The sequence below is a fragment of the Dipteris shenzhenensis genome, chromosome 8 (genome assembly GCF_047967505.1).
Source record: "Dipteris shenzhenensis isolate YYH24624 ecotype China chromosome 8, Dip_SZ_1.0, whole genome shotgun sequence".
Lineage (NCBI taxonomy): Eukaryota > Viridiplantae > Streptophyta > Polypodiopsida > Gleicheniales > Dipteridaceae > Dipteris > Dipteris shenzhenensis.
Window position 1 is genome coordinate 42,206,471 of NC_141603.1, and position 60,948 is coordinate 42,267,418.

Consider the following 60,948-nt stretch of genomic DNA (forward strand, 5'->3'; position numbering starts at 1 on the left):
TAAATGCACGACAAGATCTCTTGGACTTCTTAAGCAACCTATGTTCTTGAAGCACTCGGTATGGCCGATTTGATGCAGTTGCTGAAAGAACAATAAGGTCCTCCCAAAGAGATTATAAAGAAACAATCTGTGACCGCTTGAATTTCTTCCTTCATTGTAATTATGTTGAGGATACGGACGTGGATTCTGTGGAAGATTGGGTTGTTGACAAGATAAGAGATACTAATGATGAGATCTTCTAGTGTGATCCCGACCTGTGTGGCCTATAATAGTCATTAATCTTATTTTGTCTTCTCTGCAACAAGTCTGGTAGGGCTGAGCAGATCATATTAGAATTGCTAATACAATTTATTTTTTAGTAGCAAATTCTCATGTAATGTGGCTCTTATGACTTTATAATGTTATAAAATTTGACCCTATAGTATGATTTGAGTTATCTTATTGTTTTGAGTCGAATTCTCTATGATAAATGTCCCTTACATATCCATGAGAGAATTCCCCTTATGTATTCACATATTTAATAAAATTAACCAAAATGACATTGTGAGAGAAGGAAAACAAGTCACACATTTAATATGTATCCATGATGAATGCCCATTATGTATTCACATTTAATACAATCAACCAAAATACCATTTTGAACAACAAAATCACAAATACAAAGTTTTGCGACTTAGCCCTTTTACATGCATAACTTGCCAATAAAGTTTTTCTACTTCAAAAAATAACTCATGTACATGCTAAACCCCATCATAAAGCTTCACAATGAAGTGGATTTTGATGCTTCCTGTGGACTCCGTTGTGATGCTTTGGAAGTAGACTCTATCTCTCAAGGCTTTGATGCTTTAGGCATATATGAACTCTTCCTTCATGCATAGATTTTTTCTACTTCCAAGTGTGGACTCCATTGTGATGGTTTAGGCGTAGTATCTAGTGGAGGTTGTGATTCCCCAGGCATAGACTCCTCAGGAGGGTCTGATGCTCATGGCATAGAATGAGTCTCTACTTCCACTCATGGACTTTGCTGGGATGCTTTGGGCGTACAGACAATATGGTATGATTCTTTGGCCATAGATTGAGTCTCTACTTTTGTGAGTGGACTCCCTTCTGATGCTTTGGGTTTATACTCCTCGGGGGTATGTTGAATCTCAACTTTTGCAGCGGCTGCAGTCGATTGTGATGCTTCGGGAGTAGACTCCTTCAAAGGATGTGATGGATTGGGAGTATATTGAGTCTCTACTTCCTTGAGAGTCTTTGATGCAGACTTGGGTGTCTCCTCGGTGTCTCAATTAATTTTAATTAGAGATTGAGCAATTAGACATTGAGGATTGTGATCCCTTCACATCAAATATTTCATCGAGGAGCAACTTGTAGTTGTAGCACTCTCCACCCATAGCTATATGGATCATTTTTCTCTACAAACTCACATCGTTGTAAGTCCATTGCTTCTTGCAAGTCATCATCATAGTTTGTGACAGATGCGGCAATTTTACGAGCAAAAACCTATGAGCAGGTTTATCCGAGCATGTTTTTCAAGAGATTTAAAAAAATGTATTTCTTTAGGAAACATGGTTTTTACACTTATTTTTTCACTAGAACTAGATCCCTTTATCATAAAAATATACAGACTAGTCACTCATTCATTTTTACACAACATAATTTTCTTATTTAGAGACATCCCTTTGTACCCGTGTTATTACCTTAAAAAAGTGTTGATTCCTTTAAGAAACATCCCTCATAATCACTCTCAATGTAATAATACTATGCATATATAATTACTTATTAACACATTTATATCATATGGCAATATCTTTTTAGTGTTTTTATAGCATAAATAACAAGATATTTATGGACATGTTTCTAAAGAAGTTTAAATTACTATAAATAAGTACTAACTTGGGCTTATATATCACTCTCATAAAATATATGTAATATTTAATACTATATATGCAAGATTTTCCTAAATATAACTTTATACATGTGCTCAAAGGGGGTGTTCCGATCAATTTGAGTGGTTTAATGGCTATATTTGGACATTGGATATGAAAGTTATGTCACTTTTAAAAGTGTTGTCCAAGGTAGTTTCGCCAGCGAAACTACCTTGGGAGACCTGCTTCAAAGGGGTTTCGCTGGCGAAACTACTTGGATGGCTTGCTTCAATGAGTTTTCTTTAAAGAAACCCTTTCATGAAGATAGGTTGAGAGAGGGTTTTCAATGTCACCCTCTATTAAGTAAAAGTTGTAAGAAGGATCATAAGGGAATTTTCATAGAGAAGTCTACTCTACATGTGGGTTTCTTCAAAAGCCATCCCATTATGCTCTGACCATTCCTAAAGATTCACCTAAATATTTTTGTATAAAATAGGCATTGCTATAATACTTTGCATATTTCTAAGTGAAACTATGTTTTCTTCTGATCAATTTTTGCCATATTTATGCATAGTTGGAAGCTTTTTTTTTCCTTCGCTCGGACGCTCGGAAGATTTTGCTCAGAAAATGCTCATCCCCATTTGTGACTTGTTCAATTGCACTTATTAACCTTGATGTGGACCTATACATCATAACATACAAGGGAATGAATAAGTGCATCACAAAAGATACATACCATGAAAGTTACAATGCATTAAGAGTAAGTGTACCACGAAAGTTATATACTTACGCTAACACATTGCCATGATATCTTGGCATTAAATTGGAAAAATAGCATTTATTAGCTTGTAGGTCCAAAGCTACCAAACTCCAATGTTTCTGCATGATCAATTAAGAATCTGTATTATTTGACTCCATCTTACATCTCGCAAAAGTAAATATGAGGTTGCCGTGTCACTTACATCTCATTATATGGAAAAACGATAACTCGTACATTGTCCATATTGAGAGTTTGCAGCTAGGTGCAGAGATCTTCTAGTGACTTTTTAGTATTGTTGAGCCATGTAGAAAGAAGAGAACTACAATATATACACCAAGATATCATTATATTGCATCAAAAAATAAACAAACATTAGCTCATTAGATTTTAATCAATATATAAATACTAAGCCAAGATAAAGAAAATAACCAAACATTCTTCCGGACTCAATCAAATATTTTGTTTGATGCTTAAAAATGCATATTGTAGCCATACAAAAATTGAAGGGAAGAACCTTTGACATTTGCTCTACAGTGAGCCTTCTTGAGTCCCTTGCTTGTATAGCAAGTTCATTACAGGCATATGCATAATGCTAATCATCAATCGGCTCAAATTTACAATGAAGCAAGAAATTTCTCTTTGTCTTTGAAAAATTTCTCAGAATTTGCCTCTTCACCCTATTCATGCGGAATTTGTCAAAGGCTTTGTGTGAAGAATTTGCTGAGAGTCTCCTCAAAATGGATAGGTCCTTCAAACGTAACTCCATTGTCACGGCTACCTATATTTGGACAGAACATGATTGGATGTAAGACCACATTAGAGACCATGGGTTTCTTGCCATCCACCAAAGCCTTGAATATTTGCATCGCATAAGATATATAAAGATTCCTATTATTGGTAAAAATAGATGTTGACTCCACATCTCGAGCATTCACAACATAGAGCTTTTGTCCCCATATATATCCGACATCATTTACTGTGATCGTCTCATTGAGACGCAGATTGAGATTCTTTATTGACATGAGCTCATCTTGATCTTCCTCAACCTCTTGATCTGGCTCTTCTTCCTCTATATTTTCTTTGTCCTCCTCTTTCTCTTATACGTGAAGTTTCTGAGTGGAGGAATGTTGCCTTTTTTTCAAAGTAGCCTTTGGAATTGTGTCCTCTTTATCTTTTACCTGTACTTTCTGAACAGAGGAATGTTGTCTTTTTGTGAAAGTAGCCTTTGGAACTGTGGCCCTTGCAATAATCTTTTCTATTTCACGTTCTCTTTGCGTCTTTCTTTTCCTTTGATAGGTTGCACCAAAGTGGGCTTGACTCGTCCTTCCTCTTCCTCTATCTTTTGTATTTCTTTAGGCTGCAATGGTTGTGTAACTTCTTCATTTTTCAGTTGGAATGTAGCATCTGCTTCTTCTTCTATCTCAAAGAGTTTGCATGCAGACCCTTGATGTGGGGCTCCTTGTCTAGGCTACTTCTGAGCCAAACTAGGAGCTCTCTCATCCTACTTGTCTCCTCTTTGTTTTTGAACCAAACTAGCATCCACCCGATCCTACTTGTGCCCTCCCTGCACTTGACTGAATTCATGGTCTATCTTGAGTGATGATGTCTTAAAGTACTCAACCATAATCTTTTGACACAACCTACTTGCCTCTGCATTCGGAAATGTACTCCATTCATCCATGAGAGCCTATAATGGAGTTTGTAATTCTGTAAAACTTGATGGTGGAGGAGGTGGCATTACGAACCTGTTTAGACCTCTTGATAAGATAAAATGATAACCCCCAATACTAGGTTGTGAACACTTCACAAAAATATCCAAGTATGGGCTGTTTGGTTCCATAGTAATTCCCACAACCATGCTAGAAGTTATATCTTTCTTAGAGAAGCTTGCATGCATTCCATGGCTCCTCATTTTGCTCCATATCTTTTCTCGACATCATCAGATGTAGCTTTGTTTTTCTTTGAATGAGAAACCAAACTTTTCTTCCCATGTGCATGTGAGTCTACTTCCCTTCAAAGTTACCAGGCGCATACTTTTTTCCATTGAAATGTAAGGTGGTGCTATAGACAAAAGCTCTAATCTCTTGAGAGTGCTCCATAATAGTAGAAAACCCTACATGAATAATTCCCAAGACTTTAGAAACAATTCTTCAATAAAATAGCCAATAAGGCATTAAAGTACAAACTAAACGAAAATATATTTTTCCCATCATATTGTAATGTGCCCAAGATGCATTTTGCCCATCATATAGTAATGTTTCCAAGCTGAAAGACAAAGCATTTTGCCCATAATACTGTAATGTTCCCAAGCTGAAAGACAATGCATTTTACCGATCATATTGTAATGTGCCCAAGCTGCAATGTGTCCACTGATACAATTAAGTGTGTGTCCATTTAACAAAATCTTTGAATGGATGATCAAAAATAGCCCCAAAGGCTTTACAAGGCTCAATATATGTACATAAATTAAAAAATTATATATATATATATATATATATAATGTTTGATTCTTTTCACATATAATTCAAGTATATTTAATTTAGCAAAATATTTTAAACTAAATTAAATATACTTTAAAAATACAATTAATGTAAAATGAATTAAAGATTAAAGCTTAAATAAAAATTACAAACTCATGAAATAGAGAGTATGTAAACACATAAATTATAAACTAAGGTAAAATAAATAAAAATAAAATGACAAAATGATAGACATAAAAAAATCCTTCATTTTTTCCTCTTATATATATATATATATATATATATACACACACGCACACACACACATATATATTCATATATATATATATATATATATATATATATATATATATATAGAAAAACATTTTAAACTCAATTAAATATACATTTAATGTACAATGAATGAAAAATATAAATACATTATCTAAGATAAACTTAAATTTAAAAATACAAAAAAAATTATATATTAAATTCATTAATTTTGATTTAAATAAAAAATGATATACAAAATAATGAAATTAAAATTATGAAATGGTAGATCTGCCTCTTCACTTTACGCTAGATTAACTAATTTACTACTAATAACTAGATAATTATTTCATTTACTAACCCCTCCCCTATAACCCTCCCTTTATTATTTAACTAATTAATTTATCAATCCCCTTCCCTTAACTAATTAATTCACTAACCCCCCTTCCCTATAAGCCCTCCCCTTAACTAACCCCATTCCTTATAGCCCCCTTCCCCTTAACTAACCCTTTACTTATAATCCCCTACCCCTCCCTTATGACCCCCTTATTCCCTAGCGGCCTAACCCCCTTCCCCTTAACTAACGCTTTACTTACAATCCCCTACCCCTCCCTTATAACCCCCTTATTCCCTAGTGGCCTAACCCCCTTACCCTTAACTAACCCTTTACTTCTAATCCCCTACCCCTCCCTTATAACCCCCTCCCCCTTATTCCCTGGTGGCCGTAGCCACCAAGGAATAAGGGGGAGGGGTAATAAGGGAGGGGTAGTGACCCCTCCCATCCCATCGCCTCTCTTCCGATGCCCATTCCCTCTCCTTTTTTTTGTCATCCCATCCCTTCTCTTTCATCGCAATGCATTGTTGCGACGAAGATACGGAAGGAGCGACGGAAGTTTGGAGAGAGATTAAGGGGTGGGAATTCAAGGGTGGGAAGAAGACGGAAGTTTGGAGAGATTAAGGGGTGGGAAGAAAGGGATTAAGGCGGCGCTGGTGGAGATTAAGGGGTGCGAAGAAAGGGGAGGAGAGAGTAAAATCTCTACCTATTAGGATCATCAGTGTCGACGATCGATGAATTAGGGGAGGAGGAGATTCGGAAAAAAAGAGCTGAGGAAAGTGAGAATAGAAATGAGGATATTCAAATTTCGAGAGAGTTTAGGAGAAAATTTGCCCTAGATATTCAAATTTGAAAATAAACTAAAGTGCACGAGGATAAACTACAAATAAACGAGCCGACATTCTTCTAACAAAAAAGCTTGACATTCTCCTAAACATTCTTTCATCCTTTCCTCACCGAAAATGCATGACATTCTCTCGCACGACATTCTCTTTCTCAAGATCCCTTACCGACAATAGTATAGGAGTAAGAGATCTTTCTGATGCTTTTTCTCTATTGTATTTTTTAAGAGTACGACACTTTTAATTGGCTCCTCCCAATTTCTTCTCACTCCCTTCTCTGCTACTTCTACTTGATTTTCCATCCCAATTTCTTCCAACCTCTTTCTCTCCCCTCCATCCTGCTCTAGAATGTCCGTTAATCAAAATTTCCATCGACGTTAATGTCCATCACTCACCACAACATCAATTTCTCGTAGTCCCCACTACTGCATCGATTTATATTCAAAATTTTTATCGTTTCCCATTGCCAACCTGTCATCGCCATTGCCGTCATCATCGTCATCGTCATCGTCATCGCCACAGCCCATCATCACCAAAAATTCCACCATCTCTCCACATCGCCAACGCCCGCTTGCTCACTGGCGCAATCACCACCCACCTGCTGTTATGGATAAATTTGTCTAAGGAAAAAGGCATAAATATGTGTGTGTGTTTGTATGTGTGGCAATAGTATAATAAAATATGGTGTGCATAGGGCCCAGGGTTGAGGTGGCAGGGCATGACCATGTGCTACCCTTCCACGTAAGAGGACCCATAAGGTGTGATGTACATAATCCATGGTAGTAATATTATAAAATGTAAGGTGGCATGGTTCCTCCATGTGCCACCCCTCCAGCTAGGTGGTCCCATGCTTGCATTTAGTGAGATATGGCCTAAAGTCCATGAGAGAAGTAATATAAAATAGGTGGAGATGGATATTATATTGGATTATTCCCTCCATGTAGGATAGGCCCATGTGGGGGGGGTATAGATAGTCCAAGGATGCAAGTTAAATAATGGGGGAAATAGGATACGGTGGCAAGATTCCTTGTGCCAACCCTCCACTTGTCCTCCTAGAGGTTTGAATGTATTATAAAATTGAAAAGAGACCAAGGGAGTATCATAGACTTGAGATATGGGGCTTGATTTATGTGGAAAAATGAGGCAAAGGGTTGTCACACACAATTGAGAGTGCGTAACTGCCTAGCCCACATGGGAGACTTTTCCACACGCAGCATGCATGTGGGAGGATGCATTTATTGAAAGAGACCCCCTCTCTTGGCTATAAAAGGAGGGGGCTATTCCTTGATGGGACATGCTCATTCTTGTAAAGTCACCTAGCTAGTACTTTGATTTCCCCCTTCCCTTCCTTTCAAATAAAGCATGGCCCTCTTCCCTTGATGTCTCCATCTTTACATTCCTCCTCCCATCATGTACATACTTCTCTTTCCCCTCTCCCTTTCCCCTTGTGCCATAGTCTCCCTCTTCATTCCCTCCCCTTCTAATCCCTTTTCCCCACCCATGGTAATGTTTCACCCTCACGTTCTCCTTTCCTCTATGGCCCTTGAGCGTCGCCATGCTTAGTGTCTAGCCTCTTATCCTGATTTCTTTTCTAGGTAACAGAACTGGTGTGGCTGTTGGGATCGAAATCTCCACAGCTAGTGGCATAAAATTCGTTTCTCCCATTACTAGGTGTGATTTTGTGACACCTTCCATTTGCAGTTCTCAACTTCCGCACCTCCAATCTGCTTCTGGTCGTAGTTTTTGTGCATCTTCGCATCCCTGCTTCTGTGCCTCTAGTCTGCAATTCCGACGCATCTTCTGTTTGTCGAATCTTTTGGTCGTACCGGTCGCATCTGCAAAACTATAACATCTACGCTTCCTCTGGGGTCCTATGCGCGCATCCACACATCTCTTTGTCGTGACTGGCGTATTCGCGCATGTGTCGCACATCTTCTGGCCACAGACAGATCGCGTCTTCTGGTCGCGATAGATTTTTTGAGCTTCTGCAAAACTGTAACAGATCCTCACATCATGCCCCTCTCCTCTACCTCTATCTTCCTCTTCTTCTCCTTCTCTTCTCCTCTCCTCTCCTTTTATTAAGGAGTAGGAATTGAACCCAAGACCTCCCCATTCACAAAAGAAAGACTTATCAATGGGCTAGCAAATAGGAAGTGATGAAAATGTAATGATTTTGCTTATATATTGAAATCTCGGGAACTGTAACTCTCTAACCATGGAGAGTTTCCTCTTGTTGTAAAAAGCAAAAGTATTTCATTTCATGTGCTCTATTCACATCTCCTACTAAATTGCCGATTCGAAACTTTTTCAAGTTCACTCCTTGGATGCACGCCACATGAGGAGGGTGGATATTTATGTCACTTCTCGACAAGTTCAAGGATTTGGTGCTTGGTCCTCCACTCATTACGGCTATCAATTGGTGAGATCTCTTTCTTAATCTTCATGTCGACACCTTCAACAGCTGATTGTCCAGTGCATTGTTCAAGGAGACGATGGGTGGAATGATACACTGTGGTTGATTCAAGGTGAAGAACTGGTGATATACTAGGAGGACTTTGATTTCACTTCTACTCATTGTGCGGTGATCGAGCTACTTGTTGCATCGGAGGTAATTAAAAGGGTGACATTCTTCGAAGGGTGGGATGTTCCCCAAGCTTGGGGGGAGATTTGGCGCATCTGCTTATTAATTCCAGTGGATAAGCTCATCTTGAATGATTTCTTCTCGATCTCGCTACAAAGGTTTCTAGGGCTTGGCTATGGTTGGTAATGTTTCGACCAAGGAATCCCTTTGTACCTAATCAACCCTTTGTGACTTATTTTGAGCTTCAAGTTGTAATTCTTTTTGGTCTAAAGATAAACTATCAACAAAGGATTGCAAGTTTATTTGGTGCTGAACGTCTTGCTCAAGTGTTGAATTCTCCCCACCCTCTCCTTCTACCTATCTTGGATTACCGAGAAACTTGGGATGTTCGGATTTTGGTCTTGGTGTGATGACATCTTGGCTACTTCAATTTGACGGAGCATACAAACCTTTGACCAAGGCTACTGGTGTGGGTGTGAAGCTCACTTCACCGGGGGGTGAGGTGTATTGTTATAGCAAGTCTACACCTGCGAGTACTTGCAACCAAGTTGAGTACTCGACACTCATTTTTGGGCTACAAAAGGCACAAGAGCATCACATCAAGCAACTTGAGGTGCAGGGAGATTCTCAACTCGTGTGTGAACAAGTTAGTGGAAGGTGGAAGGTGCGGAGTGAAGGCTTGGTTCCACAACATCAACAAGCATTGGAACTGTGCCAACAATTTGAAGAGTTAAAAATTCAACATATCCCTTGAGCTCAAAATATAGTTGCTGATTTCTTGGCACGTGAAGCTTGTACTTCAATTACGCATGATGCGAGTGGAAGCACCACCCCAACAAAGCCACAAGCCACGAAGGAGGGTGATCATTTGTAAGGAATGCAAAGGTTGTGGTCATCATGAAACTAAGTGTTGGGCATATTTGATACGAGTTTACCGACTTTGGAAGATCATCAGAAAGGTCCTCAAGGACATTGCTCTAAAGAAGGATGCCAGACCGCACACCCCCTGAAGAAATAGCATGGCGATTACAAGAACTGAAAGAAGTTGAAGGTGATGTGCAAGCTCTCCAACTATTGACATTTGTCATGGCATTCTTGTTTGCCTTGATGAACAACCTCCTGCAGCGCCGTGTCTCTAACCCTCACTTGTAAAGATGGATGCGATATCATGAGGGTTGGTCCTTTTAAGATTGTCTATGAGCTATTCTATTTTGAAGATTCTACCGGTGTAGTATTTCACAATACACCAATCACACCCTACCCTGCCTATGTGTGCTTTGTGGATGTATCTTCACCTGATTTTCAGTTCAAGCTCCCTCTTTCCATTGTTTGCCCATAGATAAGCCTCATTTTGTCTCTCTCTTTTCCATTTTCCAAGCATGGCTGACATTCCCGTGTTCTGTGGATGGGTTGAAGAAAATCCAAATGAGTATCTTGTGGCCTTCAAGCGCCGTTGTGTTTCTCTCAACTTTCTTATTAAAGATAGATGGCTTTTGGTTCTTCCCACATTTCTAGAGGGTTTGGCTCAAGTATGGTATGAGAAGCAAGCCGACGACGTTCGCCAAAGCTGGCCAAGGTTAACAACAGCGATGATTGATTATTTCGATAAAGAAGAGGAGCCGAAGAATGTGTACCCGTAGGTGGCAAACTTGAAGAAGTCAGAAGGTGAGATAGCGCATCGATATGTGGATCGAGCGGCCGTGCTACTGGACCGTTTAATTGCCATGCAAGAGGACAATGCTGGATTTCAAGCTGGAATGACTCAGCATGTGCTGGGCTACCTTGTAGCAGGAGCAAGTGACGAATTCCGTCTCAAGCTCAAATGGGAGAATCCAAAAACGATGTTGCTAGCACATGAGATTGCTCAAAAGTTTGATAAAGTTCAGTCTGACCCCACTTCAAAGAAGACGATTGTCCCTCCGCAACCCCCTCAATTCTTGCAACAACAACCTGGGGGGTCTAACTCAGGAGCATACCCCCACCCCTCATCAAGGATGTATCCATCGCCTCCACCTCAAATGTATGGTCCTCCCTTAGATGCTTACCCTCAACAAGGAGTATATCCTCAACCTCCGCCTGGAAGATTTCCCTAGCCTCGCCCATGAGCCCCCGTCCTTCCTACTCCCCTGGCCCCTCCTACTAAAGAGCCCGGAGTCAATGACCAAGCCAAGGCCCTGAATGATCTTCGGCTTGAGATGGTGGGCATCAAAAATCAATCCAATCACCCTCCAAGAGAATGTGCCAATGTTGTGTGCTACGAGTGCCACCAAAAGGGTCATTATCGGACGGAATGTCCCAATATTCCAAGGGTGAATCTTCTAAGTGAATGCACTGAGGATTCTGACGTAGAGATCCTTGACCTCGAGAAAAGAAGTCATACCACCTTGGACCCCTCTCCAAACCGTGGACCGTCGGGCTGCCCCAGGAAGAAGGTGTCCTTCTCAGAGCCCTCAGATACTGAGATGGCAAACCCACCAACAGAGAAGACTAAAAGATCTCACAGGAGTAAGTGGTTGCCCTCGGATTTTCCCTTCGGCTTGGGGCAAGAGGATTATTCAGTCATTCAGGACCTTGCTCATCGGTCTTTGAGCATCACGCTCCCTCAACTAATAGCATTAAGCCCTAAGGTGAGACATGAGCTGCAGCAAGGACTCTCAACAAGGAGAAGCAAGAAAAAGGTAAAGGTACGAGAGGTCTCTTCTATCTCTGAAGAAATTGATCGGCACCCACATATAGTAGATGTCATCATAGATAATTGCCGTGTCAAAAGTGTGTGTGTTGATGGGGGAGCTGCATGTAATATCATGGTGCCCCGAATTATGAAGAAATTGAATTTGAAATGCACAAGGCATTCCTCCACTCAAATCAAGGTAGCAGATGGTCGATGACTCACCACCCTGGGAGTCATTGAGGATTTGCCCATCACTGTCAATGGGTTGACCACCACCGTTAATTTCTATGTAGTGGACATCGAAGATACAAGCAAGATTACCAAGCCATACTCGGGAGACCATGGTTGAGAAAGAGTGATGCAGTCAGCTATTGGAAGACATGACACATGTCTTTTGGTACTTCTAAGGAGAAGATCCCGGTGCAACCAAGTGCCACAGAACCAGAAGAAGAAGAGGAGCAAGACAATGATACTCTCTCATCCTCGATGTCTAAATCAATGGAAGGATCAGACGGGGGGGAGGAGTTCTCAGAGGAGGAAGTTTACATGATGGGGGTGTCTCTGACCCCGCCACTTGCAGAAAAGGTAATAGCTAGTCCTCAATAGTTTGAATCTATGCTTTCCTCAGACCTCACTCCAAGTGAGAAAGACGAGTTCCTAGAAATGTTCAAAGATTTCCCTGACCTCTTCACAACTAGCTACCACCACCTTTGCCATGTGACTGCCATAGAGCACAAGATAGAACTGAAGCCTAATGCGAAGCCTGTGGCTCAGAAGTATCGGAGTTTAGGGCCCCTACAGACCGATGCTTTGCGCTCAGAGTTGCAGAAACTTGTAGAAGCTGAGTTTATCGTTCCGGTTCACAATACTGAATGGGTTTCACCAGTGGTAGTTACCCCAAAGAAAAACAACAAGTGGAGAGAGAGGGGGATCTCGAAGGCTTCCCATCCCATCTCTCTAAGCTACTAGATTCCCTTAGCTCCCATCACAACATGTGCCCTTGTGCTCGGACAAGCCCTCGATTTCTCCCCTAAGCCTACACCAACCTCTTGCTAGTCCTACTCCACCGTGACTCCCATGAAGGGTCTCGGAGAGACATTTTGAGAGCCTGTCCATGTATGGAAAGGGCAGATCTATGACCAATGACACTTTCAACTCAGCCTAGCACTACCATCAACAAATTTGTGTCCCAATTGCTCTATCATAGGAGTCATGCAACATGTTGGTGCCTGTTGAGCCTCCACCTCAAGTGGCCTGTTTGCATTGGCCACTTCAACACACACCACATGCCACCTTCAACACACACCACATGCCACATGCCACATACCACCTGCACAACACTTGCCACATGCCACATGCCTCCTCGTTGGTCCTCCCTACTCTATTGTCGGTATCCGCTAGCATCGATTATTCTCACACATTGTGCCACTAGCTTGCTACCACGTTGCAATGCCATGTGCCAATGCCACACCTTCGATCAGCACCTTGTTTGCCTCAATCTATCCTTCTGCACATTGAAAATATTGCCTCAGGTTCAATTAATGTTGCAGCCTAGCGCACTTCTTTCATTAACCTCGACTTCTTTTACGATGCAGACACTACAGGTAGTCGCCTTCTTCCATTGCAAAAAGTCATCACCACCACCATGTGGTCCGTATTACCAATGCCATCATTGATTGTCACATGTCCATATGAATCCATTCCATGTGTCCCTAATCATCCATTGCCGCATGTCACCCACATACCTATCTTCTTTTGCCTTTGCTTCCATATATTCTCATCCACCATGTGTTGCCTCTGTACCTTTGGACTCTACACCTAGATATTGCTCTCGCTAACAAATAATCAATCTCAAGGATGAAATGAAAAGCTAAAGGTATCTTCCTGAGCATCTGATGTAGCAGTAGCAGAGGTGTCTAAAGAGTGTCCCTGACCAACAGTCGTGTCAGAGGAATGACCATGAACAGCAGCAAGGCCCTGTATAGGGTCAATAGACATGGATGACAGCTGAGTAGCATCAACAGACAAAGGAGTGTCCTATGCAGATGAGCAAGAGCCATTGATCTACATTTTGACACCTGGAGAGGCAGCTTGAGTCTGTTTAGAAGGGGAATTAATGGAGAGGCTTCCAAAGTTAGAGGTAACCTGAGTAGAACCAGCAGCAGCAAAGGTAGAACCAACAGCATCAAAAGTAGAGGAGACTTTGCTTGTAGAAGCTTGAGGTGTTGAGCCTAGGGAGGAAGGGGGACGAGCATTTTCTGAGCGAAATCTTCCGAGCGTCCGAGCGAAGGAAAAAAAAAGCTTCAAACTATGCAAAAATATGGCAAAAATAGATCAAAAGAAAACATAGTTTCACTTAGAAATATGCAAAGTATTGTAGCAATGCCTATTTTATACACAAATATTTACGTGAATCTTTAGGAATGGTGAGAACATTATGGGATGTCTTTTGAAGAAACCACATGTAGAGTAGGCTTCTCTATGAAAATTCCCTTATGATCCTTCTTACAACTTTTACTTAATAGGGGGTGACATTGAAAAACCTCTCTCAACCTATCTTCATGAAAGGGTTTCTTCAAAGAAAACTCAGTGAAGCAAGCCATCCAAGTAGTTTCGCCAACGAAACCCATTTGAAGGACTTCCAAGGTAGTTTCGCTAGCAAAACTACCTTGGACAACACTTTTAAAAGTGACATAATTTTCACATCCAATATACAAATATAGTCATTCAGCCACTCAAATTGATCGGAACACCCTATTTGAGCACATCTATGAGGTTATATTTTGGAAAATATTGCATATATAGTATAAAATATTACATGTATTTTATGAGAGTGATATATAAGCCCAAGTTAATACTTATTCATCGTAATTTAACCTTCTTTAGAAACATGTCCATAAATATCTTATTATTTATCCTATAAAAATACTAGAAAGATATTTCCATATGATATAAATGTGTTAATAAGTAATTATATATGTATAGTATTATTACATTGAGAAGGATTATGAGGGATGTTTCTTAAAGGAATTATTTTTCAACAGTTTTTAAAGGTAAAAATAGGGGTACAAAGGGAAATTTTATGTTGTGTAAAAATGAATGAGTGACTAGTCTGTATATTTTTATGATAAAGGGATCTAGTTCTAGTGAAAATAAAAGTGTAAAAACCATGTTTCCTAAAGAAATACAATTTTTTAAATCTCTTGAAAAACATGCTCGGATAAACCTACTCATAGGTTTTTGCTCCTAAAATTGACGCATCCGAGAGGAAGGAAGGAGTTCACCAATTGAAGCAGATCTTCTTTGAAGAAAGGGAGGAATCTTTGCATGCTCATATGAAATAAAACAGGAAAATTTGTGCCTGGAAATATCTGCACTTAATCTTTGGTGCAGATTGTATGCACTAATTATGAAGTCAATTCTCCCTTTTTCCTGTTCCACCAAGTAGCAAACATAGCATTAGTAGCAAAATCTTTATGATTTAAATTGGAAATTATTTCTAGATATCCATATGAACCAGAGTGCATGTGCCTTAATGATAAACCAAGGCTCATGCCTTATCCTGCAAGCATCGCCTAGTAGAATGGCTTTCCAATTAACAGGTTCACCACATTCCATCTGGATATATTTCCATACTCTCCTTGCATGAGGACAAGCAACAAACAAGTGAAAGATATCTTCAACAAGGTGAATGCATCTCATACATTTGCCATCCCCTTTGCCAATGCTAAGACCTCTTGAATTAGACCAAACAGATTTATGAAGTACTAGCCATGCTAGACAAGACATTTTTTTAGGCACATTCTTAGCCCAAATTCTGTGGAATCTGTAGTACCATTTGGTTCTATCATCATTCAGCTTCCATCTAGTGTTGAGAGTTCTGAATAGATCCTCCATCTCATCAGTAGTAGTTGGGATGGGTAATAAAGAAGAGCAACCCACCCAGATGAATTCCTTGTGAATGCACAGTACTGAACCTCCCTTCTAGGACACCTCACCTTGCCAGAGTTCCAATCTTGTCATAATCAATCCTTGCTATTGGTTAGATAGAGAAATTTCTCTTCTGATTTCAAGCCAGGTTTTCCATCTAATATGTTCTCTACTCCACAACTAGCCCCAAGTTTGAAGACCTTTCTTGAACAGCTTAGCTGCAGCTTTGAATTGCTCATATGTCAAAGAAGTAGATCTAAAGATGGAAGACACCCAGATAGAGTCAAGCAACATGAAGTTGCCTTTGCCAATGAAGAGAATGTAGGCTTTTATCTCTTCAAAGGCTCCCCAAATGGATTTCCTTAGGGGACTCCCCTTGGGTTTATAAGGTTCAGGGATTCAGAGAGCAGACACAAAGGGATAATTTTTCCAATTGGGTGCTCTGTAAGGTCTGATGTAATTCATGTTTCTCAAGAGAAGATGTGCCCAATCTTCCTTAGGATGCAGAGCAGCTTTGATGATCCATGTGGCAGACAGTTTTTTTGCAGCAGAGGAGATGTCAATCACCCCCAACCCCCCCTCCTCTTTGGGTTTAATACAGTAGTCCCATCTAACCTTAGAAATCTTGGTGGGACCCCCCCCCCCCCCCGTAAGAAAGATTTGCATAATCTGATAAATCTATCCAAGGCAGTCTTGGAAGGAGACCAACAAGATAGATAGAAAATGATAATAGGATAAAGACATTGATTAAGAACCATTTTTCTTCCTACCATATTTGCTTGGAAGCTTCTCCATTTATCTAGTTTCTTCTGGAATCTGTCCAACACCTAGTCCCACCTCTGCTTCATTGTGACATCAAATCCCATTGGTATCCCCAAGAGTCTATACTGTACCTTTTTGTAGCTTCTTGCATCCTAGCTATTGTAGGACCCCTTGATCTTCCCCATTGAGTGTGGCATACCTTGACTTAGAGTGGTTAATAAATGAGCCTGAAGCTTGATAAAACATCTCTAGGCAGTCCATTACACAAATGATATCTTGATCAGTGTTTCTAGGAGTCAAGGTAGTATCATCAGCAAACTGGTGGCATAGCAATTGTTTACCATTACTAAGTTCAATCCCTTTAAGAGCTCCCTCCTGTATCTGACTTCTCAAGAGCCATCCTAGAGACTCTGCAGCAATTGCAAATAAAAGAGGAGCTAGAGGACGACCCTTTCTGATTGACCTTTTGAGAAAAAAGGGGTCACTCATAATGCCATTAGCATTGACCCTAGCAGTAGCATTGGTGAGTAACAGCTTAACACTAGAAACAAATGAGGGGCCCATACCCATATCCTAGAGAGATTGTATGATAAAGTCTCATTCCAATCTGTCATAAGCTTTATCAAAATCCACCCTAAGCATATATCCTATTTGGTCTCTTTAGCATACTCACACCCTTCCCAGATGTTAATGATAGCTTCCAAAAGGTGGTGTCCCTTCATGAACCCTTTTTTTTCTGGTAGTATCCAATCTTTCATTTTGTTTTGAATCCTTAAAGCTAAAACTTTGGCAAAAATCTTGTAACTGCAGTTCAACATTGTGAGGGGTCTCCAATTTTTTAATTCATCCTTAGGGCCTTCCTTAGGGATCAGCTTTATAATTCCTCCATTTATGTGAAGAGGAAGACAACCTTCCCTGGCACTTTCCTACCATAGGAGTAGAAGGTAAGGCCCAATTAAATCCCAAAAGGATTTGTAAAACTCAATGGGAAGACCATCTGCCCCTGGAGTCTTCCCATCAACCATAACATTTACAACTTCTTTTAGCTCTTCAAGACTGAAGGGTCTTTCTAAATAAGGGAGGTCAAAGGATTTAACAGCTTTATCCCTTAATATTTGGCAGAGTTGTCTTGCCCTCTGGGTGTCCTCATTAGGGGGGGAGGTGTTAGAAAGTAAATCCTTGAAGTGATTTTGAATATACTCAATATTTTCCTCAGGGTTGATTAGATGAGAGCCATTTGGTCCTTTAAGCAGAGGAATCTCCTCTTGACACCTTTTCCTTCTGATGATTCTGAAATTTTCCCTGGTGGGCCTATCAATCTTTCCTGCCCACCAGTCTATGTAGTACACTTCATACTCATTAAGTCTAATTTGTTCCTGTTTTCTGAGCTCTCTTTTGGCCTTATTCAATTCTTCATGTGCTTCATCTTTACCCTCTCTGGCTTTTTGCTCTAATATACTAATGTTATTTTGAATGTAATCCATTCTTTGAGCCCTTATTTGCGCCCTTTTTTTTCTAGCTGATCTTAAAATAATCTGAGATTCCTTGACTGCCAGTATTGGGAGCATAAATAGAAATGACAAAAAAATCAATTTCTTTGACACAACACTGTAGCATTAACCATCTGTTGTGAGCATCTGTTATGACTTGAGAAATACAATCCTTGTAATGAGACAAAATACCTATAGTTGTACGTCCTTTACCATCCTCATGAGCAGTAGAAAACCATGTCCTTCTTCTGTCTATGACTTGAAGCCTGTCTTTAAGAGTAGACCTACTTGCCTTGACCTCTTGCAATGCTAAAAAAAGAGGTGAGAGTGAATTAGCTTTTAGCCAAAAAGCTAATTCTTCACTCCTACCTGGATCCATTAAGCCTCTGACTTTGAGAGTCAAGAAAGTTAATGATTTATCTAACATTCTTTTTTTGCCCCTTTTTAGCCCTGGGGTTGGGGCTGTTCACTGACACTGAAGTCACCTTAGACTATAGGAGGTTATACTTTTGATTATTCTCAGGATGTAAGGTCACAACATACATTTCTGGCTCTACCTCTTTTTTTGGATGTATGTCATATAAATCAATAAATATACACTACTTTTTTCTGCCCAAAATTTTTTTTTTTAATCAATTAATCAATAGCTCCTCGAATCTCTAGTCAAACAGTCAACTACAAACAACATTGCAAGCAGCAACTATAGTCGGCATAGTAGTTTACAAACTGCTACACCACCTACAACCATGTCAATCTACCATGTGGCCTTTGCACTAGGTCCATCGTCACCTTGCAACATCACCGCATCATCACTGCCATAGTAACAGCCACATCATCATGCCAAGTCAACACTACAGCATCATCACTGTGCTCCACAGGTACACTACCTCTTCCTACATATGACACCCTTTGCCTCAGCATCACAATGTTGCACTACACCCCTCGCAAATAAAATTGCCACATTATTAAATTTATTTTATGCTTTATGCTTACTTCTGTTTATCTGATAGAAGTTTTAGTGGATGGTTAAGCTCGTTTGAGCCATAGGTCAACCTAAATATTGAACTCACAAAAGCCTAGTATCTCATAGAACAGTTTGGACATCATTGCCTCAACCACCTTTTGGTGTGGCAACGTTAGTGGCCAAATCAATCTACTTTGAAAATCAAAAAACCCTAATTTAGACAACCACATCTTGGTTATTTGACTTCAAGCATATAAAAAACAATCATTACTTTCATATTGTTTTGGCATCATTTGATGTCATTGCAAAGGTCAATTGAAGCACTTGTATTAACTGATACTTTTTAGTGTATTTTTAACTGTTTTGGCTCAAATTTGATCAAAATCCAAGTCTCACTTCACCATCAACTTCAACAAGTCTAAGGCAACATTTCTAGATTCTTTTTAAGAATTTTGATAATCCTCCTCAAAAGTATAACTCAATTTTGGCGTATTACACTTATAATTTGGCCAAAGACAGTGAAATCTTGTCAACAAGCAACATCAACCTTGAAAGGAAATAACAGTTGTTCTACATAACAGATGGAAATATGTAGATGGTACGTTACTCGGACAAAAGCAAAGATGGTACATATACCTAGATGAATCTAGGAACATTCCCAAACTCATCCTCTACTAAAAACACAACATAGTGCAGTTTCAATCTCACAAAAGTCACTCATAAGATTGAAAACCATAAACTCCATCATGCATAGCAAGGACTAGCTACTATGACATCCCCACTGACGTCATCAGTGGCCAACAGTGGGTGTAGACCATAGTATAAATATATGCTCTCACAAATACAAATCCACACACCCACACATACTTGAGCATCCATTTATACAAAGATGGTACATGACATATTTAGATGGCCAAAGAACAATCAAAATTGAATGAAAAGGAGAAATATCCCTATCATCTCATAAAACAAAATGAAGAAGATGTCATGCTTGGTCGGTTGAATATAATAAAAACATCAAAAGCTTGAGACATGTTCGTAATATGAATCAAAGAACACCTCCAAGATTCTAAACACTAAGGAGTGAAATCAATCAAAGCTTATGCCATAGCAATGAATCAAGACATGCGTATGTTTTGAGAGTCAAAGACATCAATACTCAGCTTGTCGCCCCAAGTTATCCTCAACGGAGTTGCAGAAGGTTATTGCAATTACCAGCACTTCAGGAAACACAAATTTGGTGAAGAACTCATAACACAAATAGTCTTGGTGAAGAACTCGTAACACAAGAAAATCCAAGCCAAAAAAGGTCAAACAAGGGAGCAAGCATTTGCAGCTTCAAACTGAAGTAGAGGTAAAGGTAGATCATAAGTTCTCGTGGGTACTACACTTTCCAGCCTTGCACAAGATTATTACTCACGTCACTTTGTGGCTTGTCCATGGACCCCATTCCAAGAGGTGAGGACATTAGCTCGGTCATGGCTCTGACCAACCACATGCCATGAACGATCTAGTTCTTCCAGCTTGTGATGCATGTCTCCCCATACCTTCAGCAGAGGAGAAGAGACTTGTCACCGCTACAAGTTGGGCTTTAGAAGATGACCTCTCACTGCTTATAGAAATGTCCCATTGCCCAGGGGATTTGGCAGTATTCATCTCACATTTACGATGCACTCCACGGTTGTTCACTTAGAGAAAGGTAACATGGCTCAGAAAGGGGATGGAATGCCTATCTTACCAAGGTGCTTTTTCCAGCTTACTTTGTAAGGTGAGGGAAGCAAATGCCAAGAGATCCAAAAGGCCACAAGCAACACCCCTCTAGTTTGTCGGAGGATGATGTCCAGGAGATAATGGCATCACAGCATGATCAGGGTTGCACAATGCAGCTTTGGGAGGGACTCCACCCACATCCACATACGGCTCCATATTGAATATACCCTGCATTCGCGAGGTAATAGGGGCTCCATATTGAATATACCCTGCATTCACGAGGTAATAGGGGCTCCAAAAAGGCCAAGAACTTTGTCATCATTTCTGCAAGGCATGGCAAGCAGTATTCTCTACATTCCCACAGATTGAGGAATCCATTGGTTGTTTTAGTCCACCAAACTGGCTGCTGGCAACTTGCTCCCGAGGAAATGAGCCAAGACCCTGCCCCAGTCTCTCTTTCTTGTCAGCACCATTGCGAATAGCTGAGCGTGTATATTATTTTCAAGCATAATAAGGAAGATTCCTTCTTTTTAAATAAAGGAGATGCGGGGAAGAAGGAAGAAGCACAAGCACTATTGCAGGTATGGAGGAATGTACATAGCAAACTGCTGGTAGTGGGCATGGCAGGTTTCATATCTGATCATTAATCCAACTCTCAGTGACTCACGAAACCTGCAGCACAGCTATAGCACCGAAGCAGATTGGCTGTTTCAGCCTCCACATCACAGATGTACTCTCAGGGGGCAACATTTCCCATGTTCGCCCCATTCCAATACTACATTCCGATTGCTGGGAAAAGGGTGGGAAATGACTTTCCTTGCGACTTTCTATTCTTAATGTTTCTTTATGATTCAAATTGGTGATCTAGGGGCTGTGCTATTGAGTCCAAAGGCAATGGCCAGCTTCTAACTCTGGTAATTCACCTTTTGTTCCTCCCCACATCATGCAAAAAAGCAGGTGTCTGTGTAAAAACCTACATCCTTGATACGTGAGGACAACCTCCTCGGCTCTGCATTCATCTCAAAGATTCTTCATGTGAAATATGGTTTGCAATAATGCATGCATTCTGTTTTTCAACTCGAGACAGCAGCATCCACGCACCTTTGCACCCTGTCTTTTATATAATTTTCTCGCTTATAATTTGTCTTTCAGCTGCCAGCTGCAGCATAAATATTTGAAAGTGTCACCAGAGCTCCAGAATTTTCTGGTTCCAGCTCAAGAATGCTCTCTACCACACATTTTGCTAGGTTTACATTGCCATGCATTCTGCAGGCACCCAGCAAAGCTGTCCAAACCACAATACTTGGTTGAAATGGCATTTTCTCAACCATAATCACTGCCTCTTCCAGGTGCCCCACCCTGCCAAAAAGATCAACTAGGCAGGCATAATGCTCAGTTGTTCGTGTGATGCCATAGTTCCGAACGATGATATCAAAGAAGTAACAGCCTTCACACAATAGACCAGCATGGCTGCATGCAGAGAGTATGCCAACAAAGGTTATGTGGTCCAGCTTCACATCTTGTAGAAGCATTTGTTCCAAAAATTTGACTGCTTCCTCGCCACGTCCATGTTGGGAATATCCCAACATCATGACAGTCCATGAAGTAGCATCTCGTTCAAGCATTTTATGAAACACATCTTGTGCATCCTCCAGGCTGCCAGATTTGGCATACATGTCAATCAAGGCATTCTCTGCACTGAACCATAGCTTGAGCCCACTCATGGTTAACTGAGCATGGATTTGCTTACCCTGTTCCAAGGCTGATAGACTAGCACATGCCCTCAGGATGGCAATGTAGGCTACCTCATTGGGCTTTTTACCTTCCTGTTCCATTTTCCAATAAAGTTTGATAGCCTCTTCATTCTGTTCATGCTCTGTATAGTTTGAGATCATCACCGCCCATGAGACAGCATCTCTCTTTGGCATTGCATCAAAAACTTCACGTGCTCCCTCTAGCCTCCCACATTTCGCGTACATGTGAACAAGCGTGTTTCCAACAATGATGTTCGGCTTTATTCCGCTTTCAAGTATAAGCGCATGGACGTGCTTGCCTTGTTCTAAGGATGCCAGATCCGTGCATGCCTTCAATATGCTAATAAATGTGACACAGTTTGGTTTCACACCTTCTGTTTGCATCTTCTCAAACACTTTGAATGCATCCTCTACATGGCCATGTTGCACATATCCTGCAATCATTGCATTCCAAGAGACAGCATCTCGCTTGAACATGGTACTGAACACTTCAACAGCATCTTCTACGCTGCCACATTTGGCATACATGTCAACAAGGGTGTTTTCCACAATAAGATTTGATGCAAAAGCAGTTTTCAAGATGAATGCATGGAGACACTTCCCCTGTTCTAAATTTACCAAGCTGCCGCATGCCTTGAGAATGCTAGCCAATGTTATTTCATTCGGTGCTATACCTTCACATTGCATCTGCAAGAATATTTTGAAAGCCTCCACCCCATGTCCATGCTGGGCATATCCTGCAATCATTGCATTCCAAGGGACCACATCTCCTTTGTCCAAGCTGGCAAATACTTTGCAAGCATCATCCATACTTTCACATTTAGCATACACATCAACGAGTGTACTTCCCACAAACTTATCCAACTCAAAGCCACTCCTGACAATGCAAGCATGAAGCCACGTGCCTCGTGCCAGGGATGCTTGATTAGCACATGCTTGGAGGACACTAATGAACGTGACTACATCTGGTTGCACTGCTTCCCCATCCATTTGCAGGAAGACTTCAAAAGCCTCATTGTCACAATTCTGCTGGCTGTAACCTGAAATCATTACATTCCAGGTCACTACATCTCGGCTGATCATCCTGTCAAATATATCCCGTGCATCCTCTAGACAGCTACATTTAGAATAGATGTCAATAAGGGTGTTTCCAACTAAGATGGCAGACTCAAACCCTTTTTCTAGGATACTGCTATGGACTTCTCTGAGAACTGCCACGCTAGAACATGCCTTCAGAACCCCAACAAACGTGATCCTATTTGGTTTCATACATTCAAGTTCCATTTGCCGGAAGAGGTTGAAGGCCTCATCCCCAGGCCCAATCTGAGTATAACCCAAAATCATCGCAGTCCATGAAATCACATCTCGTTTAGACATGCTGTCAAATACTAGCCGTGCTTCTTTAATGCTCCCACATTTGACATACAGGTCAATCAACACGTTCCCCATGAAAATATTTGGCGTAATTCCACTTTTGATGATTTTACAATGGAGGTGCTTCCCCTGTTCCAAAGCTTTCAAGGTGGCACATGCCTTTAGGATGCTCACGAAAGTGACCTCATCTGGATTCATACCTTCTTGCTCCATTTGCAGAAAGAGTTTTATAGACGCTTCTGCCTGCCCAATCTTGGCGTATCCTGCAATAAGCATAGTCCACGTAACCACATTTCGTTCAGGCATTTTGTCAAAAACCTCCTGTGCCTCAAGCAGACTCCCACATTTTGCGTACATATCAACAAGGATGTTCCATAGACGGGTGCTTGTCTTGAATCCACTTTTGTCGATATGGGCATGAATTCGCCTTCCTTCTGCGAGGGCTTTCAAGTTGATGCATCCCTGCAAAAGCGCAAAATAAATATCGAAAGTTGCTGGAATGCCTTCTCGGTCTAAAATGTGCAACGCCTCTTTCAATCGGCCCTCCTTACAGATTGTCCGTTGTCCAAAAGGATCATCGGTGTCCTCGTTCTTGATTATCGAACCTCCTTTTACAATGGGATGGATGGTGGTGGTGCCAGCCATGATGCCAATCTGATTGGACTCCATCGCCCTTCACGCAAACATGGTTCAAGTGCATGGAAAGACTTAGTCGCGGCTTGTGACACTTTCTGCTTACAGATTCAATAAAGCAGAATTTAACAAAAGAAAGGCCTCACCTTCTTAAATCTGTAGTCCCATCCCTGTGAAGGATAGCAGAAAATTTGGAGGAGCTTTCCATGAACTGCACATAGATCTGTTTTCTGTTCATCAATTATTCTCCGTAGATTTGTGATAGCTAGTTCACGACTCGTCCTCATTTGGGTTCTTTTCGAGAAAGTGAAAGAAATTCTACAACCACCCGCTCCCGCCCCCTCACTCACTCTCTCTCTCTCTCTCTCTCTCTCTCTGCGTCAATGTTTGTCTCTCTCCTCTCGATGGAGAGCAAGATTACATGTCTGGTAAGGGCCAACGCAACAAAGTATTTTCTTTTTTTCTTTGCTTAGTTGTGTCCACCTCCTCGCTCCTATACCTCTCGCATTCAAAGATTTTCCATTCAGCTTCCGTAAACTATGAGATTAAATCTCCACCGTCCCATCAAACAAGATTCCGAAATGGAATTTCCCAAAATACAACAACAAGCTTTTCCAATGACTAGTAAAAGGGAAACGATAGGTGTAAATTGGACTGCAAGGGAAAGAGAAACAAGTTAGCCTGCCTTTTGGTTTTGCATGTTTTAGTTGAGTTGGAGTGGTTTTTATTTGTTGAGTAATGTAGTGTATAGTAATGAGTGTTTTAGTTGAGTTAGAGTGGTTTTTATTTGTTGAGTAATGTAGTGTATAGTATTGAGTGGTCAAACCCATAGACATAGTTTGTGCCTATTTTTATTGTTTTGTTAGTCATTTGTCCATATTTGGTCAATGGTAGTTCCATGAATTGTTGTTGGTGTAGTTATTCGTTGTGTCATATTGTATTGAGTCATGAGTTGTTGGATTTTATGTGATGATGCTGTGTTGGAGTGGTAGTTAATGTTGAAGTCACCTACGATGTATGTGGTGTGTTTTTTGTCAACTGTGCTCATTTGTGTTTGTATGTTTTGGACTAGCATGTCTGTGTTTGCTGTTGGTGATTTGTATATGTTTAGGATGGCGATTTCTCCTTTGTTCTGCATGCGTAAAATCTTTAGTGCTACTGTTTTTTAATGTAGTAATGTAAGGTTGTCTTTGTAATATGCGGAGAGGCCTAGGGCTTCTATTGTGGCAATGTTTTTAAATTGTGGTATAGCTAAAGTTGGTACGTTTTTTGTGTGCGTTTCTTGAAGGCATAAGACGATAGCGGCCAAGATACTGTTCAAATGCAAGAGTCATCATGGTGTGCTTGTAATGATCTTGTGTTTAGGATTTGTGGTGTGTTTTGTTGGTTTTGTTTGTTTCCAAAATCCACTTAGTCAAATGTCCATGGACAACTAGTTTGCAACCTTGATACTTCTTGTCATCTACCTTTATTTGTTTATGTTTTTGAAGTGCTCGTTGTTGAGCATTTGAATGTCATTATCTGTTTGTGACCCTGTGTGGATCCTATTAAGGATGCACTGAAAGTCATTATTTTCTTGCCACATGGGTTGTGATAGTTCATAGTATCAGATGTATGTTTGCCAGAAGGAACCCATCATGTTTGTACATTTGTGTAATTAGTGAAAACCCAAGAGTCTTCCACTGGGCTTGTCTGACATAGGTCACCGCCGCAAAGCAAAATGTCCACACCACCAAAAGGCTGTGCGTGGTTGTGTTTGATCTCGTGCATGCACATGTCCACTACTAGTATTGTATTTAGTCCCATGAGCGATATTTCATCGATGAGCAGTAGTTCAACATTTTTGTATTGTGATGACAAGATTTGGAGCTTGTCTGCAGAGAGGCTTGTGTTCGTGGACAATACCAATGGCAAGTGAAGTGCTGCATGGAGAGTGTTGCCATTGATCGCCCTTGCTGTTTTCCCAGTGTATGCTAGCAGGAGTATTGTCGGCAGGTTGACATCTGTCATGTTGTTGTGTGAGTAAAAGTTCTTGAGGGCCTCTGCAATCAGTATTGTTGTGAATGTTTTCCCTGCGCCTGCGTTTCCGAACATGAATAGGTGGATTGGTTTTTTTGGCTGTAGGCTTCTCTTTTGTAGGACGTCGTCCAACATAAGCTGTTATTCGTCATTCATTTTTTTAATCATGGCATAGTATGTTTCGTCTGTTATTTTTTGTTGTTGGAGTTGTTGTACATGTGGGTTGGGCTTTGTTGCTCGTTGCATGCTCGATTCGTTTCCAAGATCAAATTTTTCGGATGAAGCTTGTTGTTGCGTGGATGATGAAGTTGTTTCTGCATTGTTGTTGTTACTATCGGGGCGTGCAATGCGTGGCAATAGTTTCTAAAACATGCTGCAGTTGTTTTCGATTGTGTTTGTGTTGTTCATAAATGTCTTCCAAGTTTCGTATCCCTCATTTTTTAAGTGCTCATGCGCATTGAATGGGAGGTATAGCAAGCATTGTTCCCTGTAGTGGTTTTCTGAGTCTTTCGAAACATTGTAGTTATTGAATCTTATAATTTTTTCGCATTTTCATTTTTTGGCTTTTCCTTTGGTTATTGTGTATTGGCTTGCAAATGCAGCAAGGCAGGTGTCGTCGAGTCCTTCTTGTTTCTGCATAGTTTCTGAAACATGCTATAGTTGTTTTCGATTATGTGTTTGTGTTGTTCGTAAATGTCTTTCCAAGTTTCATATTCCTCGTTTTTTGAGTGCTCATGCGATTGAATGGGAGGTATAGTAAGCACTATTCCCTGTAGCGGTTTTCTGGGTCATTCAAAACATTGTAGTTATTGAATTTTATAAATTTTTCGTGCTTTTGTTTTTTGCCTGTTCCTTTGGTTATTGTGTATTGGCTTGCAAATGCAGCGAGGCAGGGGTCATCGAGTCCTTCTTCCCGCTCTTTGTACTTGGTGATTATGTCATCGAAGAAAATGTATGTGCTCTCTAAGTGGAGCTGTTCAAGTTGCATGTGCCGTTTTAGTAGCAGAGTTCTTTGTTCGGGGCTACTCGTGTATGTACAAGAACTCTCTTGTTGTAGTTGAGAGTGGTAATGAAAGGCAAAGATAGGTTGCTTGTTGGGCACTAATGTGTTGGGTGTTTAATATTGTGTTTCCTATACTTCAGATGCGCTCGTTCGCAAGGTCTACGCTTGAAGCTCTCTGTTATTGCTTTCTTAACTGCATTGTTTGTTTCGTTGTCAACCTTGGTAATGTATGATGTGCGGTATGATGCTGCTTCGTGAGGGTTTAGGACAAATTATACATCTGTGTTTGTGTCCCAGAGCTTTGAAAGAGCTGGGTTGAAGTTGTTTGTATTTACATCTCATTTACATCCTTTGGTTGTCTTTTCAAGAAAATGGTGGGATGGGAGATTTTGCTACATATTGCTTTGGTGTATTCAGGCTCGGACGATGAAATTTCTTTGAGGAACTGGTTGTAGTCAAGGGCTTTTTTTTTGTCGTCTTGCATTGCTAAATATATCTTCTTATAGTTTTGTTGTGCCTTTTCAACATTATGTTGTTCTGGCAAGGGAGTTAATAGAGTCGTTTTGCGCGTTTTGTGATGCTTGTGAGTCTGCAAGTCATTATGTGTAATGTCGAGCAAGGAACTATCTACTGAAATGTACTTGTCCACAAAATGCGCTAGTTCCTCGTCACTGCATTTTCCATAGGTTGGAGCATCCTTAACCCACAGTATTCCATGATCATGCTGGCTACCCCTGTTTTGGAATTCTATTACAAAGAAGAAGTCTTGGACTTGGCCTAGTATACTATCGTCTTGGCGCATCAATGTTTTCAAAGCTTTGAATTTATGCACGTAATATTTGTTTTTTTGCTGCTGACAATGTTACGAAGAATGTAAGTGCGCCTAGTTGCCTAACCATCGTGAAAACATTCCTCTTCAAGCGTTGCTTGTAGTCTGCCGATGTTCGTAAGCAAGTTGAAGTCTCGATAGCCAATGTTTGATTGGAGTAGTTTCTCAATGTTGGTGTCTTGCACAGCAGTCCTTGCTTGCAATTCCTTCCCCTGCGGTTGTCCTCTTCTCATCCGGACCCAGGACGACAAGAGTATTTGGTGGATGAGCACTTTCATACTTTTGAAGAAAAGATTCTCCACTGAGAGTGTGAACATTCTGTCTTCGTTACATAGTGCTACTTCGTTGTGTCTTGGTAAGACGTTCGGACTGTTATGTTGTATGAACGAGGATAGCCATAAAACAATGTTGGGAATGCTAGCTCTTCACATTGTGGGTCCTTGAAAATGCCTAGAGGCGAGAATCCTTCAAACGAGGAAACTACTATTGGGGATGCCTCATAGTCAATAACTTGCTGGCTCGAGTAAATCCCGTGGACCAAAGTGTCAATTTGTAGGTCAGCGTCAAGATTCACTTCGTTTGATTGCGATGCTGTTGCATCTATTACTGCTTCGGCAACTTGGATTTCTTCAATGTGTTGTAGCCACACCTTGTTAATTTTTACATTGTTTTCCTTGTATAGTGGTGTTTTTAGCATCTCATGCAACACACACATAGTTTTTGTAGGCCTAACCAACCCGTTGATGTAGTTGTGGTTGTAATGTAGTTGGTGCTTGATTGCTACTACGACCGTGGCAATTTTACTCAAGAAGTGTGGAAGAAGGTGCTGGGCCCTGTCCACGTCTGCAAAGACATTTACCACACTACCATGAAGCCCAAGCTGGCCTTTGTATGATAGTTGCCTTATTTGGGCGAACGGTATTCCTATGGAAATCAGGCGCTCCTCTATCTTATTAAGAGTGCTTGTGTGTTTTGCTTTAGGGGCCCTTTGTGCATTCTTTCTTGAGAAAATTGGTGTTTGCTTGTCTTGGATCTGTTTATGGCACAGGGAACACACACAATGTTTCTCCAGAAGGACGTCTGCTAGAAATAATGTTCTGTGCAGTAGCAAATTCTCGTGCCCCGACGTGGTAGTGTTGAGTAGTAAGTGGCAAAGCGTTCTATTCAAGACGTGTTGTCATGCAAGCCATTAAGTTGGGAACTGTAGCTTGCTAAGTCCGCTCTAGAACTTAAAGCAGAGAAAGCTTCTCGAACTGTTCTGGCCACTGTCGCATGCTGATTGGCATGGTAGAAACTTTGGAGGCAGGCCAAGGCGTCTATGTTTTGTCGGCATCGCGCAAGGAAGTCTAGGTTCCAGTCAATGTTCTCAGGCCTGATGTCAATGTTTAAATCCATTTGTTACCACATGATTTGTTAAAGCATAGTGCGAGATATACACGTTTTGGTTACCTGTACAGGTTTTTCTTTTCTTTTGATTTGATAGTGCAAAGATTCTTACAAAGAGTAAGCTATGCATGTCTTTGGAAACGGCTATGTACAACGCTACAAAAAAAAACTATGGCAAGCGAGGAATCGAAACAAGCAAAGCTGCTGTATGTGCATGGCGGTGCATACTGCGCACTGCATCCTAGCTAAGCAGCCTTTACAAAGTTTGTCACATAGCCCAAACAGTTGACTATGAACTCCCCTGCTGGGTGTTTGTTTAGTCACATTGACCTTGTTGCAAAAACGCTCCGGCTATGAAATTCTGGGAATGGACAATGCAAACTTAGGACCTCATCCACATGTGTGCCACGAAGCTGTAGAGCCACTTGGTTGCCGTCATCGTGCAAGGTGACGCATCGCTTTAGAAATGGCTCCTGTAGAGCTGTTTGGATACTGTCGCAGAGCAACTGTAGCAATACGGACTAGCAAGGTCTGGGCTTACTCGTTCTCCTCCACAAGCATCGCAGTGGTACTCAACCAACGGATTATTTAGGCCCACAAAGTGGAGCACACCAATAATCTGCAAAGAACAAATGTAGTGTAGTTATACTTGGAGCGAGCTAGGAAGATATGTGGGATTGTTGCAAGGGTCATCGTGTACCTTCTTTCCATATCCTGATTGTGAGACTTGCTATGCGAAGGTGTTTTCCAAAGTTGTTTGCAGGGTGCCTTGTGGAACACTCCCAAGAATGGTAAAGTCAAACACTGCTAGTGCGCGCATGTATGAGATCTTCTTGGTGACATACATCACAATTCCCTCGTCAATGAACTCCTCGATGAGCTGAGTAAGTGTCTGCCTTCTATCTGTGATGAATGATAGCTACAACATAGATGGAGCAAGTCATGCGGTGTTGCAAACCGTGATTTTAGTGAGATGAAACTACATTGTAATGTGGATGTACCGTTGCACGATCCTCAGGATTAGGACCACCGTCTACCACAATAATTTGGTCTATCGGTGGGCCGTCCAGATTGACTTTGACCATGATGACAAATGCAATCGTGTCAATCACGGAGGTGAAAGGCGCTTTAAGGTTCTCCAATTGATACGTTGCATTGGACATGTAAACACGTATGACGTTGTCGGGGATGAAGGAAATGCTTCCCTCGAAAGGTTTGCCTTTCAATATTACTGTTGTTGCGTCTAAGTGTAGTGAAAAAGCTGAAGTTCCTCCTTCCCTTGAACCTCGCTTTGCAACAGATGGACCTTCTACCCTGATGAAATCAACCTGCAATGCGTCGCAAAACTGAAGCACAAACGCATGTGGAATATGCAAAGTAATTGTCAGATAGTCACACTCTCAATCTGTTAAATCGAGCGGCATGAAGACAGGGTATGTAGCAACCTTGGCTTTAAATGTCCCGTACTTTGCAAGGACTTTCCCCTCAAAGGCAAAGCGATGTGGGGCATATTCTGATAGTGCATGGATCAAGAGCATTGGTAAGCTATTTGCGTTGGTGAAGACTCCAAGTGCTAGCACAATGGCTTGGTTGTTTTCATGTTGCATGCGTTCAGTGTCTATGACTAGCCTTGCGATGCTCGATGTGCTCCCTTGGCCTTGACGTTGAGGTGGCTGGTGGCAAGAAAGAGTCTTAGTATACTAGGTCTCTTGATTTCCGTGACTTCTTTTTCTCTAAAGATTTTGTAAGTTATGTAACTCGTAGCCAAGAGAAATTGGTGTGAGAGATTTCTTTTAGCTACGTTTCCCCTTTTTTTTTTGGAAAGTAATGTTGTAAAATCTGATGCTGTTAAGGCATAGAGTGAAGCTTATTGTGCTTTAAGGATTTGCAATTTTCAATTTGTAAATTGGCTTCTGGCCTCGTTTCCCAAAAAAAACAACGCTTGATAGGAGGGGCCGTAGCTCAATGTTTTAAACAACCACACTGAATGCGAAAAGAAGGCAAAAGAAAGTTGTTTTGCAATGAAGATAAGAACACTGCTACAATTCTAAGCCTTGCTAGTTTCTGAATTTGTATCCTCCTCGGTCGTAGGCGGTGCTATCTCTATCTCTATTCTTGCAGCCTCTTCGACGAAGCACATTACGCACTGGACAACCAACCGGAAACCAAAAAACCAAGTGAGTGTAGGAGAAAGAGTTGCAACTTAATTGCTCCCAACTGAAACCCAAAGTCTCACCTTCATCACAAGCTTGTTTCGCAGCAGCAGCAGCATGAAAAGCCGTTTTCAAAGTCTTCTTTGCCCGCTTGTTTGTGGCCGGATTCTTGGCGACACCCATCTCTCTCGGTCGCTCCTTGGTTGGTACTAAAGGCAAACTTAGAGTTGATGCAGAAGTGGGCGAGTGTGTTTTAATCATGCATGTCCCAGAAGCAAACACAAACCCTTGCCTCGTAAGTGCTCGAACTGCATTTGTCATCGGAGGACCTAGATCTAGAAGCAGCCATACGTGTTGCTTAAGAATCCCACAGCCAAAAAAAAGGGGCATTGTGGAACGGCTTGTATATTAGAGTAACACAACACTACAAGATGATGGTATTCAGATACCCTCAATGCACTGACTCTTGTCGTTGTGACGTTTCAGTTTTGCATTATCTTGACGTCCGTGTTCTTTTTCTTATATGTAGTCAAGGCATGTCGTCATAAGAAAACAGGATTTTCCTAAACGTACAGAATATAGACAGCTTGCTTGTGAACATGAAACACATTTTGAAGATGTCATCCATAGAAGAACTACGCTACGGTGCAAAGCAATGAATCTGCCACCATCAATTTGAAACAGTGCAAAAGAGAGACGCACAGACCAAAAGCAAGTGGTTCGTCAAACTTATCGTCAAAAGGAACCAATCTTTTAATGACCATACACTCATTTGTTGTGATTAAAAGAGGTCAGCACGATAGCTACAAACTGTTGTATACATCATATGAAATTACGTTGTCGAGGGTCTGCGTTCACGAAGTCTGTGATCTGGTTGGCCAATCTATACATTTGTACACACCGAATTGCAAGACGAAGAGGCTCGAAGCCGAATAAAGAATGAGAAGGCTTAGCAGAGAAGCTGCAAGCGGAATAAAGAAGGAGAGGGCTCAGCGGGGGATACCGACAGGTGGACATGAGCTACAGAGAGTCGTGCACGAATGGAGGACTGCACAAAGCTCAGAGAAACAGAGAAACAGGGTCTAAGGGCGATGGAGAACAAGACGGATGAGCGGGGGATAGCGAGAGGTCGAGTCAAGGCAGAGAGCGTCGTGGAGCAGAAACGGATCAACACCTGCAACAGTTTCAACATCGACGATTTTGAGGCCATGCTATCGTAGGCTACGTTCTGGACATTGTTCTTTCTCTGTTTGGTCGCCCAATTCACAAAGAGCTGAATGAGCATCGTCAGCATAGACAGTCTGGTTCTCAACCATGCTCATAAGTCCTAAAGTGAAGGACAGTGTTAGGCGATTGAAATGGAGGAGGATGTTAGGAAATTTGGAAATCAGAATCGAAATTGGTGAAGAGAGACTAAACAACTGAACCTTTCTGGAAAGTGCCGCTACAAGTGAGCGTAGAGTCCCAAGATAGTTGTGCTTCGTCTCCAGCACAGACAGGAGGTATGTTTGCCATATGAAACAGATGATTGGCAAACCAAAAAATGAGGAACAGAAGAAAAGCGAGACCTAAAAGGACAACTGGCTCGATTTAGGAATAGCATGGCAGGAGATACTATCCTCGCTCCATCGCTTGCTATCCTGCATCTCCACAGTCCTACAGAAGCACCTGGAAACAGTTAACACACAAAACTTACGTGGCGAATAAGCACGCCAAGAAAATGAAACGCTCCCAGTTGCATTTCCGATGCGTCCATGCACGTTTCATTAATTTGACTTTGATACCATAGACACAGTGTATCCAACATTTGCGCCTTGCACGTTGGATTGCTAAACAAAAACTCTCTTAATCTAATAGGGAGGGACCCCTAAATTGAATTTGGGGCCCTATTAATTAATTAGTTTATGATCCCGGGGACGGCGGGCGATTAACATAAGCTCTGGCATGATTAATCTAAACGCTGTCAAATCTGCAAGGAGCACCACGTGCCACGATTGTGAAAATTTCCATAGGCTTCCAGATACTTCGGTCAAGCACCTCTTGCGAGCTATAAAAGGGGAGTACGCGGGACTGTGGGGTGAGGGAAGAGAGAGGCAAAAGGGAGAGAGGGGAGATGAAGGAGAGGAGACAAAGGGCAAGATTCAACGAGAGGAGATGAGGAAGAGGGGTGATCCATGCCAAAAGGAGAAGGGGGCCTGTGAAAGCCTCCTAGTGAAGAAAGGAGGAAATGGAGGGGAGAAAGACTAGTGAGTGGAGAGGAAAGGGGAGGAGGGAGGCTGAGCGAGGGACTAGAGGGAGAGGGGCAAGGACAAGGCGAGGGCTGAGCAAGGAACCGGAGTGGAGGGAGAGGGGCGAGGAAAGGCTGAGCAGTGGGAGCGGAGGGAGAGGAGAGGGCTGAGCAGAGGGAGAGGAGAGGGCTGAGCGGAGGCATAGGGAGAGGGCAGAGAGGAGGGTGGAGCAAAGACAGCGAGGGTGAGCGAAGGGCAAGCTTAGTGTTAATTGAGGGGATTGACGGGCATTAATTGAGGGGGATTAGCATAGGTTAATTGCGGCTAGCGGGGAGGGACGAGAGTGATGGTGGCTAATTAATTAATTGAAATAGGTACGAGAAGCGAATAGTGATAGCAATTTGGCGATATGAAAACAGAATAGGAGAGTGCATTGTCTATACTATATACCTCGAATCGGCTTCTATTGTAATATAGAGCCCTCACCACTCAAATAATTGATACAAATACCAAGAGAAGGCTTCTAATACTTTGTTTATTCACCGTATCAATCGTAGCTAAACCAATTCTGCATCAATCGAATTGAACAATAGTGGATTATTACTACTAGTTTTGCTCATCATGCTCAATGAATTACAACTTTGCAGCTAGGTACAAGAAGACTCCAATGGGAAAAAGCCCTCTGAAGAAAACTGTAACCCAACCACCCTGAGCATTATTCCAATGTAAAGCTATCACAAAATCATTGCTACCTTCATGGTGACTGACGAGAGGAGATTTAGAACCAAGTAATCTTTCAATCCCCCTTTGAAAAGCTGCATCGTCTCCACGACATCATCCCTATTAAATGAGGACTAGAGAGCCCACTACTTGCTTTCCTTTCTTTAAAGATTGAAAATGCAGAGTCAGACTTTCTTGCAGCAGATGCTTTGCTACCCTTTTTTGGGGCAAGAAAAATGTTCATGCCTGCAACCGATATCAAAGAGCCAGGCACCAGGATATTAAGTTGGAAATTTTGATCTGATAGAAAAAACAAACGGGGCATTATCTGATAGAAAAAACAAACGTTTCAAACATTCATTCCAGCCACTTTCTAGCAGCTGGTTTCAAAATTCTCTCTCTCTCTCTCTCTCTCTCTCTCTCTATCTATCTATCTATCCTTCGATCTCTCTCTCTCTCTCTCTCTCTCTCTCTCTCTCTCTCTCTCTCTATCCCTCCTATATTATAGTGAAGAAAAAAATGTCAAAAATAGTCTAGTAGTTTTAAATATCATCTACCTCAATCTCTCCCTCTTCCCTGCCTTTTGTAACAAACATATAGACAAAGTGTGATACCAAAACATATCTGCTTAATACAGACAGAACTTTCAAGGTGAAATCACTTCATTACCTGGAGAGTGTGTGTTGCTTCTTATGGAGTTGACTCTCTATACTCCAAAAAGGTAGAGAAAGAGCCAAAAATGATAGAACACCTGTTTTTCTCACTCCTTCCAAGAAGATTTAGGTCACAACTTTTGGACTTGACTCTCTATACTCCAAAAAGGTAGAGAAAGAACCAAAAATGATCGAACACCCATTTTTCTCAGTCCTTCCAATCAGATTTAGGTCACAACTTTGGTTTCTAAGAGAGAGTGAAATAAGTAGAGAATGAATGGAAGAGAAGAGGGATAAACAGAGCTTTGGCACACGTTTCTCTGAGAGATTTTCAAATGTGGAAGAAAAACATGAGCAAAGAGGAGAGACAATGACTAATCAAGAGTGGGATGAAGATATTGTATTTCAAAGTGCCATGTTTTTTTTATGCTTGAGGGGATGAGTGAGGGAGAGAGAAATAAAATAGTCGTTTGTTTCTTCATTAGTCTAGGAGGGATAGATAGAGGAAGGGGAGAGAGAGAGAGAGAGAGAGAGAGAGCTTATATTTGAAATTGCTATGTTTTTTTATCTGTTTGAGGGGATGAGTGAGCGAGAGAGACTGAAAAAATAGTCGTTTGTTTCTTCAGTAGTATAGGAGGGATAGATAGAGGAAGCGAAGAGAGAGAGAGAGAGAGAGATTATATTTCATACTGCCATGTTTTCTTCTGTTTGAGGGGATGATTAAGGGAGAGAGATAGAGATTGTACTTCAAACTGCTAGCTTTTAGAAGTATTTAAGAAAGAAGGAAGAAAAAGAGATCCTAATCAAAGAGTTTTGGGGAGGGAAAGAGAGAGAGAGATATGATCTTGATAATGTTTTCTTTGTTTGTGGAGAAACAGAGCAAGAAGAGAGCATATCTTAAACTAAATATTTCAAAACAATTTGCTGCTTGTTTATGTGAGGGGTATCTTGAAAGAGAGACTAAGAAAGAAAAGTATTCTATGTTTTTTGAAATAATTTTTTGTTTGTTTGTGTGAGAGGTTTAGTTAAAGGGGAGAGAGAGAGAGAGAGAGCGAGAGAGCACTACAAAGAAAGAGAAAGAGAAAGAGAGAAGAAAAGACATAAATTTTGAGGGTCTATGGAAGTAGAAAGAGGTAGAAAGAGCTAATTTTAATCATATGGTATAGGAGTAGAAACTATGGAAGTAGAAAATGAGCATGGGGAATGGATTCCTCAACTTTATAGGAAATATTCTTGGATCACAATGCAACCCACTAATGGTGGGTGCTACAAAGTGGGTCGGAAGGATGCAATGGACATCTCCAAACATTGGAAGGGAAGGATCTTAGATTTTGAAATTTCTCCTGGCAGTAACACAGTGACACAGGTATATATTTAGCATGTCTTTACCCATGCAAACATATATGTGCATCTGAATGCATGCCTTCCATATCATAGGCCCAATTGTAAGTTTTTCAAAGTGTACTAGTACTTCATTTGCATTTTAGAGTATTTGCATTTATTTGGGGACTTTAACACAACTGTCTTATTCCTTGTATTTGCTTTATAGATCTATATTCATCTACTTACAAAGAGTGGGAGTCTGCAGCATATGTAACTGGGGTGTTGCATGTCCTCCATGTTAAGATCGGGAGTCTTCAGGATGAAGGTTGCACACCATCAAAATTAAAAAAGGATGGGATGTTCTTCTATGACTCAATATTCAGTGTGCCAGATGAAGAAGGGGAGTATGGTAGATTAGAATCTCTTCCCTTGCCTTCTTTTGATAGTCTAGAATGGCCACTTCCAAGCATGGAGATAAGTGAATCATATAGAAATAGAATGTTTAATGATGTGAGAAATGTTATGAAGCCAACTATTGGTGGAAGAAATGCTAGGTTGAGCTGGTTTCTTCCATTTCCATGCTTTGTTGATTTCTTTGCAAGTTGTAGGCAATTAAGGAAAACAAAGATTACTTACACTTGCAAGAGCTTAGAGTTGGACTAGCTGTTTGAACTATTTGACAGTGGATGGACAACAAGAACATGTCATGCTGAAGATTTGGTACAATGTTCATTAAACACTTCAAATGTGACATTTCAGTGAGCACATCTTACAATTCTTGTTTGTATAAAAAATGATTGGGTTTTGCAAATATTTCATTGGAAGGCAAAATCTCTGCATGACTTTCACAAATGGAAGGTTTAGATGGAAGAACCTGCAATGGGAAGAAATGGACTCACAGTCCCATTGTCAAGGTATTAATTTATCGGCAAGGACATCCTAATCTAATGTTGGAATCGGAAGAGGAGTGGACCATGCGATTTATCAGGGAACAATTGTAGTTGGCAATAACAAGACCTCCCCAAGACTATTTTTTTAGACTTGATAATCACAAAGTTAGATATAGGGATGAGACAAGTATCCTTTGTAAGAATTGTTGCCCCCCCCATACTCTAGAGATAGTAGAGACATGATGGCAAATATTTCATAATATCCAGTTGCTTGGATCCTTAGTGCTTCAACAATGCACTTGGCAATGAGGCATACAAAGGGTTGTTTTATTTATTGTTAAGATTGTATTTATTAAGTTTGCACCTCTAGATTGATGGCTTTCTATGGTCTATGAATGATAAAGTGATAAACATTTATAATTTTAAATGTGTGTGGAGATTTATATATCTGTATTGTAAGAGAGAGAGAGAGAGAGAGAGAATAAGTGAGGGAGAGAGTGAGAGAGATAGATAGCAATTAGAGCGTGCGAGAGAGAGAGAGAGAGAGAGAGAGAGAGAGAGAGAGAAAGAAGTTGAGAGTGCAATAAGGGACACAAATAATGCACCTGGCCATGAGACATTGTTAGATGTATGAATAGAGAGAGAGAGAGAGAGAGAGAGAGAGAGAGCAGTCAGGGACACAAAGGGAGGGAAAGAGACAGAGGGAGGGGGAGGGAAAGAGACAGAGGGAGATGGGGATAGAAAGAGGGAGATGGAGAGTGGGATCGAGAGAGAGAGAGGGGGAGAGAGAGAGAGAGAGAGAGAGAGAGAGAGAGAGAGAGTTATGATTGCATTTATTCATTTGCACCTCTAAGTTGAGAAAGAGAAAAATAAGAAAGTTAATTAAGGTCTTTGAGAGAATATGAGACTAAAAAAAACTCAGATACAACTGATCCAAAGGGTGGAGCCACTAACAAAATACAAAGAATGTATATGTAAAATCATGTGTCCAATGTCCATGACATAGATAGCTAAAGGCAACAAGGCAACAAGATGATCATCGCGTGCCACAGAGAGAGAGAGAGAGAGAGAGAGAGAGAGAGAGATTGAGAGAGAGAGTTTTGTATTAACATCTTCAGGAGACCTCGCGGGTCTATGAGACAAAACACAAGATATATGTAATCAATACAAGCCTCTCTGGGCTGAAGCAAAGGGCACGCTAAGGCCATTGTTGAGTGCTAAATGATAAGAACGCAAAAAAAAAACGCTAGTACAACTAGTACAAAACATAGTAGGAAAAAGAGGGCAATCAACTACTCAGAACCAGAGCTCCAAGTACATGTGGAGGCTCTATATATCCTAGCATCCTAACAGCCTTCTGATGTCTATTGGGCTATCTCTCGTGGTGGCAGGGGCGCGCTCTCTTGGATCTCTATATCTGATGGGCTACATTGAGAGTAATGCCACGTCTTTGGTGGTCCCTTCTAAGGAGGGCTGAGATAGCTTGAACCTCAATCATGCATGCTTTGGCCACCCCACATGTTGTGTGTGGTCTCCGTGTCTCTTGTCTAGCCATATCATGGTGATGATGGGTCTCACTCCTGATCCATGGTGCTCTCGTCTCCTTGAGCTCCTCCCCCTCAATCTCATTTGGCACTAGCTCGGATGCGTAAAAATCAGTGATGCATGTCTGGGTCTAGCTCGGTGTCATGAGGCATCGACTATAGCTGATCTCTAGCCTTCCGCACAAGGAAATCTCTGTGTCTCCGCATTTCAATCAGGTAGAGCCCAATCCAGATCTAGTCAGGGAAATGTATCAGCCATGTGAGTGGAAGACGAGCCCCTCTTGAAAGAGGCAATGGTATCGCCCTTGGATCTCATAGTAGGTCGAACAAACACATAGAAAATGCTCCTCTGTCTCGACCTCCTCCATCGTACATAGTGTACAGACCTATTGCTCTCTAGGTTTGCCGGACACTCTCCCAATCTCAATCCGTAGAGCTGATGGGACGAGACTCATATCTGTCCAATAGCAATCTGCAAGGAGTGTGAAACTCTCCTATCCTCGAGGCACTAGGACCTGATTATGAGACCATGCTCCCATATCCTCAAAAAGTGGTTATGATAGAATTGGGTCTTGGTAGGGAACTTCTGATCCCGCCCCCCTAGCCCAAGATGTGTGAAGCTGGAGAAGGTCTAATCATATGATACAATTAATCTCATCATGTGGAAGGAGCTCTGGTGGTGCATCCATGCTGTACTGAAAGGGGAGGAGCCTATCCATCTAGATACCATGGCTATCAAACCATGTGGACACTCATGCATACATGATGTATCAAATCCTCTCTCTACCAGGCGTCGAGATGACTCCAATGCCAGTCTCGGTAATCTCCACTGAGGTAGGGCCCAAACTCTGTGGAGAAACATCATGGTTTGGAAGAGGGCGTCCACCTGGAGCGGTGTCGTGGCGAACTCTGCCTGTATGATCTGATGGGGAATTGAAGGCTTACTCCGAATCATCTTATGAGTCGCGCTCTGGCAGCATGGGTCATCGTGAAGCCTGGTCTCGTGAATACCACCCCTAGGTACGTGTAAGACTGCACTATCTCCATTGGCTCCCCACAGTAAGTGATGTTGACATTGATGTTGATGAAGCACTACTTGGGATGTGTTGATGATCATAACCTTGGTTTTCCTAAGGTTGAATGTCAAGTCCCTCTCTCTATAGAACATCTACAAGGTTTCCAAGTGTTTATGCAAACCCTCGGCTGACAACAAAATGAGGACTATGTGGTCTGCATATAGTAGTATCTACACCATCAAATCAACCAATAGGGAGCCCTCTCCTCCTAGGCGATCAACAAAGGATGTGATCTCATCAATGTATAGCCCGAAGAGAGTCAGTGAGAGGGGGCAACCCTACTTCACCACTATGGTGCTCTCAACCCAATCTAATAGCCCCCTCGGAACGTGGACTCGCCCTCTAACGAACTCATGTAGGCTCATCACTCCCCAGATCATGGCCTTTAGGTGATGCAGCTCCTATAATTGCCTGATCAGGTGAGAGCAAGGGACTATCTCAAAAGCCTTTTGAAAGTCCACAAAGCAAGTGTAGACCTTCTAGCATCTCGACTTCATCTCCTCGATGATAGCTCTCAGGGTAAAAATATGGTCCAATGTGGAGTGCTGTCTTCGAAAGCCTGCCTGCCCAAGAGCCCGTTGTCCCTGATCCTCTGTATAACTACTAATCGCTCTCTCCAGTATCGATCCATAAATCTTAGCCAAAGTGTGACCAATAATGATAGTGCAATAGTTCCCAATATCCATAGGGTCCCCTACCTTATGTATCGGTACAATGGTGGTAGTGCTCCAAGTAGATGGGAGCCCGTCACATACTGCATGGTTGAACAACTGTGCTAGAACCAAGGCCAAGAACTCATGTCCATGTGCGCAGTGCTCTCTATATGTAGCCCCTCATGGTCTGGTGCTCTCCGGTTGTGCACACAAAGGAGGGCACACATTAGTGAACAAGTGACAAGTAGTGGGTCTGGGCATAGAGGACATACCTGGTGGCATCTAACCTGGGATTATAAGGAGCATGCACATATGTGCCAAATCTCTAGGTCTGTGATGGGAATGGGCCATTTCCTCTCTAATACGAGTCCCCAACCGATAGTCGGGTCTCCCCCTTGAAAAGATCTAGCCAGTGGCCACCTCATCAACCCTACAAGTGAGAAAAGTCTACTTCTTATGTCGTTCGACATGAGATGTCATGCACCTCAGATGATGTCAAGTGTCTCAGGGCCTGCTCGCATGTGAGGTGAGCTCTCATCTCCTTACATTCATCATCATACCAAAGGTTCTAAGGCATCTTCCCAACCGGGGCATGTGTGGGTCGAGTCGTAGGGAAAGATATGATGGCAACCTCATATACCACTAAAGCCAAAGTGGCTAAAACTTGAGCAACATCTACCTTTGCTTCATGTGGGGTTGGAAGCTCTCGACCTAAGTGACTCATGTCAACTGGATCAAGGGTCTAGTTAAAGTGAACATGGGTCTGGGTGGGCGCATGGAGTATCTCTGTAACTGGCCTGGTAGCGGAAATACAGAATGTCAGGAATGAGTGATCAGCCCCGAGTGGAGGAGGGGGTACTACAAAGTTGTGAATGTGAGATGCGAAGGCAAGGGATCCCATCAAGTAGTCCACTGTGCTTGTCCCCCCTCCATGTGGAAAACAAGTGAGCCCACCAGATGATGGCCATCTCTAAAGGCCATTGTATATGATCAGATCATATACTGCTCCCATAGCAAGTAGGTGCTGCCCATACCTTGTCACGTGTGGAGCATCTGCTGAGTGTCTCACTATCCTGAGCTCAACTGCATCTAACTCTAGTACTATGAGGGAATCAGATGCAAAGTCAAGTAGTCCCACCTGGTTGTCCCCTATGTGTGCATTGAAGTCACCAAGGAGGAGGGTGTCACCCTATCTAGAGAACTCGTGTATACTCTCATATGGGTTGTTCCCTTCTGTGGCAACCTCACGTGCATAGGATGATGTATCCAAAGGAAAGTAGCACACCGCAATGAAGATAGGTCATGCCTCTAGTATCTGGACTCTAATCCACATGTGCCATGTATGCTCCTCTTTCCTAACCACTAAAAGGAGTGGTGTGAGGGTTGACTTGAAGAGGACAGCCACACTCCGGGAGCCTTGTACTCCACTGTGCCTCCTCAGTTCCTTCCTATGGGTAGATTCCCATGTGTATCTTGTCACAGTGTGGGTAGCCCTCTCTCTGGGCTCTCGTGTGTCTCGGTATAGAAAATTATGTCCCTGTCACTATATGTCTCCAAGAAACCTCCTGGGTTAGACCAAAGGGTGCCATTGTAGTTCCAAACTGCCATTTTCCGTCCTCCTAGTGCTCTCGTCTCTTGGGTCTGACACCGTCATGTGATGTCTATTTCTTCCTCTTCTCTTCCTTCCCTTTCTCTCGTGTTTGCTCTCTCTCTGAAAATCACTTTGCCATCCCTATAAGTAGCCCGTTTACCTACATCCCTTGCTGCTGCCATAACCCATACCATTCCCTCCCTCCGATGCTCCTGCTGCAGAAATGTGAGGTCATCATCCAAGTATATTTTGGTCTCCTTCAAGGTTTCCCTCATGCTCATGAGGGTAGACCTACCCATAGCTGTTTGGAGTTTCATTACAAGGGATCTTGTTGGGGTCTCAGCTTTACCAACCCTCCATGCTATCTCACATGTGAGGTTGACTCCCATTTTGGTCAACAAAATCTTGGCATCTGACATAGGGGTATGTCCAACTAGTAAACCTCTAACCAAGGCATTTAATGCCTTGCTATTCCTTATTTTCTCTTCGTCTAGAGCTTCAGAGATGATCTCTTTCTTAGGGGCTGCTACACCCTTCTTAACCACATTCTTCCATTCTAGCTTATCTGCATTCCCCTTAGTGATTTGTTGTGTGAACTCAGCATGCTTCCCCTCTATGGTAGTCTGTAAGGCTGCCATCTCCTTCTTGAGCTTCTCATTTTCAAATTTCAAATCTTCCATTGCCTTGCACGTCCCATCTGGCATACCTTGCATGTTCCTCTAACGTCCTTGGAACACCTTGTGGTCTATGGGATCCTATCTTCTACAAGGCATTCCATCTTGAGTCTCACTTGAGAGATCTCCTTCCTACTGAATTCCTCTCTTCAGTTTTTTGATAGACTCATCCATGGGCAATTTGTCGTGATTGCTGACTCCCCTCACCAAGGGGCCTTTTTGACCAGAGTGCTAACTTCAAGAAGACACTAGGTAGCACCATGGATAATGTCCCTATCTCGCTCAATGAGTATGCTATTCCCATCAAGGATGATTCATCTTCCCCAATTCATTTGATCGAGAGAGATGCAGCCTTTACCATAGTCCTAGCAACTAGCAAGTTTGATGAGGATGTGGCGAGTAGCCCGAGTGTCCTTTTGCATCCACAAGTGGTGTAGCGGGTCCATCAACAAGTGGTGGAGGAGATGACATAAACCTAGACATAGAACCTCAGGAGCATACTATTAACCTAGCTGAGGAGCAAGTTGAGAGCGAGGTCATCTTATCATCATATCCAACTCGTGCATATCCATCCTCCACCTATAATCCAGATGAGGTAGTAACTAGGCCACACCTCACTTCAGTTGATCCAATCAAGATTGAGGGTGAGGAATACCGTACCCTATTGGAAGTGATGGAAGAAACCAGTCTTCGAGAGAATGAGGTGCTATGTCAGCTCTCGAATGACACCTTTGATGATGTCATTGATTTTGATGCTCCAGTCGATCTTGCAATCGATGACTTGAGCCTCGCCGATCTGGAGGCAATCCAACGAACACAGAAGGCAATCGAGGATGCCACACCAGAGTACGACATGCCCGGTGAGGAGTTCATGAATTTGCAGAGGGAATGGTTCGGGGAGAGAGATGGAGAAGCTGGCACCTCAAGCCAACATGAAGTTCAAGACCAACCACAAAAGGGAGTCCAGTTGGACACTGTAATTGACATAGTCAGCGATGAGGTAGAAAAGGTATGTAGCTTTGCCGGCTTCATCATGTGATTCAATATCATTTGTATAATTCTAGTTTCCATTTTAGCAACAAGAATCCATACTTTGTCTTCAACTGGTAGAGAGTAAAAAAATAGAGTTTAGGGTTTAGTGTTCAAACCCCAACCAAATTTTTTTAATTTTAAACTCAGTCTATCCTGCATGCATACCAAGCATGTATATGGATTTTCAGCCCAAAATATGCCCTGGAATCATGAATCCGACATCCTGAGACCGAGATCATGATTCCAGGGCATATTTTGGGCTGAAAATCTATATACATGCTTGGTATGCATGCAGGATAGCTTGGGTTTAACTTTTAAAAAATTTTGGTTGGGTTTGAGCCCTAAATTATATTTTTTATTCCCACCTCTTGTAATTGAATAAATTAAACTCTCCACTCCCACTTGCCCTAACACTCCATTTGTGGAAAAAATTAGGGTTAGGGTTTTCACATAGGGGAAAAATAGGTTTAGGGTTTTTATTCAGCCAATAGGAGATATAATTAGGTTTAGGGTTTTCTCACATAGGAAAAATAATCTATTAAAACAATCATTTCTAGGACGCCATTGAGACATAAGTTACCATGTGCATGATTTTTATGCAAAAAAAACCCCTGCAAACCCTAAACTCGACATCATGCGACCAAGGCCCAATTTTTGCAACTACGCCTGGTTGCATGATGTCAGATTTAGGGTTTGTAGGGGTTATTTTTGCATAAAAATCATGCACATGGTAACTTATGTCTCAATGGCCTCCCAAAAATGATTATTTTAATAGATTAATTTTCCTATGTGAGAAAACCCTAATTCTTATTAATTCCTAAAAAATGATGTTTTCTTAATTTATGTAATCATGAATCATGGTTTAGGGTTTTGATGTAATATGTTGTTTTCAGAATATCTTATGGGTTGATGAATATGTTGGATGCAAGGGTGGAACCAAAGGATCTTCTGGTGGGGGGATGGCTTTGATTGGCCACTCCATCAACAAAGTGGCTCAACACATGTTGGTCTTCCATCAACAATTATTGCCAGATGGAAAGTTGAATATTATGAAGTTTAGGGTCCTTAGTCAGATGGTGGCGATGAGGGCCATCCATCCTATTGCAGATCATGCGAATTTGGCTAGGCATAGTATAGTTTTATTTTGGTTCTCAAACACATGATCCGGCCATCTCCATAGCGTCATAGCTATTGTAGAGATAGCTGGTGTTACAGATCCCCACACTATAGAGAATGAAATTGTGCAACTCTCTCTTCTTCAACAAGCAAAAAAGGGATCTAAACCAAGCAAGAAATAGCGTAGGCTAGAGTAACTTGTACCCTAAGGTGGATGCTCTTTGTAATACCACTCTATGTCAATAAAGAATACAATTTTCAAATTATTTTCCTATTTGTTATGGAATATTGTTTTCTTTTGTATGTAAGAAAAATTGAGTATTATTTCCTTTTGCATGTTCCATTTTGCCATTTGTTATTTATTATTTCATTTTGCATGTAAGTAAATTTTAGATTGCAAATACAATGAAAATAAAGTTGAGATTACACATACAAAGACAATGAAAAAAAAGACACTTTATTATATGAAAAGAGGATGATATAAAAATGATGCTCAAAGCCAAAGTACATGAACTCTAACTATCACCCAAGGTGTATATACAAAAAACTTAGGTGCCCTTGGGCTTCCTAAGATGGACAATAAATTGCATATCTTTGGCCATCGCAATGACCCTTTTCTTGTGGATTGCAACTAGCTGGGTGTCATCCGTGAGGTTTACTAGGTAGCCCTTAGTTGCATGCTACGAGGCAACCAAGGCATCTCTGGAAATAGACCATGGAGTCTCCACAACTCCATGCTTATAATACCAGGACATGGGGATATTGTTGAGGTCCTACATGACCTCACGTACCACCCTTGCAAAGCTTGCCTTCGAGATGAGCAGATCGATAGATTTTTGAAACTTTCTGATTTCCCAAAGTGTCACAGTCCCTGGGTTGAACCTGTATCTCCTCACTTGAGGAGGTCCTCTTTGCCCTTGACATGGAGGGCCTCTTCTTGGATGTGGAGGGCCTCTTTGCCCTAGGACCTGTAGGTGGGTTTTCTCTCTACTGTGGGTGTGGACGCTAATTCTTTGCTCTTGACTTGGTCCTCAACTCTGTCCTTCGTTGTTACTCTTCCTCATGCTCCTCCTCTTTGTTCTCTAAGTTATCAACCTCTGCATCGTGATCCTCTTATGCCTTCCTCTATCCCTCATAACTAAAATTACAAAGAAATTCTAGCAAATCTCATCATAATCACTGTGTTGCATTGTTCCAAAGATTCTCTCACTTGAACCTCCATACAAGCTGTTTGGACAGACCCCAAACCTTCACAAATGGTTTGAATCATGCATCCTTAGATATTGTACGAGAGGGAAAGTGACTAGTATTGAGACATGGGCAAAAGAAAGATTGATTTTCATGCATCAACAATTACAATGCCTAAAAGTATGACATCTTCGTTTATCCTTTCTCAAAGCATCTCATTCAATAGCTCCTTCTAAGCTCCAAACACCCTGCATCATTCATGGTTTGCTCAGAACATTGATCGCCTTGTCTTCCTGAATGAAATGATTTTAGATCATGGGAGAATCTCATATGAGAGAGGAAGTGGTAAGATTTGAAAGAGAAGCGCCCAAAATAGAGAAAGAAGAAGGTAGATTGAATCTCATTCGAAAATCTTGAAAGTACTAAAAGAATGAGAGTGAAATGGGAGGGAAATGTAGGTTGAGAAGAGAAGTGATGAGATTTTGGCATGAGAGTCCATCCCATGAGAGAGAGAATAGAGAAAGAAGCTTCCTACTTAGAAGCAAGCAAGAAATTTGAAAAGAGGGCTAGAGCAAAGAAAATTTCAAAATGGTGCTCAAAAATGAGGGGGAAGGAGGAGGAATGAGAGAGAATGTGGTAGTTGAATGGGAGGATTTGGTTTCATGTCAAATGGTACAAGTTTGGTTGAGAAACTAGGTTTCTCAGTTTGGTTACAATTCAAAAACGTGATGGGAGAGTTGAAGCAGCCAATGGGTGCTCCACATCATTGTTTGGGCCATCGAATAAAGAAATAGAGAAGTCATGCCACTTCCAATATTCTACTGCTTTCCACTAGCCAATATTCTATTGGGTTTTATTCGCCTTATTCTTCCATGTCACCAACCCAAGGGCTCCCTTATAGGGTCCTTTTTTAGTCCAATTTTTTTGTAATGATTCCAATGTGCACATGTATTCTATAGCCATAGTATCTAAAATTTCACTAATTTTACAAAATCAAAACATCAACAAGATATATTAGAGGCATTTTGTTTCCATTATTGAGGAAATAAATGAGCATGTAGAATCCATTCATACATTGGGGTTGTTGCTCATCTCAATAATGTGATGACTATCTTCACCAACAAGTACAGACAAGGGGTATCTTCACCAACAAGTAGAGACAACGAGTATCTTCACCAACAAGACCTTATAATATAATTGGCATATAGCATGATTGGAGATGACTAGATGTCTTTTTTAGCAACAACTTGATAGTAGAATATTCATGCTCTTGATGGGACCTTTGTCACCAACAATTTTGTACTAGAACATTCATGCTCTTAATGAAACCTTTGTCATCATTTAAAGAATCTTCTTCCATTATCTTCCAATAGATTGAAATGTCTCAAGAAACTACAAATCAAGGCATTATACTCAAAAATGCAACTTTGCAAGTGTAATATAGCTTATTTTGAGTAGATGTGGTGCATCAAATTTATTTATAGAGATAAAAGCACCCACTCCTCCCCGGTAGATGATTATGAATCCACTAAGAAACATCCCCTCACTCCCCACATTATGAATCCCATAACAAAAATCCCCTAACTCCCCAAAATTTTGTAAGATTTTGGTATTTTCCATGTTGGGTGTGCATAAAACTCAAATATGTGCAAATTTGTGCAATTTTTAAAAGTGCCTCATCAAAACACAATGTATTTTATGCAACATGACTTAGGGATGTGACCTTGCTCCAATTACCTAAGTTTTGTAATCTGCATGAATGGACCACATCCATCTTAATCTTTAGAGGGTTATTTCTTCTTGTCTCACTTCTTTGACTTGGTATTTCATGGAAAATCTACACCAAAAAGTTAAAGAAAATCATAATCAAACTACCATAATGTAAAATTATGCACTAAGAAGAGTCTATCTAATAGCCTAATAGAAGGCTTTTGTTCATATATAACATCAATACATGCTTCTTTTTAGACTAATGTGATTTGCTCCTCCCTGTCATACATAACTGCATCTCTTAATTAACCTTCATCTTGATGCTAGATATTCTCAATTGAGTCCATGGTAAGATGTAGGGTGTAAGGATGGTTATGGATACACAACAAAGAAGAATTTGGGATTGGGAAATACTTTGGAGATGCACGATGTTGTACTTATGTGGCTAGGAAATGACTTAGGTGCATAGGAATGGCTTTTTTTTTTTTGGGGGGGGGGGGGGGGAGGGGGCTCAAACTAGTCTTTGACGTAATTATGTAAATTCTAAAAATGTTAAGTTTTTTATATATTTGTAGGGGGGCCTCAAACCAATCTTTGACGTATTTGTGTAAATTATGTAAGTTTTTTGTGTTTTCCTAGAAGAGAGGGGAACTTTTGGGTAGAGAATGAACCCTAGGGGGTTGCACTTTTTGGCAAGTGTGGAAATCTCCTATTTTTTTCAGAGAGTAGAACTATCTATTAATGCTTGAAAAGCCAACCATAGAAACGAGCAATACAAGAGGCACTAATTGTGAGAAATAAAGAGAACAACTAGCTATTTTTAAAAAACCAGCCTTTTTCCAAAGGACCCAACTCACTACCTAGGGAATCTCTAGAATAGGGGATAACCATCAAGGTGGGGGAACCTTACTCTATTAATACATAAAAGACACTTGCATGCCAAGCCTTGCAGAAACATTTCCATATTTTGGTGGTCAGCTTAGATCCTAATGTTTCACATTCTCGAATGCTCACACACTGTAGATAATATCCTACCAGATGGCAATGAGATTGGCAACTGAAGGGACTTGGTGACCTCCCATGTCCATAATGTTTCGAGTGACCCAGATGTCCAAGCAATGATGCTAGACACCATCTCCCAAACACTATCCTCTGGGAGAAAAGAGGATGCTATCAAGAAGGGGGAGTCATACTTGTGCCTTGATCCAAAAGACACTCTGTCCATGAATCCTATAAGGTGAGGTGATCATGTTGATGAAGGCCTCAATCTATCAACCAGGTCGCCATGCCCTCAGTAAAATCCCTTTGCAACCTCTGTGACCAAGCCACTATCTAAAGGGACCCAAGCCGAATCCTCTGCTCTAGGAAACAATTATGGGAAAATAGGAAATTAGAGAGAGAGAGAGAGAGAGAGAGAGGAGCTTATGTGCATGCACACAAAACACGTGCATGTGATGACCTTGATGCATTCACAATGATTGATTGCTCTAAGTGTGCATATGTGTGTTATGTGTGTAAGAGCATATGCATATGCACATGCACAAAAACACATGTGTGAGCTTACCTCGATGTCTACACTATCTAGATCATGCATGCCTTCATAGGCTTAACTTCAATATGTCATTTTTGAACATACATATTTTGTTCTAGTTGTTTGAGAAGTCTAGTAGCTTTGACAACCCTTGTGATAAGTGCATGTACTATCTCACATATTTCTTGGTATTTTCATGCATGCACATGTGTGGACTCACATCCACACAACTATAAAAAGAGAAAAAGTTTCTAAAGAGAGGAAAATTCAAAAGGCATTGTCGATCGCAGTCCCAATGCAGACATGCACACACATGTTATTGTTGGTAGTCCACATTGTGTTTTCTTGTCAGAGAGACTTTGCAAAGACCTATGTTCTCACATAAACATAGTCACACATGCTCTCTTTTTCTCGGGTGGGTGGTTAGCATGTTGCGAAGGAACTACGAGAGGCACAATAATAGCTCAGTTACAAAATCTGCTGTCATTTGGATAAAAAAGCACTGGTTGAAAAATATAAAGAAATAAAACTAAATTGAAGTATTTTTGACAAAATTGCAATCTAAAACTTTTATAAAAAAGAAAATAGATGATTTGGCAAAAGAATTTTTCTTTATATTGAGTTTGCTGACTAGAATTAGTATAAAAATGTCGAATCCATCAGGTAGTCCAGGCTCCGAGGTCAGGGTCCACTTACCTGCCACCATTCAAGAAAAAAGAGGTATTAGAATATCATCATTTCAAATGGGTAGACAAGTAATGCCTGTATCCCCTAGCGTGTTATTACTTTACCAAGGAACGTAGATAGCCATCTAGATTCACAAGTAAATTTTTGAAAATACCATAACAGCATAATGCAAAAGTAGCATCACATGTCACATGAGGGGTAAACCATATCCATAAGTGATAGACCTTTCAAATTCTCGTAAATAAATGAATAACATCCTACAACTAAGGGAAATTTTACTAGAATTAATAGAGATAAAAGAGCAAAATTGAAACTAGCCATGGGATCCACCACACAAACAATATTATTAAGGGGGGTAGTCCACACCCTTAAATTTAGGAATGAGAATCAAGCAAATTAATTTATCAACATTTTACAAGGAGGTTACTCCTCATCCTTGAAAGATTAACCACAATCAAATGAAGGGAACACCTATAGAAAAAGTATTAGTAAAATTAAGCAAAATGATAGAAAAAATAAAGTAATTAATTTAATAAAGTAATAAAATTTAGTAAATAAAGTTAGCATCAAAGATAGCTTAAAAGGAGAACTAATTGTATGAAAAAAAGGAGGGAAGTTGGAATGTAAATAAGGATTTTTCTTAATCCAATAGAAAAAATTAAAGACTAATAAGTAAGAAAAGATATATACACAAGAGTCTTATAAATTAGAGAGCCTAATAAATAGTATCAAATTAAGCATATAAATTTAAGAAATAAGAAGAAATAAACCAGTGAAACAAACCAAGGACTCTAAGAAGGGTTTAATAAGAAGGGAAAACTTTAAACATGAAGAGTAGCATAAATAGAGTAATTTCTAAAGGGAAAAACATAAATAAATACAAAATTCAAGGAATTTAAAGAAGATGAGGAGAATACGAGGTATTAGAGAATGATAACATAGTATATATATGTATATATATACATATACCTATAAATGTTAGTAAAACATGAGATTTAGAGCTTAAAAATATTACAAATATAAGCAACCAAACAACTATATAAAGGTACAAGAAAAGAGAGGTTAACCATATATATAACCAATCCACTATAACCATAAGATTAAATGTTAAGGCTATAAATACAATTAAGAAAGACAAAGAGTTAGCGAGATGTAGAATTATGTAGAAAGGAAAAAGGTGCCTAAGGGAAAATTTATTAGCATACGGAAATAAATAAGGGCATTAGAAGGATCAGCAAATAATTGAATCTACGTAATTATATATATATATAATGTATATAAATTATATATATATCATGGGAATAAAAGTTAAAAACTAGTTTAATTAAGTTACAAACTGAATTAACAACTCTGAGTAAAGCAAGAACAACGAGTACGCAACTCAAGTGCTTTGGGAACATCGAAAAGCAAGGTGAAACAAAGAAGGGGAGTCCATCATCAAAATAGGGCCAAACCCAAACCACACATGAGGAGAAACCGAGGAGCTGCCAAGCCATGTAGGACTTGAATCAAAAAACATGAAACCAGTGCCAATTTCTTTGATTGCACGAATGAGAGAAGAGAGAAGCCAAGGGAAGCCAGTTGAAGCAGCTCGATCCACAACCACGAGAAAAAGCAAGGCACTAAGCAATAAACAAAGCCAAGGAGAAGAAGAACATGGCAGCAAGCTCACGGGCACACTTAAGGGACAGCAAGTGTCATTAGGAGTCTTTGTGAGCAAGGTGGCAAAAAATGACAAGGGTACCCACGTCACTTGAGAGTATCCCATCCTTCTAAGCAATGACCTATACGTAAGTTACTTGTGGCTCAAGCTGCCAGAAAGTTACGAACGATAGTCTGAGCTCTTAAAAAAACCAAGAGCCTATGAGCAGCCCATCCAACTGTGAATCACAAAAGGATCCCCAAAAGGAGAGAATCCTTGCAAGGAATCCTTGCAAGGAACCAGCCACGTAGAAGTCATGAGCCAAGAAAGTAAGGAGGCTCCACCGTAAGAAAAGGTTGTGTCGCCCAAAAACCAGGAGCAATGTCGCCATAATGCAAAAACTTTCAAAGTTGAGACCTTGAGATAAGTGTGGCAAAAAACAACGGTGGAAGAGAGCCTAAGCTACAGCAAGAGAGTTCCCTTAAATGGGGAGGTTCTCATATGTATGGCAATGAAAGAAAGGCGGTGCAAAACGGCTAACGTAATGTGGTTTAGGTTATACATAATTGAGAGCTTTTATAATTTATAACATGGGTAAAGGGTCCCAAGCAATCCAATCAATCCATACGTATAAGGGCTACGATACTCTTCACCCATGCCAATGTGGGGCCGTAGCATAAATGTCATGTGGACCCATCATAGCATAAATGTCATGTGGACCCATCATGCACCTCTGGGGTCACAAGGGTTCCCAAGGGGAGGAGAGTGTGTGTGTGAGTGTGGCACAATGTAAAAAAAATGAAAATAATTAAAATTTAAAAAAAGAAATAAAAGTGGGAATTAGATAATAAATTGAAGGGGGAGCAAAAAGTTTCTTTAAAAAAACATTGGGTAGAAGTGGGTAGAAACTAATTTAAAAAAGAGGGGGGGGAAGGTAACCAAAAAGTACTCAATGTGTCTAGGACAAGTGTGTGTGTGTGTGTGTGTGTGTGATTTTCAAAATCTATCCAACTTATGGTGATTTTCCCTTTATGGTGATTTTCAAAATCTATCCAACTTACAACAAAGTGGTGGTTTTTGTGGTTAGAGTCAGGGCAATGAGTGCGTGTGTGTGTGATTTTTTTTAATTTTTTATTTTTTTTAGAAAAATATGTGTGTGTTTTCAATATTAAAAAAATGTGTGTGTGTGTGTGTGTGTGTGTGTGTGTGTGTGTGTGTGTGTGTGTTGGGGGGAGGGGGGGTCAAAATGGCATGAAATGGATCATCATACTTCCACGAATGGTGCCATGATGGTAAGATTGCTCATCACATCATGACCATCATTGTCCCCCCCCCTGCCTCTCTCTCTCTCTCTCTCTCTCTCTCTTTAAAAATATTGAAAGATGGATGGAAAAAGGGTAGTTTTCATGCACTGATGAGTTTGATGCTTAAAAATAAATCTTGTTCCCTTCTTCTCTTAAAAAATAGCATCCTATTATGCCTCAAAGCTAAGATGCATTACATGATTGGTTTCTTTAGCAATAACCAAGACACATCACTCCTTCCAAGTTTGACATGCATTAGTAACATGTTGGGTTTCCTTTATTTTTAAAAAGCAAACTTGGTCAACCATTTCATCTTACGGTGAGGTACTATACCACTGGTGGTTAGCAAAAAGACTTCACACCAAACTCGTTGGGACGTTTCCTTTTAGTGGTGAGATTCTACTCACTATTGTTTGCACAATTTACAAATGCTCAAAAGAGTTTGCAATCAATGGAAGAGGCTCAATATTTTAGAGCTTTGATGGAGAATCCAATTCTTAACCATTAGGGAGAGGTGTCTACTAGTAAGCTTCTTACTTTATTGAATTTCATAGTTGGTCAAGCACTTAAGGAGATTTCCATGAGGTTCAACAACCATAGTTTATTAGGTGGCCTTGGCGAGCTTCTAGGTGGCCTTGGTGAGGTTTTAGGTGGTCTAAGGTTATAAAATTTCATGTAGGTCAAGCACTTAAGGAGATTTCCATGAGGTTCAACAACCATAGTTTATTAGGGTGGCCTTGGTGAGGTTTAGATGGTTGAAGGGGCTCTAAGGTTTTCAAATTGGTGTGTCGATCTTTCAATGCTATTAGCAACTCTGGACTTTCGCAATATATATTTTCACTCTAAGTAACTTTGGTAGGGATCTATATGTTTTTAGGTTCATGGTTTCTTTATTCTTTCATTTATCTATTTCGTTATGCATCATGGGCTTGAGAGACTAGAGTTGCTTTACTATCTATACTTTTGCTCCAATAAACATTGATAGGATCTATATGTTTTTGTGTCATGGTTCTTTATGCTTTTACCTATCTATTTCATTATGCATCATTGGTTTTGAAAGATTATAGTGGCGTTATCATCTATCTATTTCATAGTTCGTTATAATTTTGCCTATCTACTTCACTATGCATTATTGGCTTGAAAGACTATAGTGGCTTTACCAACACAAACATACTGACCTCGATGTGTACTATTTCTAAATCATATGTGCCTTGACAATGATTGATTGCTCTAATTACGAATATATGTGTGTATGAGCATATGCACATGCACACAAACATATGCATGTGCTCGCTCACCTCTATGTGTATGTTATCTAGATTACATGCCTCCATAGGGTTAATTTCATTATGTATTTATTTACAATAAGCATTTTGTCCTAATTGTGTCACAAGTCTAGTAGTTAAGGCAACCTTGTGATAAATGCATGTGCAATCTTACATATTTCTTGGTGCATGTAATTGTCGATCAGCATCTCAATACGAACACACATGTTATTGTTGATAGGCCACAATGAATTTTCTTGTGAGAGAGACTTTGCAAAAGCCTATGTTCACACATAAACATAGTCACACTTTCCAAGCATACTTGCTCTTCCTATTTGGTTTGGACAATAGAGGCTAATTAACCTATGTTTCTCCATGGGTTAATTGATTTATTTGGGTTGATTAATTTATTTTAAGCTAGTCCAAGAAGAATGCACATTCTTTAAGAGGGTAGGATTCAACCCCACAATGTTGTCTTTCCCACATGTGAGCCCTACCACTAAGCTATAGAGTGGAAGAGTATATCTAGTGCTAACTAGAATATTATAAATGGTTCCTCTTCCCCCTTCCCCATAAGTAGTGCCTTCTTCTTTAAAGCCCCCTTCAAATCGGAGGTACAATTCACCCGGGGTACCTATTCAACTCCTCCTTCTTCTTTAAAGCCCCCTTCAAATCAGGGGTGATTAACCTAAGCTAAAACACTCAATTAATCGCCTCGCTCCACAGCTCAAGCTTAGAGCTCAAGCCAGACGCTCTCTCCCTCTTCAACCACTCTCTGTTTCTCCTCACCACTCCTCCCTCCCTCCTTCCTCCTCCCCTCCTACTTCCTCCCCTCCCTCCTCTTCTTTCCTCTCCTCCTCCTCCTTCCCACTCCTCCACTCTCTCTCCCCCTTCCTCTTACTCCTCAACGGCTTTCTCCCTCCTCACCGTTCCTCCCTCCTACTGCTCTCTTCCCCCTCCTCCCCTTCTTTCTGCTTGTGTTAGGAGGGCTTCATAGCCCCCCTCCCTGTCTGTCACCCCCCCTTCCCCTCTTATATGCCGCAGGAGAAGCTTCTTGAAGAAGGCACCGTCATGTCAATTGGCCCTCACCTTAGATTAATTTCACCCCTCGCTTTAGGTTATTTAATAGCCCCAAATTCCATTTGGGGGTCCCTATTGGTCCCCATTCCCCCTCCCCCTTTAGCATGTGCATTCTTCTTTAATGTTCCCTTCTTAATAAGTGGTCCCTCTTAATTGAAACTCCTCCCTCCCCCCTTTATCCCTTAGTTTAATCATGCCCTTTCCCTCTTCCTTTGCACCCCTCTTCTCTTCCCAACAACTAATTAATGAAAATTTCCCATTTTTCAATGTATGGGGGAACATACCTTGCTCTCTTTTTGTCAAAAAAAATTTTAAAGGTGGGAGGGAGGAAAATGGTGTTGGGTGGATCATCAAAAGTCCATGGTTGGTGCCATGATGGTAAGATTACTTATCAATCATGATCATCTTTTTCACCCTGCGCCATACCCACACTCACACACACATCAAAATACATGTGTGTGATTGGGTGGAAGGTCAAATAGGAGATGTTGTGTGTGTTTCCTTTTTTTGTGTCTCATGTAGATGAACATACACAGGCGCAGAGACACATAGACACACACACACACACACACAGGGGTACACACACGATATAGACAAACACACGTGCACATTGTATGCATGTGTGTGTGGGCGTGCACGTGCATGTGCGCTGGGTCAAGTTGTGCAAGAGGGTGGTGAGGGCCACGTGGAACGGAGGGGCGTGTGACTTGGGCAATGCTCTGGAAGAACGGGGGGTGCCACGTCATCTAAATGCTCATCTTCATCTGCATCTCGTCCGTCATCTTCAATAAATCGCCAAATTCCAAATCTCTTACAAGAAAAAGCCATAGCTGGTTTTTTGCCGACAAAGATTGGGCAGAAAGAAATCGTGAGTGCGCGCCGCCGACGACGACAACAACAATGGTGCGCCTGAGAGGTGGTGTTTGAGCATCAGCAAATCCTCATCAACAGGCCCTCTCCCATTATCACATCTATGGCTGCCAACTCGATTTGCAACACTGGATCACTCATAGCTCGTGTTGTTGGCCTGCTGTCCTTGATTTCTGTAAGCTGAGCACCGACCAGCAAGCATCAGCAGCAGCTGCACCTTTTCTTCAACAATTTTGCAAAAGAACTTGCCTGGATCCGTCCTTGCCTCACTCCTCCTCCTCCTCCTCGCTCCTCGATTTTCGAACTCCAGCCTGTTTCCCAATTGATGCATCCAATGCTCTCTGACGTACCGCCTCTGCTTCGTCCTACCCATTTCCCACCTCCATCTCCCTCCTAAAGAACGGCACCGCTTATACAACCCTTCTTTCAAGGCTTTCTTGCGTAACCTCTCCTTCTTGCGGACCTAGGCTTCCTGTTTCCGTCCTCGTTTTGCAGTGGCGCGTTTGGTTTTCGCAAATCTTGGCACGCATCCATGGGTGCCGGAACTCTCTCATACTGCCCCCTCTTGGCCCTCCTCAACGTCAATCCTTTCCTGAGCGATTATTCTTTCCCCTGACGTGAGAGAACGCCGCGTCTTGCCCGTCGTCGTCGTCGTCGGCTCGAGCTCGTAAGTCAAAATGCTGTATGCTTCACTGTGGGTTCTTTGTGGCTGATCGGTTGAACAACGTCTGCTTGGACGTCCGGTATTTATGTGGTAATCAACCTCTAGAGCATTGCATCTTTAAATTTTCCTCGAACAGTTGCGCGTAGATTGAGAAAATTTGTGTAACGGGGTACGCACACTCGCATGAGTACGTTTCTCGAATTGGCAGCGGGGAGCGATATGTGTGAGAGTCGCTTCCTGCTATGCTTTTCATTGTCACTACATATTTTTCCTCGTTCTGCTGCGAATTTTTCTTTTTTCTAACCAATCTCACTAGGTCTTTGAGGCTAACTAGATTCGTCTTTTCTCCGAATGTAAAGGGGTGGCGTAGAATAACCAGCCTCATCAGATCTAACACAAGCATTGTGCTAACTCAAGATTGTGTAGTTTTTCGGGGAGGAACTCCTTTGGAAGGGCGATCTCTCCGTTTAGATTTGTGTTGTGAGGTTAATTCCCAGCATGCTTTCAAATGCTGCGAGGACAAAGCCTCAACAGGTTTGACAGTCTCGAATAGTTTACTGGTTTCACCTTGGGGACTCTGGTTCAAAAAGACAAAAAGTTTATTGGTATGAGAATGTTTACGCGCGATAACGTGAGCATGGATGTAGTAACTTCTTGTTTGATCGATCTCTCTCTCTCTCTCACACAGACACTCTCTCTCTCTCTCTCTCTCTCCTCTCTCTCGAGCATGGATGTACTAACTTCTTCTTTGATTCTCTCTCACACACACACACACACATTTTTTTTTAAATGGGTAATCACACACACTCTTTTTTTTAGTGAAAACTAAATCTCACACACACACACACATACAAAACAGCTTGTATTGCTTTTATTAGAGCGTTTGGTTTCCTACCTGGGCTTGGATATCGTCTGCAAGGAATCTCACCGCTACATTTTCTGTGGTAGCAGATTTTTCAGCTGTGGTTACCCTTGGGAACATATTATGTTTGTCTTTGGCCACAATTATCACATTTTCTGCAATCTCTCCTACAACAGATCTGATTCAGGGTTGCCTATCGAAAAGCGTATGGCCACTATTGGTGTACACAACTTATTGGGACGCTTTGTAAAAGGAAATATCACAAAATCAAGCTTCTTGTTCAGGCACAAGTATCATGGACAGTTCTTGTCAGAGACAGTTCAGCATGACAATGAGCACTCTTTCCATTTCTGGTATGGACGTTCACCATGCTTGTAACGTTCCAGAACATTAGGCAGAAAAAATTAGCTGCCTAACAAATAGAGAGACGTCCATCATGACAAATGCAAAGTGTATGATTCTACTTCGTGATGAACATTTGAGGACAGCTGCAACGAATTGTTCAGTATCCCGGGTTGTGATAAGAAACGTTCTATCTTCCGAAGGAGACAATTGCCCTGTGCTCAAGGTCATACGCTAAAGCGGTCAAATCTCAAGCTGCTTGCTCTTTGGGGAAATTTTTATTTAAGTTTTTTTACTATTGAGAGACCTCTCAATAATTATTTGCTGAAGACTATGGCTAAAGACTACGATGGATCACTGATACCAGGGCTACCGGATGATATAGCAAAGTCATGTCTTGCACGGGTTCCAAGATTTGAGTTTCCAGCAATGGGCTGTGTTGCAAAGGCATGGAAAGCTCTCTTACAAAGCAGAGAGTTTCGGGTGATTAGAAAGGACTTTGGCACATTAGAAGAGTGGCTTTATGCTTTGACGTTTACTGAAGACCACCAGAACATGTGCTGGCAGGTTTTCAGCCCTGTTTGCAATGACTGGACTGAGCTCCCTGCCATGCCAGGGCCATTGAAATATGGCTCTGGTTTTGTTGTTATAGATGGAAAGCTTTTGGTTATAGGTGGTCTAGTTGAAGAAGATGACAAGACATCAGCTGTGGCAGATGTGCTCCTATATGATTCTCTACTTAACAGGTTCTCTCTCTCTCTCTCTCTCTCTCTCTCTCTCTCTCTCCCCCCTCGTGATGTGAATCACAACCATAAATATCTCATGAACCATGGCAACTAACCAAAGGTATGTTTCCTGTTAGCTTTGCCATTTTGGCTAACCAGAGGGCTTTGCCCTGATAGGTTTAGCAGGTAGTTACCTTGACTTTCATCCTTTGCAAAAGATTTTGCCTGAAGGATGTATTTGGTTTAGCTATAGCTTCATGGAATTAGTTGTGTCATTTCAATCTTCAACGGTGTTTTGTCAGGACTATATCCAACATGGCAGAATCGTGCTCACGTTGTGCACCACTGTTTCCCTCACTTATTTGTCTTTACTCTTTCACTCTGAGAGTGTTGTGTGGTGCCAGTGAGCTTGCATTGAGGATGTTTGTTTTTCTGTCTCAGGTGGAGCAAAGTTGCTAGTATGCACACGCCAAGGTACGAGTTTGCCTGTTCTGTTTTAGATGGCATTGTCTATGTTGTTGGAGGACATGGAAAAGGAGGTAAAAATCTTTCCAGTGTAGAGGTCTATGATCCTCAAAAAGATGACTGGACACACTTACCAGGCTTGAAGCGAGCAAGGTGGGGATGCATTGGGTGTGGTCTAGAAGGGAAGCTCTTTGTTATGGGAGGGCGTTCAAGTTTCACAATCGGGCATTCACGATGTGTAGATGTATACGATCCTGAAACAGGACAGTGGGAGGAAACCAAGAATGGTTGTGTGATGGTACTAACCCATGCAATTGTGGATGAAGAACTGTTCTGCATTGAATGGAAAAATGACAGGAAGCTTGCAATTTACAATGCTACCGAAAATTCTTGGAAAAAAGTGGCACTACCACTTGCTGGAAGCTTGAGTGTGGGTTTCTATTTGACGGCTTTCAAAGGCAAGTTACTGCTGTTTCCCACAAAATCAGAAGCACCCTGTGATACATTCCTGTATGACCCACATGCTTCTAGTGGTGCAGAATGGCAGACTGCAGCAATCAGGCCTGTTGGTACTTGTGTTTGCTGTGCAACAATAGCTGCATAACATCATCACAGAGGGAATTCTTTTACAGAAAGAAATGTGACTTCATGAATTTGAATCACCTGCAAAAATGTTACCTCAAGCAGATTAACATCGTGAAAAAGGTGGGTGGCAAGGCGTTGGATCAGACAGGGAGCTTATATGATGAATTAGTACGTGGAGTTTTCAAGACCTGTCTTATCTAGTCAACAATGCTCCTTGAGTAATCATGAATGACAAATGTTTTTCTAAATGAATCTTTTGGCACCTTCAGTGAATGTTTTCTTGCTGGTAAGGACCAGATCACATGTTATTATGTAGTATTCAATAATCACTGCAACCGTTTTGAAAGTATGTGTACCAGCGTAAATCCACATTACAGCAGAATTGCACACAATCTCTGCAGAAGTGTTTTTTCCCTTGAAACATTTAAAACTAGCCAGGTATCAAAAAATCATTTTTTAATTGTGCCACAATGTCTAGAGGTGGACAGTTACAGCTGCTCTCATGCTTAGTTATGCTGAGTGGCTCTTCTACTCACCTAGCATGCACCATGCCAGTCATGCACATACATGATATTTTTTAATGGGTGGTTTTACCATAGTGCTATCATCTTACCAAGTATTTGGGCATGAATATGTATTTTCCATGTATGTTGAGCAAAGAGGTTTGGGGGTGAAGAAGGTAGATGAGCTCTTGAACAAAGCCTTGTACTGTTGTCAGTTTCACATTGGGAATAGC

General features: G+C 41.2%; 2 protein-coding genes across 6 annotated transcripts; one reads left to right on the plus strand and one right to left on the minus strand.

The window, feature by feature from the left end:
- Positions 1-20,411: 20,411 nt before the first annotated feature.
- On the minus strand, positions 20,412-24,754 carry LOC147899530 (pentatricopeptide repeat-containing protein At4g13650-like). Of its 2 annotated transcripts, none has more exons than XM_087378203.1 (2): positions 24,549-24,754; positions 20,412-24,442 (listed from the first exon to the last, which is right to left on the minus strand). In XM_087378203.1, exons 1-2 carry the CDS (start codon positions 24,638-24,640, stop codon positions 21,790-21,792), a joined length of 2,745 nt encoding a protein of 914 aa, XP_087234329.1. In that variant the 5' UTR covers positions 24,641-24,754; the 3' UTR covers positions 20,412-21,789. The 2 variants fall into 2 exon arrangements, with proteins under 2 accessions (XP_087234329.1, XP_087234330.1); XM_087378204.1 differs by lacking the exon at positions 24,549-24,754 and having other exon boundaries at positions 20,412-24,231; positions 24,321-24,424.
- Positions 24,755-56,538: 31,784 nt separating this feature from the next.
- Positions 56,539-60,464, plus strand: LOC147899531 (F-box/kelch-repeat protein At1g67480-like). Of its 4 annotated transcripts, XM_087378209.1 has the most exons (4): positions 56,539-57,236; positions 58,185-58,663; positions 58,805-59,183; positions 59,604-60,464. In XM_087378209.1, exons 3-4 carry the CDS (start codon positions 58,867-58,869, stop codon positions 60,229-60,231), a joined length of 945 nt encoding a protein of 314 aa, XP_087234335.1. In that variant the 5' UTR covers positions 56,539-57,236; positions 58,185-58,663; positions 58,805-58,866; the 3' UTR covers positions 60,232-60,464. The 4 variants fall into 4 exon arrangements, with proteins under 4 accessions (XP_087234335.1, XP_087234332.1, XP_087234331.1 ...); XM_087378206.1 differs by having other exon boundaries at positions 56,539-57,323; positions 58,185-59,183; XM_087378205.1 differs by having other exon boundaries at positions 58,185-59,183.
- Positions 60,465-60,948: the final 484 nt, after the last annotated feature.

Coding starts and splice junctions, on each gene's coding strand:
- LOC147899530 (XM_087378203.1), bottom strand. CDS start 24,640: ATGAACAGAAAACAGATCTATGTGCAGTTCATGGAAAGCTCCTCCAAA. Junction 24,443..24,548: donor GGGACTACAGATTTAAGAAG/GTGAGGCCTTTC, acceptor GTTTGCGTGAAG/GGCGATGGAGTCCAATCAGA.
- LOC147899531 (XM_087378206.1), top strand. CDS start 58,771: ATGGCTAAAGACTACGATGGATCACTGATACCAGGGCTACCGGATGAT. Junction 59,184..59,603: donor TATGATTCTCTACTTAACAG/GTTCTCTCTCTC, acceptor TTTCTGTCTCAG/GTGGAGCAAAGTTGCTAGTA.